General features: G+C 47.0%; 1 protein-coding gene, 4 long non-coding RNA genes and 2 pseudogenes across 64 annotated transcripts; 2 read left to right on the plus strand and 5 right to left on the minus strand.

The window, feature by feature from the left end:
• The first annotated feature begins 4846 nt into the window (after positions 1-4846).
• Positions 4847-37862, plus strand: LOC127923972 (FERM, ARHGEF and pleckstrin domain-containing protein 1-like; annotated as a pseudogene).
• Positions 32779-35581, minus strand: LOC127923971 (uncharacterized). 5 transcript variants are annotated; one of them, XR_008116345.1, is made up of 4 exons: positions 35467-35581; positions 34717-34737; positions 34605-34673; positions 32779-32808 (listed from the first exon to the last, which is right to left on the minus strand). It is a non-coding gene; the product is annotated as an uncharacterized LOC127923971 (long non-coding RNA). The 5 variants fall into 5 exon arrangements; XR_008116347.1 differs by having other exon boundaries at positions 32780-32808; positions 34717-34780; positions 35467-35571; XR_008116343.1 differs by lacking the exon at positions 32779-32808 and adding an exon at positions 33122-33151.
• A 5943-nt stretch (positions 37863-43805) lies between the features above and the next one.
• On the minus strand, positions 43806-46933 carry LOC127923970 (uncharacterized). Of its 14 annotated transcripts, XR_008116341.1 has the most exons (5): positions 46445-46933; positions 45388-45443; positions 44974-45178; positions 44767-44824; positions 43806-44207 (listed from the first exon to the last, which is right to left on the minus strand). It is a non-coding gene; the product is annotated as an uncharacterized LOC127923970 (long non-coding RNA). The 14 variants fall into 14 exon arrangements; XR_008116336.1 differs by lacking the exons at positions 44767-44824; positions 45388-45443 and having other exon boundaries at positions 44825-45029; positions 45067-45178; positions 46501-46933; XR_008116337.1 differs by lacking the exons at positions 44767-44824; positions 45388-45443 and having other exon boundaries at positions 44825-45029; positions 45123-45178.
• Positions 46934-53201: 6268 nt separating this feature from the next.
• LOC127923975 (uncharacterized) lies at positions 53202-53737 on the minus strand. The gene is made up of 2 exons (XR_008116391.1): positions 53312-53737; positions 53202-53279 (listed from the first exon to the last, which is right to left on the minus strand). It is a non-coding gene; the product is annotated as an uncharacterized LOC127923975 (long non-coding RNA).
• Positions 53738-53824: 87 nt separating this feature from the next.
• LOC127923974 (uncharacterized) lies at positions 53825-56077 on the plus strand. 41 transcript variants are annotated; one of them, XR_008116381.1, is made up of 9 exons: positions 53825-53953; positions 54012-54193; positions 54414-54570; positions 54651-54729; positions 54888-54933; positions 55074-55301; positions 55373-55467; positions 55538-55615; positions 55686-56077. It is a non-coding gene; the product is annotated as an uncharacterized LOC127923974 (long non-coding RNA). The 41 variants fall into 41 exon arrangements; XR_008116366.1 differs by lacking the exons at positions 54888-54933; positions 55373-55467 and adding an exon at positions 54352-54413 and having other exon boundaries at positions 54485-54570; positions 54643-54729; positions 55020-55318; positions 55538-55608; XR_008116361.1 differs by lacking the exon at positions 55373-55467 and having other exon boundaries at positions 54651-54704; positions 54855-54933; positions 55074-55318; positions 55538-55608.
• Positions 56078-56219: 142 nt separating this feature from the next.
• On the minus strand, positions 56220-59821 carry LOC127923973 (uncharacterized). 3 transcript variants are annotated; one of them, XR_008116349.1, is made up of 2 exons: positions 57786-59821; positions 56220-56488 (listed from the first exon to the last, which is right to left on the minus strand). XR_008116349.1 is itself a non-coding variant. In XM_052508329.1 (2 exons), exon 1 carries the CDS (start codon positions 58371-58373, stop codon positions 57444-57446), a length of 930 nt encoding a protein of 309 aa, XP_052364289.1. In that variant the 5' UTR covers positions 58374-59821; the 3' UTR covers positions 56220-56488; positions 57170-57443. The 3 variants fall into 3 exon arrangements, 1 of the variants encoding a protein (XP_052364289.1); XR_008116348.1 differs by having other exon boundaries at positions 57611-59821; XM_052508329.1 differs by having other exon boundaries at positions 57170-59821.
• A 5890-nt stretch (positions 59822-65711) lies between these two features.
• LOC127923969 (gamma-glutamylaminecyclotransferase-like) lies at positions 65712-66473 on the minus strand (annotated as a pseudogene).
• Between the last annotated feature and the right edge of the window lie 3699 nt (positions 66474-70172).

Below are 70172 nucleotides of genomic sequence, written 5' to 3' on the forward strand. Positions count from 1 at the left end.
CCCCCTCTCCTTCTTCTCCTAACCCTACATCTTCTCCTCTTCCTACCCCTCTCCTCCTCTCCTAACCCTCTCTCTCCTCTAACTCTACTCTTCCCTACTCTTCTCCTCTACTGCTCTCCTCTCCTCATCTCTCCTAACCCCTATCATCTTCTACCTAACTCTTACCCTTCCTACTCCTCTCTCTAGCCCTACATCTTCTACCTAACCTACCCTACCCTCTCTCTCCTCTCTCTCTAACCCCTACATCTTCTACCTAACCTACCCTCTCCCTCCTCTCTCTAACCCCTACATCTTCTACCTAACCTACCCCTCTCCTCTCCTAGCCCTAACCCCTAGTCCACCTCTTCTACCTAACCTACGCCCTCTCTCTCTCTCTAACCTACATCTTCTTCCCTAACCTACCCCTCTCCTCTCTCCTAACCCTCTCCCCTTCTCCTAACCCCCCTCTCATCTTCTACCTAACCTACCCCTCTTCTCTCTAACCCCTACATCTTCTACCTAACCCCTGCCCTCTCTCTCTCTCTAACCCTCACATCCTCTACCTAACCTACCCTCTCCCCTCTCTCTCTCCTCTCTAACCCCTCTCCTCTCTCTCTAACTACCTTTCCCATCTCTCTACCTAACCTACCCCTCTCCTCTACTCTAACCCTACATCTTCTACCTAACCTACCCCTCTCTCTCCTCCTAACCTTTCTCCTCTCTCCTCTAACTACCCTGCATCTCTCTACCTACACCTACCCCTCTCCTCTCTCTCTAACCCCACATCTTCTACCTAACCTACTCCTCTCTTCCTCTCTTCTCCTAACTCCCTCTCCTCCTCTCCTAACCCCTCTCTCCTACTCTCTCTCCTAGCTCCATCTTCTACCTAACCTACCCCTCTCCTCTCTCCCTAACCCCCTACATTTCTACCTAACCTACCCCTCTCCTCCTCTCTAACCCTACATCTTCTACCTAACCTACCCCTCTCCTCTCTCCTAACCCCTCTCCTCTCTCTAACCCCTACATCTTCTACCTAACCTACCCCTCCCCTCTCTCCCTAACCCCTCTCCTCTCTCTCTCTACACTCTCTACCAATCTCCTCTCTCCTCCCTACCTCCTCCTCTTCTACCTAACCTACCCCTCTCCTCTCTCTCCCTAACCTCCTCTCCTCCTAACCCCTCTCTCTCTCCCTAACCCTTCTCCTCTCTCTCTACCCTCTCTCTCTACCTCCCTACCCCTCTCCTCTCTCTCCCTAACCCTCTACATCTTCTTCCCTAACCTACTCCCTCTCCTCTCTCCTAACCCTACCTCTTCTCCTACCTACCCCTCCTACCTCCCCTCTCCTATCTCTCTAACCCTACATCTTCTCCTAACTCCTCTCTCCTCTCTCCCTAACCCCTACATCTCTCTACCTAACCCTACTCCTCTCTCCTCCCTAACCCTACATCTTCTACCTATCCTACTCCTCGCCTCTCTCCCTAACCCCTCTCCTCTCTCTCTAACCCCAACATCTTCTACCTACCCCTCTCCTCTCTCTCTAACTCCTACATCTTCTACCTAACCCCTCTCCTCTCTCTCTAGCCCCTACATCTTCTACCTAACCTACTCCTCTCTCCCTAACCCCTACCTTCTCCTAACTCCTCTCCTCTCTCTCTAACCCCTCTCCTCTCTCCTAATCCCTACACCTGTCTCCTCCTCCTGCTCTCTCCTAACCCCTCTCTCTCTCTCTAACCCCTAACATCTTCTACCTAACCTACCCTCTCCTCTCTCTCTAACTCCGACATCTTCTACCTAACCTACCTCTTCTCTCTCTAACCCCTCTCCTCTCTCTCTAACCCCTACATCTTCTACCTAACCTACCCTCTCCTCTCTCCTAACTCCTACATCTTCTACCTAACCTCCCCTCTCCTCCTCTCTACCCCTCTCCTCTCTCCTAATCCCTACATCTTCTACCTAACCTCCCCTCGCCTCTCCTAACCTCTCTCCTCTCTCTCTAACTCCCAACATCTTCTACCTAACCTACCTCTCTCCTCTCTCTAACTCCTACATCTTCTACCTAACCTACCCCTCTCCTCTCTCTAACCCCTCTCCTCTCTCTCTACTCTACATCTTCTGCCTAACCTACCCTCGCCTCTCTCCCTAACCCCTCCTCTCTCTAACTCCTACATCTTCTACCTAACCTACCCCTCTCCTATCTCTCTAACCCCTACATCTTCTACCTAACCTACCCTCTCCTCTCTCTCTAACCCTCATCTTCTACCTAACCTACCCCTCTCCTCTCTCTCTAACCCCTCTCCTCTCTCCTAACCCTCTCCTCTCTCTCTAACCCTCATCTTCTACCTAACCTCCCTCTCTCTCTCTCTAACCCTACATCTTCTACCTAACCTACCCCTCTCCTCTCTCTCTAACCCCTACATCTTCTACCTAACCTACCCCTCTCCTCTCTCCCTAACCCCTACATCTTCTACCTAACCTACCCTCTCCTCTCTCCTAACCCTCTCCTCTCTCTCTAACCCCTACATCTTCTACCTAACCTACCCCTCACCTCTCCCCTAACCCCTCTCCTCTCTCTCTAACCCCTCATCTTCTACCTAACCTACCCCTCTCCTTTCTCCCTAACCCCTACATCTTCTACCTAACCTACCCTCCTCTCTCCTAACCTCTCCCTAACCCCTCTCCTCTCTCCCTAACCCCTCTCCTCTCTCTCTACTACTCATCTTCTACCTAACCTACTCTCCTCTCTCCCTAACCCTACATCTTCTACCTAACCTACCTCTCCTCTCTCCCTAACCCTCATCTTCTCCCTAATAACCCTCTCCTCTCTCCTAACCCCTCTCCTATCTCTCTCTAACCCCTACATGTTCTCCTAACCTACCCTCTCCTCTCTCCCTAACCCTACATCTTCTCTCCCTAACCCCTCTCCTCTCTCCTAATCCCTACATCTTCTACCTAACCTACCTCTCATCTCTCCCTAACCCCTCTCCTCTCTCTCTAACCCCTCATCTTCTACCTAACCCCTCTCCTCTCCTCTAACTCCTACATCTTCTGCCTAACCTCTCTCTCTCTCCTACTACATCTTCTGCCTAACCTCTCTCCTCTCTCCTAACCCTACATCTTCTACCTAACCTGCCTCTCTCTCTCTCTCCTAACCCCTCTCCTCTCTCCTAATCCCTACATCTTCTACCTAACCTCCTCTCGCCTCTCTCCCTAACCCCTCTCCTCTCTCTAACCCTACATCTTCCTGCCTAACCTCTCTCCTCTCTCTAATCTGGCATCTTCTACCTAACCTACCCCTCTCCTCTCTAACCCTCTCCTCTCTCCCTAACCCCTCATCTTCTACCCTAACCCCTCTCCTCTCCCCCTAACCCCTATCATCTCTTCTACCCTAACCTACCCTCTCCTCTCTCTCTAACCCCTCTCCTCTCCCCTAATCCTCTCATCTTCTCCTAACCTACCCTGCCTCTCCCCTAACCCCTCTCCTCTCTCTCTAACTCCAACATCTTCTCACCTAACCTACCTCTCTCTCTCTCTCTAACCCCGACATCCTCTACCTAACCTGCTCTCCTCTCCTCTATCTCTCTACATCTTTCACCTAACTCTACTCTCCTCTCTCCTAACCCCTCTCCTCTCTCTCTAACCTCTCTACATCTTCTCCCTAACCTACCCCTCTCCTCTCTCTCTCTAACTCCTCTCCTCTCTCCCCTAACCCCTCTCCTCTCTCCCTAACCCCTCTCCTCTCTACTAACCCCTACTCCTCTCTCCCTAACCCCTCTCCTCTCCCTAACCCCTACATCTTCTACTAACCTACCCCTCTCCTCTCTCCTAACCCTTCCTCCTCTCCCCTAACCCATCTCCTCTCTACTCTTCTCTCCCTAACCCTCTCTCTCCCCCTAACCCCTCTCCTCTCTCTAACCCCTCTCCTCTCTCCCTAACCCCTCTCTCGCTCCCCTAACCCCTCTCCTCTCTCCTAACCCCTCTCCTCTCTCCCTAACCCCTCTCCTCTCTCCTAACCCCTCTCCTCTCCCCTAACCCTCTCCTCTCCCACTAACCCCTCTCCTCTCTCCCTAACTCTCTCCCCTCTCCCCTACCTCTCTCCCTAACTCCTCTCCTCTCTCTCCCTAACCTCTCCCCCTAACCCCTCTCCTCTCTCTCTAACCCCTCTCCTCTCTCCTAACCCCTACATCTCTACCTAACCTACCTCTCCTCTCTCCCCTAAACCCTCCTCTCCCCTAACCCCTCTCTCTCTCCTAACCCCTCTCCTCTCTGCCTTAACCCCTCCCTCTCTTTCCCTCTCTCTCTAACCTCTCCTCCTAACCCCTCTCCTCTCTCTAACCTCTCTCCTCCTAATCCCCTCTCCTCTCTCCCTAACCCCTCTCCTCTCTCTAACCCCTACATCTCTCTACTCCTAACCCCTCTCCTCTCCTCCCTAACCTTCCTCTCTAACCCTCCTCTCCCTAACCCCTCTTCCTCTCTCCCTAACCCCTCTCCTCTCTCCTAACCCTCTCCTCTCTCTCTACCCCTCTTATCTCCCCTAACCCCTCTATCTCTCTCGCCCCTCTCCCTGCTCTCCCCCTAACCTCTCTGTACCCCTCTCCTCTCTCCCTAACCCCTCTCCTCTCTCCCTAACCTCTCTCTCCCCTAGCCCCTCTCCTCTCTCCTAACCCCTCTCCTCTCTCTCTAACCTCTCCTCTCTCTCTAAATCTCCTCTCTCTCTAACCCCTCTCCTCTCTCCCTAGCCCCTCTCCTCTCCCCTAACCTCTCTCCTAACCCCTATGCTCTCTCCCCTAACCTCTCCCCTAACCTCTCTCCCTAATCTCCTCTCCCTAACCCCTCTCCTCTCCCCTAATTCCTCTCCTCTCTGCCCCAGCAGCAGTTAGCGTCCCTCCTGCAGCGTCACGGTGAGGTGTTGGTTGAGTTAGAGCGTTCCTGTCGTGCCTCCCCGCGGCTGCAGGGTTGTGTGGAGAGTTTGAGCAGCAGAGGTGTGTGTTGCCTGTCCCTGAACATGTTCCTGCCTACGCCCCCTGCATCGTCTGCTGCACAAACTGATTCTGGAGAGACTCTGCAAACACTACCCCCACACACCAAGACTTCAGAGACAGCAGAGGTAGAACCCTGCTCCTCTACTTAATATCTCAGAGAGAACCCTGCTCCTCTAGTTGTCTAGTTAATATCTCAGAGAGAACCCTGCTCCTCTAGTTGTCTAGTTAATATCTCAGGAGAGAACCCTGCTCCTCTAGTTGTCTAGTTAATATCTCAGAGAGAACCCTGCTCCTCTAGTTGTCCAGTTAATATCTCAGAGAGAACCCTGCTCCTCTAGTTGTCTAGTTAATATCTCAGAGAGAACCCTGCTCCTTCTAGTTGTCTAGTTAATATCTCAGAGAACCCTGCTCCTCTAGTTGTCTAGTTAATATCTCAGAGAGAACCCTGCTCCTCTAGTTGTCTAGTTAATATCTCAGAGAACCCTGCTCCTCTAGTTGTCTAGTTAATATCCCAGAGAGAACCCTGCTCCCCTAGTTGTCTAGTTAATATCTCAGAAGAGAACCCTGCTCCTCTAGTTGTCTAGTTAATATCTCAGAGAGAGAACCCTGCTCCTCTAGTTGTCTAGTTAATATCTCAGAGAGAACCCTGCTCCTCTAGTTGTCTAGTTAATATCTCAGAGAGAACCCTGCTCCTCTAGTTGTCTAGTTAATATCTCAGAGAGAACCCTGCTCCCCTAGTTGTCTAGTTAATATCTCCAGAGAACCCTGCTCCTCTAGTTGTCTAGTTAATATCTCAGAGAGAACCCTGCTCCTCTAGTTGTCTAGTTAATATCTCAAGAGAACCCTGCCCCTAGTTGTCCAGTTAATATCTCAAGAGAGAACCCTGCTCCTCTAGTTGTCTAGTTAATATCTCAAGAGAGAACCCTGCTCCTCTAGTTGTCTAGTTAATATCTCAAGAGAGAACCCTGCTCCTGCTAGTTGTCTAGTTAATATCTCAAGAGAGAATCCTGCTCCTCTAGTTGTCTAGTTAATATCTCAAGAGAGAACCCTGCTCTCTAGTTGTCTAGTTAATATCTCAGAGAGAACCCCCTGCTCCTCTAGTTGTCTAGTTAATATCTCAGAGAGAACCCTGCTCCTCTAGTTGTCTAGTTAATATCTCAGAGAGAACCCTGCTCCTCTAGTTGTCTAGTTAATATCTCAAGAGAACCCTGCTCCTCTAGTTGTCTAGTTAATATCTCAAGAGAGAACCCTGCTCCTCTAGTTGTCTAGTTAATATCTCAGAGAGAACCCTGCTCCTCTAGTTGTCTAGTTAATATCTCCAGAGAGAACCCTGCTCCTCTAGTTGTCTAGTTAATATCTAAGAGAGAGAACCCTGCTCCCTAGTTGTCTAGTTAATATCTCAAGAGAGAACCCTGCTCCTCTAGTTGTCTAGTTAATATCTCAGAGAGAACCCTGCTCCTCTAGTTGTCCAGTTAATATCTCAGAGAGAACCCTGCTCCTCTAGTTGTCTAGTTAATATTCCAGAGAGAACCCTGCTCCTCCTAGTTGTCTAGTTAATATCTCAGAGAGAACCCTGCTCCTCTCCAGTTGTCTAGTTAATATCTCAGAGAGAACCCTGCTCCTCTAGTTGTCTAGTTAATATCTCAGAGAGAACCCTGCTCCTCTAGTTGTCTAGTTTATATCTCAATTGAGAACCCTGCTCCTCTAGTTGTCTAGTTAGTAATATCTCCAGAGAGAACCCTGCTCCTCTAGTTGTCTAGTTAATATCTCAGAGAGAACCCTGCTCCTCTAGTTGTCTAGTTAATATCTCAGAGAACCCTGCTCCTCTAGTTGTCTAGTTAATATCTCCAGAGAGAACCCTGCTCCTCTAGTTGTCTAGTTAATATCTCAAGAGAGAACCCTGCTCCTCTAGTTGTCTAGTTAATATCTCAGAGAGAACCCTGCTCCCCTAGTTGTCTAGTTAATATCTCAGAGAGAAACCTGCTCCTCTAGTTGTCTAGTTAATATCTCAGAGAGAGAACCCTGCTCCCTAGTTGTCTAGCCTATCTCAAGAGAGAACTCCTGCTCCTCTAGTTGTCTAGTTAATATCTCAGAGAGAACCCTGCTCCTCTAGTTGTCTAGTTAATATCTCAGAGGAGAGAACCCTGCTCCTCTAGTTGTCTAGTTAATATCTCAGAGAGAACCCTGCTCCTCTAGTTGTATCAGAGATGGTAATGTGTTAGAGAGAGAACACTCCTCCTCTAGCTGATATATCAGAGATGGTAATATGTCAGAGAGGAACACTCCTCCTCTAGCTGATATATCAGAGATGGTGTGTGTTAGAGAGAACACTCTCCTCCTCTACTGATATATCAGAGATGGTGTGTGTTAGAGAGAGAACCCTCCTCCTCTAGCTGATGTATCAGAGATGGTGTGTGTTAGATAAGAGAACACTCCTCCTCTAGCTGATTATCAGAGATTAATGTGTCAGAGAGAGAACACTCCTCCTCTAGCTGATATATCAGAGATGGTGTAATGTCTAGAGGAACACTCCTCCTCTAGCTGATGTATCAGAGTGTGTGTTAGAGAGAGAACCCTCCTCCTCCAGCTGATATATCAGAGATGGTGTGTGTTAGAGAGGAACACTCCTCTAGTTGTCAGAGATGGTTAATATCCAGGGAACCCTGCTCCTCTAGTTGTCTAGAGATTAATATGTCAGAGAGGACCTCCTCCTCTAGCTGATAGTCAGAGATGGTGTGTGTTAGAGGAGAACCTCCTCCTCTAGTTGTCTGTTAATATATCAGAGATGGTGTGTTAGAGAGAGAACACTCCTCCTCTAGCTGATATATCAGAGATGGTGTGTGTTCAGAGAGAGAACACTCCTCCTCTAGCTGATGTATCAGAGATGGTGTGTGTTAGAGAACACTCCTCCTCTGCCCCAGCTGATATATCAGAGATGGTGTGTGTTAGAGAGGGAACTCCTCCTCCTCTAGCTGATATATCAGAGATGGTGTGTGTTAGAGGGGAACACTCCTCCTCTAGCTGATATATCAGAGATGGTGTGTGTTAGAGAGAACACTCCTCCTCTGATAGCTGATATATCAGAGATGGTGTGTGTTAGAGAGGGAACACTCCTCCTCTAGCTGATATATCAGAGATGGTGTGTGTACTAGAGAGAGAACACTCCTCCAGCTGCCCTGATATATCAGAGATGGTGTGTGTTAAGAACACTCCTCCTCAGCTGCCAGCTGATATATCAGAGATGGTGTGTAGGGAGGGAAACACTCCTCCTCCAGCTGCCCTAGCTGATATATCAGAGATGGTGTGTGTTAGAGAGGGAACACTCCTCCTCTAGCTGATATATCAGAGATGTGTGTGTACTAACACTCCTCCTCCAGCTGCCTAGCTGATATATCAGAGATGGTGTGTGTACTAACACTCCTCCTCCAGCTGCCCTAGCTGATGTATCAGAGATGGTGCTGCAGCTTCAGGGAACCATGATGAAGATGGAGAACATCCAGAAGCTTCTAGAACTGAAGAAAGATCTGACAGGCATCCAGGACCTGGCTATACCTGGTTAGGGTAAGAGAACAGTTTTCCTGGCTTTGCTTTGACAAGTAATTGTACTGATTTATTCCAAGTTGTAGTACATCAGTCCTCATGTTGTCCTTTAGTGTATCTAACTTCCAGGCATGTTGTTGTTTCTGTCACCAGGAGTTTATCAGACTGGGCTGTCTCAGTAAGCTCTCAGGGAAAGGACTACAGCAAAGAATGTTCTTCCTGGTTAGTCATTACTTCCTACTTCCTGTCACATGACTCCTCTGCTCCTCACTCACCCTATCCCTCTCGGTGTTCCTCCCTCTCTCTCCTCCTCCAGTTCAGTGATGTCTCATTATATCTCTGTGTTCCTCCCCTCTCTCTCTCCTCCTCCAGTTCAGTGATGTCTCATTATATCTCTGTGTTCCTCCTCTCTCTCTCCTCCTCCTCCCAGTGATGTATCTATATCTCCTGTGTTCCTCCTCTCTCCTCCTCCTCCAGTGATGTCTCATTATATCTCTGTGTTCCTCCCTCTCTCCTCCTCCTCCAGTTCAGTGATGTCTCATTATATCTCTGTGTTCCCTCCTCCTCCTCCTCAGTTCAGTGATGTCTCATTATATCTCTGTGTTCTCCCTCTCCTCCTCCTCCTCCAGTTCAGTGATGTCTCATTATATCTCTGTGTTCCTCCCTCTCCTCCTCCTCCAGTTCAGTGATGTCTCATTATATCTCTGTGTTCCTCCCTCTCTCTCCTCCTCCAGTTCAGTGATGTCTCATTATATCTCTGTGTTCCTCCCTCTCCTCCTCCTCCAGTTCAGTGATGTCTCATTATATCTCTGTGTTCCTCCCTCTCTCCTCCTCCTCCAGTTCAGTGATGTCTCATTATATCTCTGTGTTCCTCCCTCTCTCTCCTCCTCCAGTTCAGTGATGTCTCATTATATCTCTGTGTTCCTCCCTCTCTCTCCTCCTCCTCCAGTTCAGTGATGTCTCATTATATCTCTGTGTTCCTCCCTCTCTCCTCCTCCTCCAGTTCAGTGATGTCTCATTATATCTCTGTGTTCCTCCCTCTCTCTCCTCCTCCAGTTCAGTGATGTCTCATTATATCTCTGTGTTCCTCTCTCTCCTCTCAGTGATGTCTCATTATATCTCTGTGTTCTCCCTCTCTCTCCTCCTCCTCCAGTTCAGTGATGTCTCATTATATCTCTGTGTTCCTCCCTCTCTCTCCAGTTCAGTGATGTCTCATTATATCTCTCCTCCTCCTCCTCCAGTTCAGTGATGTCTCATTATATCTCTGTGTTCCTCCCTCTCTCTCTCTCCTCCTCCAGTTCAGTGATGTCTCATTATATCTCTGTGTTCCTCTCTCTCTCTCTCCTCCTCCAGTTCAGTGATGTCTCATTATATCTCTGTGTTCCTCCTCTCTCTCCCTCCTCCAGGTGATGTCTCATTATATCTCTGTTCCTCCCTCTCTCCTCCTCCTCCAGTTCAGTGATGTCTCATTATATCTCTGTGTTCCTCCCTCTCTCCTCCTCCTCCAGTTCAGTGATGTCTCATTATATCTCTGTGTTTTACTTCCTCCTCCAGTTCAGTGATGTCTCCTCTGTGTTCCTCCCTCTCTCTCTCCTCCTCCAGTTCAGTGATGTCTCATTATATCTCTGTGTTCCTCCCTCTCTCCTCCTCCTCCAGTTCAGTGATGTCTCATTATATCTCTGTGTTCCTCCCTCTCTCTCCTCCTCCAGTTCAGTGATGTCTCATTATATCTCTGTGTTCCCTCTCTCTCTCCTCCTCCTCCAGTTCAGTGATGTCTCATTATATCTCTGTGTTCCTCCCTCTCTCTCTCCTCCTCCAGTTCAGTGATGTCTCATTATATCTCTGTGTTCCTCTCTCTCTCTCCTCCTCCAGTTCAGTGATGTCTCATTATATCTCTGTGTTCCTCCTCTCTCTCTCCTCCTCCAGTTCAGTGATGTCTCATTATATCTCTGTGTTCCTCCCTCTCTCTCTCCTCCTCCAGTTCAGTGATGTCTCATTATATCTCTGTGTTCCTCCCCCTCTCTCTCCTCCTCCAGTTCAGTGATGTCTCATTATATCTCTGTGTTCCTCCCTCTCTCTCTCCTCCTCCAGTTCAGTGATGTCTCATTATATCTCTGTGTTCCTCCCTCTCTCTCTCCTCCTCCAGTTCAGTGATGTCTCATTATATCTCTGTGTTCCTCCCTCTCTCTCCTCCTCCAGTTCAGTGATGTCTCATTATATCTCTGTGTTCCTCCCTCTCTCTCTCTCCTCCTCCAGTTCAGTGATGTCTCATTATATCTCTGTGTTCCTCCCTCTCTCCTCCTCCTCCAGTTCAGTGATGTCTCATTATATCTCTGTGTTCCTCCCTCTCTCCTCCTCCTCCAGTTCAGTGATGTCTCATTATATCTCTGTGTTCCTCCCTCTCTCTCTCCTCCTCCAGTTCAGTGATGTCTCATTATATCTCTGTGTTCCTCCCTCTCTCCTCCTCCTCCAGTTCAGTGATGTCTCATTATATCTCTGTGTTCCTCCCTCTCTCCTCTCCTTCCAGTTCAGTGATGTCTCATTATATCTCTGTGTTCCTCCCTCTCTCTCCTCCTCCTCCAGTTCAGTGATGTCTCATTATATCTCTGTGTTCCTCTCTCTCTCTCTCCTCCTCCCAGTTCAGTGATGTCTCATTATATCTCTGTGTTCCTCCCTCTCTCTCTCCTCCTCCAGTTCAGTGATGTCTCATTATATCTCTGTGTTCCTCCCTCTCTCTCCTCCTCCAGTTCAGTGATGTCTCATTATATCTCTGTGTTCCTCCCTCTCTCTCTCCTCCTCCAGTTCAGTGATGTCTCATTATATCTCTGTGTTCCTCCTCTCTCTCTCCTCCTCCAGTTCAGTGATGTCTCATTATATCTCTGTGTTCCTCCCTCTCTCCTCCCCTCCAGTTCAGTGATGTCTCATTATATCTCTGTGTTCCTCCCTCTCTCTCCCTCCTCCTCCAGTTCAGTGATGTCTCATTATATCTCTGTGTTCCTCCCTCTCTCTCTCCTCCTCCAGTTCAGTGATGTCTCATTATATCTCTGTGTTCCTCCCTCTCTCTCTCCTCCTCCAGTTCAGTGATGTCTCATTATATCTCTGTGTTCCTCCCTCTCTCTCTCTCCTCCAGTTCAGTGATGTCTCATTATATCTCTGTGTTCCTCCCTCTCTCTCCTCCTCCAGTTCAGTGATGTCTCATTATATCTCTGTGTTCCTCCCCCTCTCTCCTCCTCCTCCAGTTCAGTGATGTCTCATTATATCTCTGTGTTCCTCCCTCTCTCTCCTCCTCCAGTTCAGTGATGTCTCATTATATCTCTGTGTTCCTCCCTCTCTCTCCTCCTCCAGTTCAGTGATGTCTCATTATATCTCTCTGTGTTCCTCCCCTCTCTCTCTCCTCCTCCAGTTCAGTGATGTCTCATTATATCTCTGTGTTCCTCTCTCTCTCCTCCTCCTCCAGTTCAGTGATGTCTCATTATATCTCTGTGTTCCTCCTCTCTCTCTCCTCCTCCAGTTCAGTGATGTCTCATTATATCTCTGTGTTCCTCCTCTCTCTCCTCCTCCAGTTCAGTGATGTCTCATTATATCTCTGTGTTCCTCCCTCTCTCCTCCTCCTCCAGTTCAGTGATGTCTCATTATATCTCTGTGTTCCTCCCTCTCTCTCCTCCTCCAGTTCAGTGATGTCTCATTATATCTCTGTGTTCCTCCTCTCTCTCTCCTCCTCCAGTTCAGTGATGTCTCATTATATCTCTGTGTTCCTCCCTCTCTCCTCCTCCTCCAGTTCAGTGATGTCTCATTATATCTCTGTGTTCCTCCCTCTCTCTCTCCTCCTCCAGTTCAGTGATGTCTCATTATATCTCTGTGTTCCTCCCTCTCTCTCCTCCTCCAGTTCAGTGATGTCTCATTATATCTCTGTGTTCCTCCCTCTCTCCTCCTCCTCCAGTTCAGTGATGTCTCATTATATCTCTGTGTTTCCTCTCTCTCTCCTCCTCCAGTTCAGTGATGTCTCATTATATCTCTGTGTTCCTCCCCTCTCTCTCCTCCTCCAGTTCAGTGATGTCTCATTATATCTCTGTGTTCCTCTCTCTCTCTCCTCCTCCTCCAGTTCAGTGATGTCTCATTATATCTCTGTGTTCCTCTCTCCTCTCCTCCTCCAGTTCAGTGATGTCTCATTATATCTCTGTGTTCCTCTCCTCTCCTCCAGTTCAGTGATGTCTCATTATATCTCTGTGTTCCTCCCTCTCCTCCTCCCAGTTCCTCCTCCAGTTCAGTGATGTCTCATTATATCTCTGTGTTCCTCCCTCTCTCTCCTCCTCCAGTTCAGTGATGTCTCATTATATCTCTGTGTTCCTCCCTCTCTCTCCTCTCCTCCTCCAGTTCAGTGATGTCTCATTATATCTCTGTGTTCCTCCCTCTCTCTCCTCCTCCTCCAGTTCAGTGATGTCTCATTATATCTCTGTGTTCCTCCCCTCTCCTCCTCCTCCAGTTCAGTGATGTCTCATTATATCTCTGTGTTCCTCCCCTCTCTCTCCTCCTCCTCCAGTTCAGTGATGTCTCATTATATCTCTGTGTTCCTCCTCTCTCTCCTCCTCCAGTTCAGTGATGTCTCATTATATCTCTGTGTTCCTCCCTCTCTCTCCTCCTCCAGTTCAGTGATGTCTCATTATATCTCTGTGTTCCTCCTCTCTCTCCTCCCTCCAGTTCAGTGATGTCTCATTATATCTCTGTGTTCCTCCCCTCCCTCCTCCTCCAGTTCAGTGATGTCTCATTATATCTCTGTGTTCCTCCCTCTCTCTCTCCTCCTCCAGTTCAGTGATGTCTCATTATATCTCTGTGTTCCTCCCCTCTCTCCTCCTCCTCCAGTTCAGTGATGTCTCATTATATCTCTGTGTTCCTCCCCCTCTCTCCTCCTCCAGTTCAGTGATGTCTCATTATATCTCTGTGTTCCTCCTCTCTCTCTCCTCCTCCAGTTCAGTGATGTCTCATTATATCTCTGTGTTCCTCCTCTCTCTCTCCTCCTCCAGTTCAGTGATGTCTCATTATATCTCTGTGTTCCTCCCCTCTCTCTCCTCCTCCAGTTCAGTGATGTCTCATTATATCTCTGTGTTCCTCTCTCTCCTCCTCCTCCAGTTCAGTGATGTCTCATTATATCTCTGTGTTCCTCCTCTCCTCTCTCCTCCTCCAGTTCAGTGATGTCTCATTATATCTCTGTGTTCCTCCCCTCTCTCCTCCTCCAGTTCAGTGATGTCTCATTATATCTCTGTGTTCCTCCCTCTCTCTCCTCCTCCAGTTCAGTGATGTCTCATTATATCTCTGTGTTCCTCCCTCTCTCCTCCTCCTCCAGTTCAGTGATGTCTCATTATATCTCTGTGTTCCTCCCTCTCTCTCCTCCTCCTCCAGTTCAGTGATGTCTCATTATATCTCTGTGTTCCTCCCTCTCTCCTCCTCCTCCAGTTCAGTGATGTCTCATTATATCTCTGTGTTCCTCCCTCTCTCTCTCCTCCTCCAGTTCAGTGATGTCTCATTATATCTCTGTGTTCCTCCCTCTCTCTCTCCTCCTCCAGTTCAGTGATGTCTCATTATATCTCTGTGTTTCCTCCTCCAGTTCAGTGATGTCTCATTATATCTCTGTGTTCCTCTCTCTCTCCTCCTCCAGTTCAGTGATGTCTCATTATATCTCTGTGTTCCTCCCTCTCTCTCCTCCTCCAGTTCAGTGATGTCTCATTATATCTCTGTGTTCCTCCCTCTCTCTCCTCCTCCTCCAGTTCAGTGATGTCTCATTATATCTCTGTGTTCCTCTCTCTCTCCTCCTCCTCCAGTTCAGTGATGTCTCATTATATCTCTGTGTTCCTCTCTCTCTCTCTCCTCCTCCAGTTCAGTGATGTCTCATTATATCTCTGTGTTCCTCCCTCTCTCTCCTCCTCCAGTTCAGTGATGTCTCATTATATCTCTGTGTTCCTCCCTCTCTCTCCTCCTCCAGTTCAGTGATGTCTCATTATATCTCTGTGTTCCTCCCTCTCCTCCTCCTCCAGTTCAGTGATGTCTCATTATATCTCTGTGTTCTCCTCTCTCTCTCCTCCTCCAGTTCAGTGATGTCTCATTATATCTCTGTGTTCCTCTCCTCTCTCCTCCTCCAGTTCAGTGATGTCTCATTATATCTCTGTGTCCTCCCTCTCTCCTCCTCCAGTTCAGTGATGTCTCATTATATCTCTGTGTTCCTCCCTCTCTCTCTCCTCCTCCAGTTCAGTGATGTCTCATTATATCTCTGTGTTCCTCCCTCTCTCTCTCCTCCTCCAGTTCAGTGATGTCTCATTATATCTCTGTGTTCCTCCCTCTCTCTCTCCTCCTCCAGTTCAGTGATGTCTCATTATATCTCTGTGTCCTCCTCTCTCTCTCCTCCTCCAGTTCAGTGATGTCTCATTATATCTCTGTGTTCCTCCTCTCTCTCTCCTCCTCCAGTTCAGTGATGTCTCATTATATCTCTGTGTTCCTCTCTCTCTCTCCTCCTCCAGTTCAGTGATGTCTCATTATATCTCTGTGTTCCTCCCTCTCTCTCTCCTCCTCCAGTTCAGTGATGTCTCATTATATCTCTGTGTTCCTCCCTCTCTCTCCTCCTCCAGTTCAGTGATGTCTCATTATATCTCTGTGTTCCTCCCTCTCTCCTCCTCCTCCAGTTCAGTGATGTCTCATTATATCTCTGTGTTCTCTCTCTCTCTCTCCTCCTCCAGTTCAGTGATGTCTCATTATATCTCTGTGTTCCTCCCTCTCTCTCTCCTCCTCCAGTTCAGTGATGTCTCATTATATCTCTGTGTTCCTCCCTCTCTCTCTCCTCCTCCAGTTCAGTGATGTCTCATTATATCTCTGTGTTCCTCCCTCTCTCTCTCCTCCTCCAGTTCAGTGATGTCTCATTATATCTCTGTGTTCCTCCCTCTCTCCTCCTCCAGTTCAGTGATGTCTCATTATATCTCTGTGTTCCCCCTCTCTCTCCTCCTCCAGTTCAGTGATGTCTCATTATATCTCTGTGTTCCTCCTCTCTCTCCTCCTCCTCCAGTTCAGTGATGTCTCATTATATCTCTGTGTTCCTCCCTCTCTCTCTCCTCCTCCAGTTCAGTGATGTCTCATTATATCTCTGTGTTCCTCCCCTCTCTCTCCTCCTCCAGTTCAGTGATGTCTCATTATATCTCTGTGTTCCTCCCTCTCTCCTCCTCCTCCAGTTCAGTGATGTCTCATTATATCTCTGTGTTCCCTCTCTCTCCTCCTCCAGTTCAGTGATGTCTCATTATATCTCTGTGTTCCTCCCCTCTCTCTCCTCCTCCAGTTCAGTGATGTCTCATTATATCTCTGTGTTCCTCCTCTCTCTCCTCCTCCAGTTCAGTGATGTCTCATTATATCTCTGTGTTCCTCCCTCTCTCTCCTCCTCCAGTTCAGTGATGTCTCATTATATCTCTGTGTTCCTCCTCTCTCTCCTCCTCCAGTTCAGTGATGTCTCATTATATCTCTGTGTTCCTTCCCTCTCTCTCCTCCTCCAGTTCAGTGATGTCTCATTATATCTCTGTGTTCCTCCCTCTCTCTCCTCCTCCAGTTCAGTGATGTCTCATTATATCTCTGTGTTCCTCTCTCTCTCCTCCTCCAGTTCAGTGATGTCTCATTATATCTCTGTGTTCCTCCCTCTCTCTCCTCCTCCAGTTCAGTGATGTCTCATTATATCTCTGTGTTCCTCCCTCTCTCTCTCTCCTCCTCCAGTTCAGTGATGTCTCATTATATCTCTGTGTTCCTCCCTCTCTCTCCTCCTCCAGTTCAGTGATGTCTCATTATATCTCTGTGTTCCTCCCTCTCTCTCCTCCTCCAGTTCAGTGATGTCTCATTATATCTCTGTGTTCCTCCCTCTCTCTCCTCCTCCAGTTCAGTGATGTCTCATTATATCTCTGTGTTCCTCCCTCTCTCTCTCTCCTCCTCCAGTTCAGTGATGTCTCATTATATCTCTGTGTTCCTCCCTCTCTCTCTCCTCCTCCAGTTCAGTGATGTCTCATTATATCTCTGTGTTCCTCCCTCTCTCCTCCTCCAGTTCAGTGATGTCTCATTATATCTCTGTGTTCCTCCCTCTCTCTCTCTCCTCCTCCAGTTCAGTGATGTCTCATTATATCTCTGTGTTCCTCCCTCTCTCTCCTCCAGTTCAGTGATGTCTCATTATATCTCTGTGTTCCTCCCTCTCTCTCTCCTCCTCCAGTTCAGTGATGTCTCATTATATCTCTGTGTTCCTCCCTCTCTCTCCTCCTCCAGTTCAGTGATGTCTCATTATATCTCTGTGTTCCTCTCTGTGTTCCTCTCTCTCTCCTCCTCCAGTTCAGTGATGTCTCATTATATCTCTGTGTTCCTCCCTCTCTCTCTCCTCCTCCAGTTCAGTGATGTCTCATTATATCTCTGTGTTCCTCCCCTCTCTCTCCTCCTCCAGTTCAGTGATGTCTCATTATATCTCTGTGTTCCTCCCTCTCTCTCTCCTCCTCCAGTTCAGTGATGTCTCATTATATCTCTGTGTTCCTCTCTCTCTCTCCTCCTCCAGTTCAGTGATGTCTCATTATATCTCTGTGTTCCTCTCTCTCTCCTCCTCCAGTTCAGTGATGTCTCATTATATCTCTGTGTTCCTCCCTCTCTCTCCTCCTCCAGTTCAGTGATGTCTCATTATATCTCTGTGTTCCTCCCTCTCTCTCCTCCTCCAGTTCAGTGATGTCTCATTATATCTCTGTGTTCCTCCCTCTCTCTCCTCCTCCAGTTCAGTGATGTCTCATTATATCTCTGTGTTCCTCCCTCTCTCTCCTCCTCCAGTTCAGTGATGTCTCATTATATCTCTGTGTTCCTCCCTCTCTCTCTCCTCCTCCAGTTCAGTGATGTCTCATTATATCTCTGTGTTCCTCCCTCTCTCTCCTCCTCCAGTTCAGTGATGTCTCATTATATCTCTGTGTTCCTCCCTCTCTCTCTCCTCCTCCAGTTCAGTGATGTCTCATTATATCTCTGTGTTCCTCCCTCTCTCTCTCCTCCTCCAGTTCAGTGATGTCTCATTATATCTCTGTGTTTCCTCCCCCTCTCTCCTCCTCCAGTTCAGTGATGTCTCATTATATCTCTGTGTTCCTCCCTCTCTCTCCTCCTCCAGTTCAGTGATGTCTCATTATATCTCTGTGTTCCTCCTCTCTCTCTCCTCCTCCAGTTCAGTGATGTCTCATTATATCTCTGTGTTCCTCCCTCTCTCTCTCCTCCTCCAGTTCAGTGATGTCTCATTATATCTCTGTGTTCCTCCCTCTCTCCTCCTCCTCCAGTTCAGTGATGTCTCATTATATCTCTGTGTTCCTCCCTCTCTCTCTCCTCCTCCAGTTCAGTGATGTCTCATTATATCTCTGTGTTCCTCCCCTCTCTCTCCTCCTCCAGTTCAGTGATGTCTCATTATATCTCTGTGTTCCTCCCTCTCTCTCTCCTCCTCCAGTTCAGTGATGTCTCATTATATCTCTGTGTTCCTCCCTCTCTCTCTCCTCCTCCAGTTCAGTGATGTCTCATTATATCTCTGTGTTCCTCCCCTCTCTCTCCTCCTCCAGTTCAGTGATGTCTCATTATATCTCTGTGTTCCTCCCCTCTCTCTCCTCCTCCAGTTCAGTGATGTCTCATTATATCTCTGTGTTCCTCCCTCTCTCCTCCTCCTCCAGTTCAGTGATGTCTCATTATATCTCTGTGTTCCTCCCTCTCTCTCTCTCCTCCTCCAGTTCAGTGATGTCTCATTATATCTCTGTGTTCCTCCCTCCCTCTCTCTCCTCCTCCAGTTCAGTGATGTCTCATTATATCTCTGTGTTCCTCCCTCTCTCTCCTCCTCCAGTTCAGTGATGTCTCATTATATCTCTGTGTTCCTCCCTCTCTCTCTCCTCCTCCAGTTCAGTGATGTCTCATTATATCTCTGTGTTCCTCCCTCTCTCTCCTCCTCCTCCAGTTCAGTGATGTCTCATTATGTCTCTGTGTTCCTCCCTCTCTCTCTCCTCCTCCAGTTCAGTGATGTCTCATTATATCTCTGTGTTCCTCTCCTCCTCCAGTTCAGTGATTCCCTGGTGTACACCAGCAGAGGTATGACAGCAGACAACCAGTTCAAAGTTCACGGCCAGCTGCCTCTCTACGGCATGACAGTAAGAGTCTCCAGAACCTGAACCATTACATTATGGGCCAGTTTCCTGGACACACATTAAGCCTCGTCCAAAAACGCCAGATATATAGAGAGAACATTTATTCCAGGATTAGACTTAATGTGTGTCCGGGAAGCTGGCCCCATGCTGTTAGCTTCAGATAACATGACACAGCTGTAAATTAGTAGAGGTCACTCTCCTCTGATCCAACCTGTGTCTGTGTCCTCAGGTCAGGGAGAGTGAGGATGAGTGGGGAGTTCCTCATTCCTTCACTCTGTTTGGTCAGCGCCAGTCTGTCGTCGTGGCAGCAAGGTACAAGTGTTCTAGATGTGTTCTGGGTGTTATTCCATTTTCTTGATGTTTTAGGGTGTTTTACACTGTTCCAGGGTGGTTTAGAGTGTTCCAGGGTGGTTTAGAGTGTTCCAGGGTGGTTTAGAGTGTTCCAGGGTGGTTTGGAGTGTTCCAGGGTGGTTTAGAGTGTTCCAGGGTGGTTTAGAGTGTTCCAGGGTGGTTTAGAGTGTTCCAGGGTGTTCCAGGGTGGTTTAGAGTGTTCCAGGGTGGTTTAGAGTGTTCCAGGGTGGTTTGGAGTGTTCCAGGGTGGTTTGGAGTGTTCCAGGGTGGTTTAGAGTGTTCCAGGGTGGTTTAGAGTGTTCCAGGGTGGTTTAGAGTGTTTTAGAGTGTTCCAGGGTGGTTTAGAGTGTTCCAGGGTGGTTTAGAGTGTTCCAGGGTGGTTTGGAGTGTTCCAGGGTGTTCCAGGGTGGTTTAGAGTGTTCCAGGGTGGTTTAGAGTGTTCCAGGGTGGTTTAGAGTGATCCAGGGTGGTTTGGAGTGTTCCAGGGTGTTCTAGGGTGGTTTAGAGTGTTTTAGGGTGTTCTAGAGCAGGGGTGTTAAACTAACCCATGTCTGTACTCTGTACATCTAACCCATGTCTGTGGTTTCTGTACCTAACCCATGTCTGTGTCTGTACCTAACCCAGGGTGTCTTAGCTGTGCATCTAACCCATGTCTGTACTCTTTATCTAACCCATGTCTGTACCTAGCTGTGTATCTAACCCATGTCTGTACTCTGTACCTAGCTGTGCATCTAACCCATGTCTGTACTCTGTACCTAGCTGGCATCTAACCCATGTCTGTACTCTGTACCTAGGGTGTGTATCTAACCCATGTCTGTACTCTGTACCTGGCTGTGTATCTAACCCATGTCTGTACTCTGTACCTAGCTGTGTATCTAACCCATGTCTGTACTCTGTACCTAGCTGTGTATCTAACCCATGTCTGTACTCTGTACCTAGCTGTGTGTCTAACCCATGTCTGTACTCTGTACCTAGCTGTGTATCTAACCCATGTCTGTACTCTGTACCTAGCTGTGTATCTGTAAGGGTGGTTTGGAGTGTTCCATGTCTGTACTCTGTACCTAGCTGTGTATCTAACCCATGTCTGTACTCTGTACCTAGCTGTGTATCTAACCCATGTCTGTACTCTGTACCTAGCTGTGTATCTAACCCATGTCTGTACTCTGTACCTAGCTGTGTATCTAACCCATGTCTGTACTCTGTACCAAGCTGTGTTTCAGAGATGGTGAAATGGATGGAGGACATCAGGATGGCTGTAGTCCTGGTAGAACAGAGTAACAGACCTTCTACTGATCTACTGTCCACCAGTCGATCAGACCGCAGTAAGTCATAGTACCTGACCCCTGACCCGATAGAGCAGAGTATCAGACCTTCTACTGATCTACAGTCCACCAGTCGATCAGACCACAGTAAGTCATAGTACCTGACCCCTGACCCCTAGACCTGATAGAGCAGAGTAACAGACCTTCTACTGATCTACAGTCCACCAGTCGATCAGACCGCAGTAAGTCATAGTACCTGACCCCTGACCCCTAGACCTGATAGAGCAGAGTAACAGACCTTCTACTGATCTACAGTCCACCAGTCGATCAGACCGCAGTAAGTCATAGTACCTGACCCCTGACCCCTAGACCTGATAGAGCAGAGTAACAGACCTTCTACTGATCTACAGTCCACCAGTCGATCAGACCGCAGTAAGTCATAGTACCTGACCCCTGACCCCTAGACCTGATAGAGCAGAGTAACAGACCTTCTACTGATCTACTGTCCACCAGTCGATCAGACCGCAGTAAGTCATAGTACCTGACCCCTGACCCCTAGACCTGGCTGAACAGATGAATGCTCTTTCCTCTGATTTACAGTCCAGCAGTCGATCTGACCGCAGTAAATCACACTACCTACTGCTACTACAGGTGGAGTTAAAGGGCCCACAGCAGCCATGAACAGCCCTAACCTTCCCACAGAGTACAGGCTGAGTCCTAACTAACCTTCCCACAGAGTACAGGCTGAGTCCTAACTAACCTTCCCACAGAGTACAGGCTGAGTCCTAACTAACCTAACCTTCCCACAGAGTACAGGCTGAGTCCTAACTAACCTAACCTTCCCACAGAGTACAGGCTGAGTCCTAACTAACCTAACCTTCCCACAGAGTACAGGCTGAGTCCTAACTAACCTTCCCACAGAGTACAGGCTGAGCCCTAACTAACCTTCCCACAGAGTACAGGCTGAGTCCTAACTAACCTTCCCACAGAGTACAGGCTGAGTCCTAACTAACCTTCCCACAGAGTACAGGCTGAGTCCTAACTAACCTTCCCACAGAGTACAGGCTGAGTCCTAACTAACCTTCCCACAGAGTACAGGCTGAGTCCTAACTAACCTTCCCACAGAGTACAGGCTGAGTCCTAACTAACCTTCCCACAGAGTACAGGCTGAGTCCTAACTAACCTTCCCACAGAGTACAGGCTGAGTCCTAACTAACCTAACCTTTCCACAGAGTACAGGCTGAGTCCTAACTCACCTAACCTTTCCACAGAGTACAGGCTGAGTCCTAACTCACCTAACCTTCACACAGAGTACAGGCTGAGTCCTAACTCACCTAACCTTCCCACAGAGTACAGGCTGAGTCCTAACTCACCTAACCTTCCCACAGAGTACAGGCTGAGTCCTAACTAACCTAACCTTCACACAGAGTACAGGCTGAGTCCTAACTCACCTAACCTTCCCACAGAGTACAGGCTGAGTCCTAACTCACCTAACCTTCACACAGAGTACAGGCTGAGTCCTAACTCACCTAACCTTCCCACAGAGTACAGGCTGAGTCCTAACTCACCTAACCTTCCCACAGAGTACAGGCTGAGTGCTAACTCACCTAACCTTCCCACAGAGTACAGGCTGAGTCCTAACTAACCTAAACTTCCCACAGAGTACAGGCTGAGTCCTAACTAACCTAACCTTCCCACATAGTACAGGCTGAGTCCTAACTAACCTTCCCACAGAGTACAGGCTGAGTCCTAACTAACCTTCCCACAGAGTACAGGCTGAGTCCTAACTAACCTTCCCACAGAGTACAGGCTGAGTCCTAACTAACCTTCTCACAGAGTACAGGCTGAGTCCTAACTAACCTAACCTTTCCACAGAGTACAGACTGAGCCCTAACTAACCTAACCTTCCCACAGAGTACAGGCTGAGTCCTAACTAACCTTCCCACAGAGTACAGGCTGAGTCCTAACTAACCTTCCCACAGAGTACAGGCTGAGTCCTAACTAACCTTCTCACAGAGTACAGGCTGAGTCCTAACTAACCTAACCTTTCCACAGAGTACAGGCTGAGTCCTAACTCACCTAACCTTTCCACAGAGTACAGGCTGAGTCCTAACTCACCTAACCTTCACACAGAGTACAGGCTGAGTCCTAACTCACCTAACCTTCCCACAGAGTACAGGCTGAGTCCTAACTCACCTAACCTTCCCACAGATTACAGGCTGAGTCCTAACTAACCACAGAGTACAGGCTGAGTCCTAACTAACCTAACCTTCCCACAGAGTACAGGCTGAGTCCTAACTAACCTAACCTTCCCACATAGTACAGGCTGAGTCCTAACTAACCTTCCCACAGAGTACAGGCTGAGTCCTAACTAACCTTCCCACAGAGTACAGGCTGAGTCCTAACTAACCTTCCTACAGAGTACAGGCTGAGTCCTAACTAACCTTCTCACAGAGTACAGGCTGAGTCCTAACTAACCTAACCTTTCCACAGAGTACAGACTGAGCCCTAACTAACCTTCCCACAGAGTACAGGCTGAGTCCTAACTAACCTTCCCACAGAGTACAGGCTGAGTCCTAACTAACCTTCCCACAGAGTACAGGCTGAGTCCTAACTAACCTTCCCACAGAGTACAGGCTGAGTCCTAACTAACCTTCCCACAGAGTACAGGCTGAGTCCTAACTAACCTTCCCACAGAGTACAGGCTGAGTCCTAACTAACCTTCTCACAGAGTACAGGCTGAGTCCTAACTAACCTAACCTTTCCACAGAGTACAGACTGAGCCCTAACTAACCTTCCCACAGAGTACAGGCTGAGTCCTAACTAACCTTCCCACAGAGTACAGGCTGAGTCCTAACTAACCTTCCCACAGAGTACAGGCTGAGTCCTAACTAACCTTCCCACAGAGTACAGGCTGAGCCCTAACTAACCTAACCTTCCCACAGAGTACAGGCTGAGTCCTAACTAACCTAACCTTCCCACAGAGTACAGGCTGAGTCCTAACTAACCTTCCCACAGAGTACAGGCTGAGTCCTAACTAACCTTCCCTTCCCACAGAGTACAGGCTGAGTCCTAACTAACCTAACCTTCCCACAGAGTACAGGCTGAGTCCTAACTAACCTAACCTTCCCACAGAGTACAGGCTGAGTCCTAACTAACCTTCCCACAGAGTACAGGCTGAGTCCTAACTAACCTTCCCTTCCCACAGAGTACAGGCTGAGTCCTAACTAACCTAACCTTCCCACAGAGTACAGGCTGAGTCCTAACTAACCTTCCCACAGAGTACAGGCTGAGTCCTAACTAACCTTCTCACAGAGTACAGGCTGAGTCCTAACTAACCTTCCCACAGAGTACAGGCTGAGTCCTAACTAACCTTCCCACAGAGTACAGGCTGAGTCCTAACTAACCTTCCCACGGAGTACAGGCTGAGTCCTAACTAACCTTCCCACAGAGTACAGGCTGAGTCCTAACTAACCTTCCCACAGAGTACAGGCTGAGTCCTAACTAACCTTCCCACAGAGTACAGGCTGAGTCCTAACTAACCTTCCCACAGAGTACAGGCTGAGTCCTAACTAACCTTCTCACAGAGTACAGGCTGAGTCCTAACTAACCTAACCTTTCCACAGAGTACAGACTGAGCCCTAACTAACCTTCCCACAGAGTACAGGCTGAGTCCTAACTAACCTTCCCACAGAGTACAGGCTGAGTCCTAACTAACCTTCCCACAGAGTACATGCTGAGTCCTAACTAACCTAACCTTCCCACAGAGGACAGGCTGAGTCCTAACTAACCTTCCCACGGAGTACAGGCTGAGTCCTAACTAACCTTCCCACAGAGTACAGGCTGAGCCCTAACTAACCTAACCTTCCCACAGAGTACAGGCTGAGTCCTAACTAACCTAACCTTCCCACAGAGTACAGGCTGAGTCCTAACTAACCTTCCCACAGAGTACAGGCTGAGTCCTAACTAACCTTCCCTTCCCACAGAGTACAGGCTGAGTCCTAACTAACCTAACCTTCCCACAGAGTACAGGCTGAGTCCTAACTAACCTAACCTTCCCACAGAGTACAGGCTGAGTCCTAACTAACCTTCCCACAGAGTACAGGCTGAGTCCTAACTAACCTTCCCTTCCCACAGAGTACAGGCTGAGTCCTAACTAACCTAACCTTCCCACAGAGTACAGGCTGAGTCTAACTAACCTTCCCACAGAGTACAGGCTGAGTCCTAACTAACCTTCTCACAGAGTACAGGCTGAGTCCTAACTAACCTTCCCACAGAGTACAGGCTGAGTCCTAACTAACCTTCCCACAGAGTACAGGCTGAGTCCTAACTAACCTTCCCACAGAGTACAGGCTGAGTCCTAACTAACCTTCCCACAGAGTACAGGCTGAGTCCTAACTAACCTTCCCACAGAGTACAGGCTGAGTCCTAACTAACCTTCCCACAGAGTACAGGCTGAGTCCTAACTAACCTTCCCACAGAGTACAGGCTGAGTCCTAACTAACCTTCCCACAGAGTACAGGCTGAGTCCTAACTAACCTTCTCACAGAGTACAGGCTGAGTCCTAACTAACCTAACCTTTCCACAGAGTACAGGCTGAGTCCTAACTCACCTAACCTTTCCACAGAGTACAGGCTGAGTCCTAACTCACCTAACCTTTCCACAGAGTACAGGCTGAGTCCTAACTCACCTAACCTTCCCACAGAGTACAGGCTGAGTCCTAACTAACCTAACCTTCACACAGAGTACAGGCTGAGTCCTAACTCACCTAACCTTCCCACATAGTACAGGCTGAGTCCTAACTAACCTTCCCACAGAGTACAGGCTGAGTCCTAACTAACCTTCCCACAGAGTACAGGCTGAGTCCTAACTAACCTAACCTTCCCACAGAGTACAGGCTGAGTCCTAACTCACCTAACCTTTCCACAGAGTACAGGCTGAGTCCTAACTCACCTAACCTTCACACAGAGTACAGGCTGAGTCCTAACTCACCTAACCTTCCCACAGAGTACAGGCTGAGTCCTAACTCACCTAACCTTCCCACAGAGTACAGGCTGAGTGCTAACTCACCTAACCTTCCCACAGAGTACAGGCTGAGTCCTAACTAACCACAGAGTACAGGCTGAGTCCTAACTAACCTAACCTTCCCACAGAGTACAGGCTGAGTCCTAACTAACCTAACCTTCCCACATAGTACAGGCTGAGTCCTAACTAACCTTCCCACAGAGTACAGGCTGAGTCCTAACTAACCTTCCCACAGAGTACAGGCTGAGTCCTAACTAACCTTCCCACAGAGTACAGGCTGAGTCCTAACTAACCTTCTCACAGAGTACAGGCTGAGTCCTAACTAACCTAACCTTTCCACAGAGTACAGACTGAGCCCTAACTAACCTTCCCACAGAGTACAGGCTGAGTCCTAACTAACCTTCCCACAGAGTACAGGCTGAGTCCTAACTAACCTTCCCACAGAGTACATGCTGAGTCCTAACTAACCTAACCTTCCCACAGAGGACAGGCTGAGTCCTAACTAACCTTCCCACGGAGTACAGGCTGAGTCCTAACTAACCTTCCCACAGAGTACAGGCTGAGCCCTAACTAACCTAACCTTCCCACAGAGTACAGGCTGAGTCCTAACTAACCTTCCCACAGAGTACAGGCTGAGTCCTAACTAACCTTCCCTTCCCACAGAGTACAGGCTGAGTCCTAACTAACCTAACCTTCCCACAGAGTACAGGCTGAGTCCTAACTAACCTAACCTTCCCACAGAGTACAGGCTGAGTCCTAACTAACCTTCCCACAGAGTACAGGCTGAGTCCTAACTAACCTTCCCTTCCCACAGAGTACAGGCTGAGTCCTAACTAACTAACCTTCCCACAGAGTACAGGCTGAGTCCTAACTAACCTTCCCACAGAGTACAGGCTGAGTCCTAACTAACCTTCTCACAGAGTACAGGCTGAGTCCTAACTAACCTTCCCACAGAGTACAGGCTGAGTCCTAACTAACCTTCCCACGGAGTACAGGCTGAGTCCTAACTAACCTTCCCACAGAGTACAGGCTGAGTCCTAACTAACCTTCCCACAGAGTACAGGCTGAGTCCTAACTAACCTTCCCACAGAGTACAGGCTGAGTCCTAACTAACCTTCCCACGGAGTACAGGCTGAGTCCTAACTAACCTTCCCACAGAGTACAGGCTGAGTCCTAACTAACTTTCCCACAGAGTACAGGCTGAGTCCTAACTAACCTAACCTTCCCACAGAGTACAGGCTGAGTCCTAACTAACCTTCCCACAGAGTACAGGCTGAGTCCTAACTAACTTTCCCACAGAGTACAGGCTGAGTCCTAACTAACCTAACCTTCCCACAGAGTACAGGCTGAGTCCTAACTAACCTTCCCACAGAGTACAGGCTGAGTCCTAACTAACCTTCCCACAGAGTACAGGCTGAGTCCTAACTAACCTTCCCACAGAGTACAGGCTGAGTCCTAACTAACCTTCCCACAGAGTACAGGCTGAGTCCTAACTAACCTTCCCACAGAGTACAGGCTGAGTCCTAACTAACCTTCCCACAGAGTACAGGCTGAGTCCTAACTAACCTAACCTTCCCACAGAGTACAGGCTGAGTCCTAACTAACCTTCCCACAGAGTACAGGCTGAGTCCTAACTAACCTTCCCTTCCCACAGAGTACAGGCTGAGTCCTAACTAACCTAACCTTCCCACAGAGTACAGGCTGAGTCCTAACTAACCTAACCTTCCCACAGAGTACAGGCTGAGTCCTAACTAACCTTCCCACAGAGTACAGGCTGAGTCCTAACTAACCTTCCCTTCCCACAGAGTACAGGCTGAGTCCTAACTAACCTAACCTTCCCACAGAGTACAGGCTGAGTCCTAACTAACCTTCCCACAGAGTACAGGCTGAGTCCTAACTAACTTTCCCACAGAGTACAGGCTGAGTCCTAACTAACCTTCCCTTCCCACAGAGTACAGGCTGAGTCCTAACTAACCTAACCTTCCCACAGAGTACAGGCTGAGTCCTAACTAACCTTCCCACAGAGTACAGGCTGAGTCCTAACTAACTTTCCCACAGAGTACAGGCTGAGTCCTAACTAACCTAACCTTCCCATAGAGTACAGGCTGAGTCCTAACTAACCTTCCCACAGAGTACAGGCTGAGTCCTAACTAACCTTCCCACAGAGTACAGGCTGAGTCCTAACTAACCTTCCCACAGAGTACAGGCTGAGTCCTAACTAACCTTCCCACAGAGTACAGGCTGAGTCCTAACTAACCTTCCCAAAGAGTACAGGCTGAGTCCTAACTAACCTTCCCACAGAGTACAGGCTGAGTCCTAACTAACCTAACCTTCCCACAGAGTACAGGCTGAGTCCTAACTAACCTTCCCACAGAGTACAGGCTGAGTCCTAACTAACCTTCCCTTCCCACAGAGTACAGGCTGAGTCCTAACTAACCTAACCTTCCCACAGAGTACAGGCTGAGTCCTAACTAACCTAACCTTCCCACAGAGTACAGGCTGAGTCCTAACTAACCTTCCCACAGAGTACAGGCTGAGTCCTAACTAACTTTCCCACAGAGTACAGGCTGAGTCCTAACTAACCTAACCTTCCCATAGAGTACAGGCTGAGTCCTAACTAACCTTCCCACAGAGTACAGGCTGAGTCCTAACTAACCTTCCCACAGAGTACAGGCTGAGTCCTAACTAACCTTCCCACAGAGTACAGGCTGAGTCCTAACTAACCTTCCCACAGAGTACAGGCTGAGTCCTAACTAACCTTCCCACAGAGTACAGGCTGAGTCCTAACTAACCTAACCTTCCCACAGAGTACAGGCTGAGTCCTAACTAACCTTCCCACAGAGTACAGGCTGAGTCCTAACTAACCTTCCCTTCCCACAGAGTACAGGCTGAGTCCTAACTAACCTAACCTTCCCACAGAGTACAGGCTGAGTCCTAACTAACCTAACCTTCCCACAGAGTACAGGCTGAGTCCTAACTAACCTTCCCACAGAGTACAGGCTGAGTCCTAACTAACCTTCCCTTCCCACAGAGTACAGGCTGAGTCCTAACTAACCTAACCTTCCCACAGAGTACAGGCTGAGTCCTAACTAACCTTCTCACAGAGTACAGGCTGAGTCCTAACTAACCTTCCCACAGAGTACAGGCTGAGTCCTAACTAACCTTCCCACAGAGTACAGGCTGAGTCCTAACTAACCTTCCCACAGAGTACAGGCTGAGTCCTAACTAACCTTCCCACAGAGTACAGGCTGAGTCCTAACTAACCTTCCCACAGAGTACAGGCTGAGTCCTAACTAACCTTCCCACAGAGTACAGGCTGAGTCCTAACTAACCTTCCCACGGAGTACAGGCTGAGTCCTAACTAACCTTCCCACAGAGTACAGGCTGAGTCCTAACTAACCTAACCTTCCCACAGAGTACAGGCTGAGCCCTAACTAACCTTCCCACAGAGTACAGGCTGAGTCCTAACTAACCTTCCCACAGAGTACAGGCTGAGCCCTAACTAACCTAACCTTCCCACAGAGTACAGGCTGAGTCCTAATCTGTCTTTACCTGCCCATTGTCTCTCCACCATAAGATATAACACGACCAAACTGTATAGAAATGTAGCCTGCAACACGACCAAACTGTATAGAAATGTAGCCTGCAACACGACCAAACTGTATAGAAATGTAGCCTGCAACACGACCAAACTGTATAGAAATGTAGCCTGCAACACGACCAAACTGTATAGAAATGTGGCCTGCAACACGACCAAACTGTATAGAAATATAGCCTGCAACAGACCAAACTGTATAGAAAAGCCTGCAACACGACCAAACTGTATAGAAATGTAGCCTGAACCAAACTGTATAGAAATGTAGCCTGCAACACGACCAAACTGTATAGAAATGTGGCCTGCAACACGACCAAACTGTATAGAAATGTAGCCTGCAACACGACCAAACTGTATAGAAATGTAGCCTGCAACACGACCAAACTGTATAGAAATGTAGCCTGCAACACGACCAAACTGTATAGAAATGTGGCCTGCAACACGACCAAACTGTATAGAAATGTAGCCTGCAACACGACCAAACTGTATAGAAATGTAGCCTGCAACACGACCAAACTGTATAGAAATGTAGCCTGCAACACGACCAAACTGTATAGAAATGTAGCCTGCAACACGACCAAACTGTATAGAAATGTAGCCTGCAACACGACCAAACTGTATAGAAATGTAGCCTGCAACACGACCAAACTGTATAGAAATGTAGCCTGCAACACGACCAAACTGTATAGAAATGTAGCCTGCAACACGACCAAACTGTATAGAAATGTAGCCTGCAACACGACCAAACTGTATAGAAATGTAGCCTGCAACACGACCAAACTGTATAGAAATGTAGCCTGCAACACGACCAAACTGTATAGAAATGTAGCCTGCAACACGACCAAACTGTATAGAAATGTGGCCTGCAACACGACCAAACTGTATAGAAATGTAGCCTGCAACACGACCAAACTGTATAGAAATGTAGCCTGCAACACGACCAAACTGTATAGAAATGTAGCCTGCAACACGACCAAACTGTATAGAAATGTAGCCTGCAACACGACCAAACTGTATAGAAATGTAGCCTGCAACACGACCAAACTGTATAGAAATGTAGCCTGCAACACGACCAAACTGTATAGAAATGTAGCCTGCAACACGACCAAACTGTATAGAAATGTAGCCTGCAACACGACCAAACTGTATAGAAATGTAGCCTGCAACACGACCAAACTGTATAGAAATGTAGCCTGCAACACGACCAAACTGTATAGAAATGTAGCCTGCAACACGACCAAACTGTATAGAAATGTAGCCTGCAACACGACCAAACTGTATAGAAATGTAGCCTGCAACACGACCAAACTGTATAGAAATGTAGCCTGCAACACGACCAAACTGTATAGAAATGTAGCCTGCAACACGACCAAACTGTATAGAAATGTAGCCTGCAACACGACCAAACTGTATAGAAATGTAGCCTGCAACACGACCAAACTGTATAGAAATGTAGCCTGCAACACGACCAAACTGTATAGAAATGTGGCCTGCAACACGACCAAACTGTATAGAAATGTAGCCTGCAACACGACCAAACTGTATAGAAATGTAGCCTGCAACACGACCAAACTGTATAGAAATGTAGCCTGCAACACGACCAAACTGTATAGAAATGTAGCCTGCAACACGACCAAACTGTATAGAAATGTAGCCTGCAACACGACCAAACTGTATAGAAATGTAGCCTGCAACACGACCAAACTGTATAGAAATGTAGCCTGCAACACGACCAAACTGTATAGAAATGTAGCCTGCAACACGACCAAACTGTATAGAAATGTAGCCTGCAACACGACCAAACTGTATAGAAATGTAGCCTGCAACACGACCAAACTGTATAGAAATGTAGCCTGCAACACGACCAAACTGTATAGAAATGTAGCCTGCAACACGACCAAACTGTATAGAAATGTGGCCTGCAACACGACCAAACTGTATAGAAATGTAGCCTGTGAAATGGACTTTGAGTCCATCAATTCACATGATCACTTCTCTTATTTCGGTTTTGTGACGAGGATGTTTTGTGCTCCGAGTAACAACCTTCAACTTATCTGACCCGGGGGAAAGAATAGCTTGTCCTCTGATTCTGTTCGTCAATTCCTCTTGCTGCTGTTCTCAGAGTCTCCAGAAGAGGGCGGCGTGGAGGCTGAGTCAGAGGAGGAGCTGAGTGCGTCTCGTAGCTCATTGGAGCGTCAGTCAGCACAGAGAGGAAACACGATGGTTCATGTCTGCTGGCACCGCAACACCTCTGTGTCCATGGTGGACTTTAGTGTGGCTGTGGAGGTACCTACCTGACCCACAGTACTGTTTAACCTCTCTGTTTCTGTCTAACCTCTCTGTCTTCTGTCTTCTCTACCTACCTGACCCACAGTACTGTTTAACCTCTCTGTCTTCTCTACCTACCTGACCCACAGTACCGTCTAACCTCTCTGTTTCTGTCGAACCTCTCTGTCTTCTGTCTTCTCTACCTACCTGACCCACAGTACTGTTTAACCTCTCTGTTTCTGTCTAACCTCTCTGTCTTCTGTCTTCTCTACCTACCTGACCCACAGTACCGTCTAACCTCTCTGTTTCTGTCTAATCTCTCTGTCTTCTGTCTTCTCTACCTACCTGACCCACAGTACCGTCTAAACTCTCTGTTTCTGTCTAACCTCTCTGTCTTCTCAACCTACCTGATCCACAGTACCGTCTAACCTCTCTGTTTCTGTCTAACCTCTCTGTCTTCTGTCTTCTCAACCTACCTGATCCACAGTACCGTCTAACCTCTCTGTTTCTGTCTAACCTCTCTGTCTTCTCTACCTACCTGATCCACAGTACCGTCTAAACTCTCTGTTTCTGTCTAATCTCTCTGTCTTCTGTCTTCTCTACCTACCTGACCCACAGTACCGTCTAAACTCTCTGTTTCTGTCTAACCTCTCTGTCTTCTCAACCTACCTGATCCACAGTACCGTCTAACCTCTCTGTTTCTGTCTAACCTCTCTGTCTTCTGTCTTCTCAACCTACCTGATCCACAGTACCGTCTAACCTCTCTGTTTCTGTCTAACCTCTCTGTCTTCTCTACCTACCTGATCCACAGTACCGTCTAAACTCTCTGTTTCTGTCTAACCTCTCTGTCTTCTCTACCTACCTGACCCACAGTACCGTCTAAACTCTCTGTTTCTGTCTAACCTCTCTGTCTTCTCAACCTACCTGATCCACAGTACCGTCTAACCTCTCTGTCTTCTCTACCTACCTGACCCACAGTACCGTCTAACCTCTCTGTCTTCTCTACCTACCTGACCCACAGTACCGTTTAACCTCTCTGTCTCTCTACCTACCTGACCCACAGTACTGTCTAACCTCTCTGTTTTCTACCTACCTGACCCACAGTACCGTCTAACCTCTGTCTCTCTACCTACCTGACCCTGTCTAAACTCTGTTTCTCTACCTACCTGATCCACAGTACCGTTTAACCTCTCTGTTTCTGTCTAACCTCTCTGTTTCTGTCTAAACTCTGTTTTCTCTACCTACCTGACCCACAGTACCGTCTAACCTCTCTGTTTCTGTCTAACCTCTCTGTTTTCTCTACCTACCTGATCCACAGTACCGTCTAACCTCTCTGTTTCTGTCTAACCTCTCTGTCTTCTCAACCTACCTGACCCACAGTACCGTCTAACCTCTCTGTTTCTGTCTAACCTCTCTGTTTCTGTCTTCTCTACCTACCTGACCCACAGTACCGTCTAACCTCTCTGTTTCTGTCTAACCTCTCTGTCTTCTCTACCTACCTGATCCACAGTACCATCTAACCTCTCTGTTTCTGTCTAACCTCTCTGTCTTCTCTACCTACCTGACCCACAGTACCGTCTAACCTCTCTGTTTCTGTTTTCTCAATCCACCTGACCCACAGTACCGTCTAACCTCTCTGTTTCTGTCTTCTCAACCTACCTGACCCACAGTACCGTCTAACCTCTCTGTTTCTGTCTTCTCTACCTACCTGACCCACAGTACCGTCTAACCTCTCTTTTTCTGTTTTCTCAACCCACCTGACCCACAGTACCGTCTAACCTCTCTGTTTCTGTTTTCTCAACCCACCTGACCCACAGTACCGTCTAACCTCTCTGTTTCTGTTTTCTCAACCCACCTGACCAACAGTACCGTCTAACCTCTCTGTTTCTGTCTTCTCTACCTACCTGACCCACAGTACCGTCTAACCTCTCTGTTTCTGTTTTCTCAACCCACCTGACCCACAGTACCGTCTAACCTCTCTGTTTCTGTCTTCTCAACCTACCTGACCCACAGTACCGTCTAACCTCTCTGTTTCTGTCTTCTCTACCTACCTGACCCACAGTACCGTCTAACCTCTCTGTCTCTGTCGTCTCAACCTACCTGATCCACAGTACCGTCTAACCTCTCTGTTTCTGTCTAACCTCTCTGTTTCTGTCTTCTCTACCTACCTGACCCACAGTACCGTCTAACCTCTCTGTCTTCTCTACCCACCTGATCCACAGTACCGTCTAACCTCTCTGTCTTCTCTACCTACCTGACCCACAGTACCGTCTAACCTCTCTGTCTTCTCTACCTACCTGACCCACAGTACTGTTTAACCTCTCTGTCTTCTCTACCTACCTGTCCCACAGTACCGTCTAACCTCTCTGTTTCTGTCTAACCTCTCTGTCTTCTCTACCTACCTGACCCACAGTACCGTCTAACCTCTCTGTTTCTGTCTTCTCTACCTACCTGACCCACAGTACCGTCTAACCTCTCTGTCTTGTCTACCCACCTGATCCACAGTACCGTCTAACCTCTCTGTCTTCTCTACCTACCTGATCCACAGTACCGTCTAACCTCTCTGTTTCTGTCTTCTCTACCAACCTGACCCACAGTACCGTCTAACCTCTCTGTCTTCTCTACCTACCTGACCCACAGTACCGTCTAAACTCTCTGTTTCTGTCTAACCTCTCTGTCTTCTCAACCTACCTGATCCACAGTACCGTCTAACCTCTCTGTCTTCTCTACCTACCTGACCCACAGTACCGTCTAAACTCTCTGTTTCTGTCTAACCTCTCTGTCTTCTCTACCTACCTGATCCACAGTACCGTCTAACCTCTCTGTTTCTGTCTAACCTCTCTGTCTTCTCTACCAACCTGACCCACAGTACCGTCTAACCTCTCTGTCTTCTCTACCTACCTGACCCACAGTACCGTCTAACCTCTCTGTTTCTGTCTAAACTCTCTGTTTTCTCAACCCACCTGACCCACAGTACCGTCTAACCTCTCTGTTTCTGTCTTCTCTACCTACCTGACCCACAGTACCGTCTAACCTCTCTGTCTCTGTCTAACCTCTCTGTTTCTGTCTAACCTCTCTGTCTTCTCTACCTACCTGATCCACAGTACCGTCTAACCTCTCTGTTTCTGTCTAACCTCTCTGTTTTCTCTACCAACCTGACCCACAGTACCGTCTAACCTCTCTGTTTCTGTCTAACCTCTCTGTTTTCTCTACCTACCTGATCCACAGTACCGTCTAACCTCTCTGTTTCTGTCTTCTCAACCTACCTGATCCACAGTACCGTCTAACCTCTCTGTTTCTGTCTAACCTCTGTCTTCTCTACCTACCTGACCCACAGTACCGTCTAACCTCTCTGTCTTCTCAACCTACCTGATCCACAGTACCGTCTAACCTCTCTGTCTTCTCAACCTACCTGACCCACAGTACCGTCTAACCTCTCTGTCTTCTCAACCTACCTGACCCACAGTACCGTCTAACCTCTCTGTCTTCTCAACCTACCTGATCCACAGTACCGTCTAACCTCTCTGTCTTTTCAACCTACCTGACCCACAGTACCGTCTAACCTCTCTGTCTTCTCAACCTACCTGATCCACAGTACCGTCTAACCTCTCTGTCTTCTCAACCTACCTGACCCACAGTACCGTCTAACCTCTGTCTTCTCAACCTACCTGATCCACAGTACCGTCTAACCTCTCTGTCTTCTCTACCTACCTGACCCACAGTACCGTCTAACCTCTCTGTCTTCTCAACCCACCTGACCCACAGTACCGTCTAACCTCTCTGTTTCTGTCTTCTCAACCTACCTGACCCACAGTACCGTCTAACCTCTCTGTTTCTGTCTTCTCTACCTACCTGATCCACAGTACCGTCTAACCTCTCTGTTTCTGTCTAACCTCTCTGTCTTCGTTACCTACCTGATCCACAGTACCGTCTAACCTCTCTGTTTCTGTCTTCTCTACCTACCTGACCCACAGTACCGTCTAACCTCTCTGTCTTCTCTACCCACCTGACCCACAGTACCGTCTAACCTCTCTGTTTCTGTCTTCTCTACCTACCTGATCCACAGTACCGTCTAACCTCTCTGTCTTCTCTACCCACCTGATCCACAGTACCGTCTAACCTCTCTGTCTTCTCTACCCACCTGACCCACAGTACCGTCTAACCTCTCTGTCTTCTCTACCCACCTGATCCACAGTACCGTCTAACCTCTCTGTCTTCTCTACCTACCTGACCCACAGTACCGTCTAACCTCTCTGTCTTCTCTACCCACCTGACCCACAGTACCGTCTAACCTCTCTGTCTTCTCTACCCACCTGATCCACAGTACCGTCTAACCTCTCTGTCTTCTCTACCTACCTGACCCACAGTACCGTCTAACCTCTCTGTCTTCTCTACCTACCTGACCCACAGTACCGTCTAACCTCTCTGTTTCTGTCTAACCTCTGTCTTCTCAACCTACCTGACCCACAGTACTGTCAAACCTCTCTGTTTCTGTCTTCTCTACCTACCTGATCCACAGTACCGTCTAACCTCTCTGTTTCTGTCTAAACTCTCTGGTACAGAGAGGTGGGATATAACCTGATATAACCTGGTACAGAGAGGTGGGATATAACCTGGTACAGAGAGGTGGGATATAACCTGGTACAGAGAGGTGGGATATAACCTGGTACAGAGAGGTGGGATATAACCTGGTACAGAGAGGTGGGATATAACCTGGTACAGAGAGGTGGGATATAACCTGATATAACCTGGTACAGAGAGGTGGGATATAACCTGGTACAGAGAGGTGGGATATGACCTGATATAACCTGGTACAGAGAGGTGGGATATAACCTGATATAACCTGGTACAGAGAGGTGGGATATAACCTGATATAACCTGGTACAGAGAGGTGGGATATAACCTGATATAACCTGGTACAGAGAGGTGGGATATAACCTGATACAGAGAGGTGGGATATAACCTGGTACAGAGAGGTGGGATATAACCTGATATAACCTGGTACAGAGAGGTGGGATATAACCTGATACAGAGAGGTGGGATATAACCTGGTACAGAGAGGTGGGATATAACCTGGTACAGAGAGGTGGGATATAACCTGGATATAACCTGGTACAGAGAGGTGGGATATAACCTGATATAACCTGGTACAGAGAGGTGGGATATAACCTGATACAGAGAGGTGGGATATAACCTGATATAACCTGATACAGAGAGGTGGGATATAATGATATAACCTGATACAGAGAGGTGGGATATAACCTGGTACAGAGAGGTGGGATATAACCTGATACAGAGAGGTGGGATATAACCTGATATAACCTGATACAGAGAGGTGGGATATAACCTGGTACAGAGAGGTGGGATATAACCTGATATAACCTGATACAGAGAGGTGGGATATAACCTGATATAACCTGGTACAGAGAGGTGGGATATAACCTGGTACAGAGAGGTGGGATATAACCTGGTACAGAGAGGTGGGATATAACCTGGTACAGAGAGGTGGGATATAACCTGGTATAACCTGGTACAGAGAGGTGGGATATAACCTGGTACAGAGAGGTGGGATATAACCTGATACAGAGAGGTAGGATATAACCTGGTACAGAGAGGTGGGATATAACCTGATATAACCTGGTACAGAGAGGTGGGATATAACCTGATATAACCTGGTACATAGAGGTGGGATATAACCTGATATAACCTGGTACAGAGAGGTGGGATATAACCTGATACAGAGAGGTGGGATATAACCTGATACAGAGAGGTGGGATATAACCTGGTACAGAGAGGTGGGATATAACCTGATATAACCTGGTACAGAGAGGTGGGATATAACCTGGTACAGAGAGGTGGGATATAACCTGATACAGAGAGGTGGGATATAACCTGATATAACCTGGTACAGAGAGGTGGGATATAACCTGATATAACCTGGTACATAGAGATGGGATATAACCTGATATAACCTGATACAGAGAGGTGGGATATAACCTGATATAACCTGATACAGAGAGGTGGGATATAACCTGATACAGAGAGGTGGGATATAACCTGGTACAGAGAGGTGGGATATAACCTGATATAACCTGATACAGAGAGGTGGGATATAACCTGGTACAGAGAGGTGGGATATAACCTGATATAACCTGGTACAGAGAGGTGGGATATAACCTGATATAACCTGATACAGAGAGGTGGGATATAACCTGGTACAGAGAGGTGGGATATAACCTGATACAGAGAGGTGGGATATACAGAGAGGTGGGATATAACCTGGTACAGAGAGGTGGGATATAACCTGATATAACCTGGTACAGAGAGGTGGGATATAACCTGATATAACCTGATACAGAGAGGTGGGATATAACCAGTACAGAGAGGTGGGATATAACCTGATATAACCTGGTACAGAGAGGTGGGATATAACCTGGATATAACCTGGGATATAACCTGATATAACCTGATACAGAGAGGTGGGATATAACCTGGTACAACAACATTGACTTCAAGACCATACAACCTGGGATCTCTTTTGCTATTGGTTACTCCTGTGTTAATGTCTCTTCCTATTGGTCCTTTCTCCCCCTATCAGAACCAGTTATCAGGTAACCTGCTGAGGAAGTTTAAGAACAGTAATGGATGGCAGAAACTCTGGGTGGTCTTCACCAACTTCAGTCTGTTCTTCTACAGTCACATCAGGTAAGGACTCTAACCTGAACTAAACATACATCTCACCTAAAACTAACTAGTATTTATTATGGGAACCAGTAGTCTAAAGGTCCTCAGGATGACTACCCTCTGGGTAGTATATTATATAGTATTTATTATGGGATGCAGTAGTCTAAAGGTCCCTATAGGATGACTACCCTCTGGGTAGTATATTATATAGTATTTATTATGGGATGCAGTAGTCTAAAGGTCCTCTATAGGATGACTACCCTCTGGGTAGTATATTATATAGTATTTATTATGGGATGCAGTAGTCTAAAGTAATATAATATAATATACCATTTAGCAGACGCTTTTATCCAAAGCGACTTACAGTCATGTGTGCATACATTCTACGTATGGGTGGTCCCGGGGATCGAACCCTATAAGCGCCATGCTCTACCAACTGAGCTACAGAAGGACCACAATAGTAGTCTAAAGGTCCTCTATAGGATGACTACCCTCTGGGTAGTATATTATATAGTATTTATTATGGGATGCAGTAGTCTAAAGGTCCTCTATAGGATGACTACCCTCTGGGTAGTTTATTATATAGTATTTATTATGGGATGCAGTAGTCTAAAGGTCCTCTATAGGATGACTACCCTCTGGGTAGTGTATTATATAGTATTTATTATGGGATGCAGTAGTCTAAAGGTCTTCTATAGGATGACTACCCTCTGGGTAGTGTATTATATAGTATTTATTATGGGATGCAGTAGTCTAAAGGTCATCTCTGTTCCCTATAGGATGACTACCCTCTGGCCAGCCTCCCGTTGCTAGGCTACTCGTTGACGGTTCCCACGGAGACAGAGAACATCCAGAAGGACTACGTTTTCAAGCTCCACTTTAAGTCTCATGTGTACTACTTCAGATCAGAGAGCCAGTACACCTTCCAGAGGTCAGTTCCCTTGGCAACCTGTTGTGTGGTGTTGTCTTCAGTTATGTGGTGTTGTCTTCAGTAGTGTGGTGTTGTCTTCAGTAGTGTGGTAGTGTGGTGTTGTCTTCAGTAGTGTGGTAGTGTGGTGTTGTCTTCAGTAGTGTGGTAGTGTGGTGTTGTCTTCAGTAGTGTGGTAGTGTGGTGTTGTCTTCAGTAGTGTGGTGTTGTCTTCAGTAGTGTGGTGTTGTCTTCAGTAGTGTGGTGTTGTCTTCAGTAGTGTGGTGTTGTCTTCAGTAGTGTGGTGTTGTCTTCAGTAGTGTGGTGTTGTCTAGTGTGGTGTTGTCTTCAGTAGTGTAGTGTTGTCTTCAGTAGTGTGGTATTGTCTTCAGTAGTGTGGTGTTGTCTTCAGTAGTGTGGTATTGTCTTCAGTAGTGTGGTGTTGTCTTCAGTAGTGTGGTGGTGTCTTCAGTAGTGTGGTGTTGTCTTCAGTAGTGTGGTGGTGTCTTCAGTAGTGTGGTGTTGTCTTCAGTAGTGTGGTGTTGTCTTCAGTAGTGTGGTGTTGTCTTCAGTAGTGTGGTGTTGTCTTCAGTAGTGTGGTGGTGTCTTCAGTAGTGTAGTGTTGTCTTCAGTAGTGTGGTGTTGTCTTCAGTAGTGTGGTGTTGTCTTCAGTAGTGTGGTATTGTCTTGTTGTCTTCAGTAGTGTGGTATTGTCTTCAGTAGTGTGGTATTGTCTTCAGTAGTGTGGTATTGTCTTCAGTAGTGTGGTGTTGTCTTCAGTAGTGTAGTGTTGTCTTCAGTAGTGTGGTGTTGTCTTGTTGTCTTCAGTAGTGTGGTGTTGTCTTCAGTAGTGTGGTGCTGTCTTCAGTAGTGTGGTGTTGTCTTCAGTAGTGTGGTGTTGTCTTCAGTAGTGTAGTGTTGTCTTCAGTAGTGTGGTGTTGTCTTGTTGTCTTCAGTAGTGTGGTGTTGTCTTCAGTAGTGTGGTGTTGTCTTCAGTAGTGTGGTGGTGTCTTCAGTAGTGTGGTGTTGTCTTCAGTAGTGTGGTGTTGTCTTCAGTAGTGTAGTGTTGTCTTCAGTAGTGTGGTGTTGTCTTCAGTAGTGTAGTATTGTCTTCAGTAGTGTGGTGTTGTCTTCAGTAGTGTGGTGTTGTCTTCAGTAGTGTGGTGTTGTCTTCAGTAGTGTGGTGTTGTCTTCAGTAGTGTAGTGTTGTCTTCAGTAGTGTAGTGTTGTCTTCAGTAGTGTGGTGTTGTCTTCAGTAGTGTGGTGTTGTCTTCAGTAGTGTGGTGTTGTCTTCAGTAGTGTAGTGTTGTCTTCAGTAGTGTGGTAGTTGTAGTGTTGTCTTCAGTAGTGTGGTGTTGTCTTCAGTAGTGTGGTGTTGTCTTCAGTAGTGTAGTGTTGTCTTCAGTAGTGTGGTGTTGTCTTGTTGTCTTCAGTAGTGTGGTATTGTCTTCAGTAGTGTGGTGTTGTCTTCAGTAGTGTGGTGTTGTCTTGTTGTCTTCAGTAGTGTGGTGTTGTCTTCAGTAGTGTGGTGTTGTCTTCAGTAGTGTAGTGTTGTCTTGTTGTCTTCAGTAGTGTAGTGTTGTCTTCAGTAGTGTAGTGTTGTCTTCAGTAGTGTAGTGTTGTCTTCAGTAGTGTAGTGTTGTCTTCAGTAGTGTGGTGTTGTCCTTGTCTTCAGGTAGTGTGGTGTTGTCTTGTTGTCTTCAGTAGTGTGGTGTTGTCTTGTTGTCTTCAGTAGTGTAGTGTTGTCTTCAGTAGTGTAGTGTTGTCTTCAGTAGTGTGGTGTTGTCTTCAGTAGTGTGGTGTTGTCTTGTTGTCTTCAGTAGTGTGGTGTTGTCTTGTTGTCTTCAGTAGTGTAGTGTTGTCTTCAGTAGTGTAGTGTTGTCTTGTTGTCTTCAGTAGTGTAGTGTTGTCTTCAGTAGTGTGGTGTTGTCTTCAGTAGTGTGGTGTTGTCTTCAGTAGTGTGGTGTTGTCTTGTTGTCTTCAGTAGTGTAGTGTTGTCTTGTTGTCTTCAGTAGTGTGGTGTTGTCTTCAGTAGTGTGGTGTTGTCTTCAGTAGTGTGGTGTTGTCTTATTGGTGGGATGCAGTGTTGTCTTCAGTAAGTGTTGTCTTCAGTAGTGTAGTGTTGTCTTCGGTAGTGTGGTGTTGATGTTGTCTTCAGTAGTGTGGTGTTGTCTTCAGTAGTGTAGTAGTGTGGTGTTGTCTTCAGTAGTGTGGTGTTGTCTTTTAGTGTTGTCTTCAGTAGTGTGGATGCTTCAGTAGTGTGGTGTTGTCTTCAGTAGTGTGGTGTTGTCTTCAGTAGTGTAGTGTTGTCTTCAGTAGTGTGGTAGTGTGGTGGTGTCTTCAGTAGTGTGGTGTTGTCTTCAGTAGTGTGGTGTTGTCTTCAGTAGTGTGGTAGTGTGGTGGTGTCTTCAGTAGTGTGGTGTTGTCTTCAGTAGTGTGGTGTTGTCTTCAGTAGTGTAGTGTTGTCTTCAGTAGTGTGGTAGTGTGGTGTTGTCTTCAGTAGTGTAGTGTTGTCTTCAGTAGTGTGGTGTTGTCTTCAGTAGTGTGGTGTTGTCTTGTTGTCTTCAGTAGTGTGGTGTTGTCTTCAGTAGTGTAGTGTTGTCTTCAGTAGTGTGGTGTTGTCTTTTTGTCTTCAGTAGTGTAGTGCTGTCTTCAGTAGTGTGGTGTTGTCTTCAGTAGTGTAGTGTTGTCTTCAGTAGTGTGGTGTTGTCTTTTTGTCTTCAGTAGTGTGGTGTTGTCTTCAGTAGTGTGGTGCTGTCTTCAGTAGTGTGGTGTTGTCTTCAGTAGTTGTAGTGTTGTCTTCAGTAGTGTGGTGTTGTCTTCAGTAGTGTGGTGTTGTCTTCAGTAGTGTGGTATTGTCTTCAGTAGTGTGGTGTTTTCTTCAGTAGTGTAGTGTTGTCTTCAGTAGTGTGGTGTTGTCTTGTTGTCTTCAGTAGTGTGGTGCTGTCTTCAGTAGTGTGGTGTTGTCTTCAGTAGTGTGGTGTTGTCTTCAGTAGTGTGGTGTTGTCTTCAGTAGTGTAGTGTTGTCTTCAGTTGTGTGGTGTTGTCTTCAGTAGTGTGGTGTTGTCTTCAGTAGTGTGGTGTTGTCTTCAGTAGTGTGGTGTTGTCTTCAGTAGTGTGGTGTTGTCTTCAGTAGTGTGGTGTTGTCTTCAGTAGTGTAGTGTTGTCTTCAGTAGTGTGGTGTTGTCTTCAGTAGTGTGGTGTTGTCTTCAGTAGTGTGGTGTTGTCTTCAGTAGTGTGGTGTTGTCTTCAGTAGTGTAGTGTTGTCTTCAGTAGTGTGGTGTTGTCTTCAGTAGTGTGGTGTTGTCTTCAGTAGTGTAGTGTTGTCTTCAGTAGTGTGGTGTTGTCTTCAGTAGTGTGGTGTTGTCTTCAGTAGTGTGGTGTTGTCTTCAGTAGTGTGGTGTTGTCTTCAGTAGTGTGGTGTTGTCTTCAGTAGTGTGGTGTTGTCTTCAGTAGTGTGGTGTTGTCTTCAGTAGTGTGGTGTTGTCTTCAGTAGTGTGGTGTTGTCTTCAGTAGTGTGGTGTTGTCTTCAGTAGTGTGGTGTTGTCTTCAGTAGTGTGGTGGTGTCTTCAGTATTGTCTTCAGTAGTGTGGTGTTGTCTTCAGTAGTGTGGTGTTGTCTTCAGTAGTGTGGTATTGTCTTCAGTAGTGTGGTGTTGTGTGGTGTTGTCTTCAGTAGTGTGGTGTTGTCTTAGTAGTGTGGTGTTGTCTTCAGTAGTGTGGTGTTGTCTTGTTGTCTTCAGTAGTGTGGTGTTGTCTTTAGTAGTGTGGTAGTTGTAGTGTTGTCTTCAGTAGTGTGGTATTGTCTTCAGTAGTGTGGTATTGTCTTCAGTAGTGTGGTGTTGTCTTCAGTAGTGTAGTGTTGTCTTCAGTAGTGTGGTGTTGTCTTCAGTAGTGTGGTATTGTCTTCAGTAGTGTGGTGTTGTCTTCAGTAGTGTGGTGTTGTCTTCAGTAGTGTGGTGTTGTCTTCAGTAGTGTGGTAGTGTGGTGTTGTCTTCAGTAGTGTGGTGTTGTCTTCAGTAGTGTGGTGTTGTCTTCAGTAGTGTGGTGTTGTCTTTAGTAGTGTGGTAGTTGTAGTGTTGTCTTCAGTAGTGTGGTGTTGTCTTCAGTAGTGTGGTGTTGTCTTCAGTAGTGTGGTGTTGTCTTCAGTAGTGTGGTGTTGTCTTGTTGTCTTCAGTAGTGTGGTGTTGTCTAATATGTCTGTCTGTCTGTCTGTCTGTCTGTCTGTCTGTCTGTCTGTCTGTCTGTCTGTCTGTCTGTCTCCAGGTGGATGGAGGTGATCCATAGTGCTACCTGTCTGTCTCTAACCTGTCTGTCTCTAACCTGTCTGTCTCTAACCTGTCTGTCTCCAGGTGGATGGAGGTGATCCGTAGTGCTACCTGTTAAGCTCGTCGACCTCTTGAGCCAGAGGAAGGATCCTTACTGACCACGGAGCCAGTGAGGACTAGGAGGACACTGACCAACCCTCTTCTAGACGGCTCCTTCCTGTCCTGCCCTTTAGGCCTCTTCTAGACGGCTCCTTCCTGTCCTTTAGGCCTCTTCTAGACGGCTCCTTCCTGTCCTTTAGGCCTCTTCTGGAGGGCTCCTTCCTGCCCTTTAGGCCTCTTCTAGACGGCTCCTTCCTGTCCTTCTAGGCTCCTTCCTGTCCTTTAGGAGGGCTCCTTCCTGTCCTTTAGGCCTCTTCTAGACGGCTCCTTCCTGTCCTTTAGGCCTCTTCTAGACGGCTCCTTCCTGTCCTTTAGGCCTCTTCTAGACGGCTCCTTCCCTGCCCTTTAGGCCTCTCCTAGACGGCTCCTTCCTGTCCTTTAGGCCTCTTCTAGACGGCTCCTTCCTGTCCTTTAGGCCTCTTCTAGACGGCTCCTTCCTGTCCTTTAGGCCTCTTCTGGAGGGCTCCTTCCTGCCCCTTCACCTCTCTGACGGCTCCTTCCTGTAGGCCTCTTCTGGAGGGCTCCTTCCTCACTTTAGGCCTCTTCTAGACGGCTCCTTCCTGTCCAGGTTACTTTAGGCCTCTTCTAACCACCTGTCTGTATTCACCCTGCCCTCTTCACCTCGGCGTGGTTACTTTACTAACCACTTGGGTGTATATCCTCCTTCTCTCTCTCCCACCACAGGTGTTATTACCTCGGTCATACTTTCCTGTCTGAAAACTCTCCTCGCTGCCATGCAGTATTGAGGGAGAGAGAACAAAGTGCTTCTCTTGCCAAAACTCCTAATATCCAAAATTGGAGTATTTTAAACAATATTTATATTTTTGAGAATGTGGGAATAGTCCGTGGGCACCTAAAGAACAATCATGTCTTGGTTCATTTGGTGAGCTCATGAAAGACAGGAGACCTTGGTTCATTTGGTGAGCTCATGAAAGACAGGAGACCCACGTGACTGTATCTCTGTTTGGTTCATTTGGTGAGCTCATGAAAGACAGGAGACCTTGGTTCATTTGGTGAGCTCATGAAAGACAGGAGACCTTGGTTCATTTGGTGAGCTCATGAAAGTGACCTGTGACTGTATCTCTGTTTGGTTCATTTGGTGAGCTCATGAAAGACAGGAGACCCACGTGACTGTATTGGTTCATTTGGTGAGCTCATGAAAGACAGGAGACCTTGGTTCATTTGGTGAGCTCATGAAAGACAGGAGACCCACGTGACTGTATCTCTGTTTGGTTCATTTGGTGAGCTCATGAAAGACAGGAGACCCACGTGACTGTATCTCTGTTTGGTTCATTTGGTGAGCTCATGAAAGACAGGAGACCCACGTGACTGTATCTCTGTTTGGTTCATTTGGTGAGCTCATGAAAGACAGGAGACCCACGTGACTGTATCTCTGTTTGGTTCATTTGGTGAGCTCATGAAGGACAGGAGACATGACTGATCTCTGTGTTTGGTTCATTTGGTGAGCTCATGAAAGACAGGAGACCCACATGACTGTATCTCTGTGTTGGTTCATTTGGTGAGCTTGAAAGACAGGAGACCCACATGACTGTATCTCTGTGTTTGGTTCATTTGGTGAGCTCAAAGACAGGAGACACACATGACTGTATCTCTGTGTGTGGTTCATTTGGTGAGCTCATGAAAGACAGGAGACCTTGGTTCATTTGGTGAGCTCATGAAAGACAGGAGACCCACGTGACTGTATCTCTGTTTGGTTCATTTGGTGAGCTCATGAAAGACAGGAGACCCACGTGACTGTATCTCTGTTTGGTTCATTTGGTGAGCTCATGAAAGACAGGAGACCCACGTGACTGTATCTCTGTTTGGTTCATTTGGTGAGCTCATGAAAGACAGGAGACCTTGGTTCATTTGGTGAGCTCATGAAAGACAGGAGACCCACGTGACTGTATCTCTGTTTGGTTCATTTGGTGAGCTCATGAAAGACAGGAGACCCACGTGACTGTATCTCTGTTTGGTTCATTTGGTGAGCTCATGAAAGACAGGAGACCTTGGTTCATTTGGTGAGCTCATGAAAGACAGGAGACCCACGTGACTGTATCTCTGTTTGGTTCATTTGGTGAGCTCATGAAAGACAGGAGACCCACGTGACTGTATCTCTCTGTTTGGTTCATTTGGTGAGCTCATGAAAGACAGGAGACCCACGTGACTGTATCTCTGTGTGTGGTTCATTTGGTGAGCTCATGAAAGACAGGAGACCCACGTGACTGTATCTCTGTTTGGTTCATTTGGTGAGCTCATGAAAGACAGGAGACCTTGGTTCATTTGGTGAGCTCATGAAAGACAGGAGACCCACGTGACTGTATCTCTGTTTGGTTCATTTGGTGAGCTCATGAAAGACAGGAGACCCACGTGACTGTATCTCTGTTTGGTTCATTTGGTGAGCTCATGAAAGACAGGAGACCCACGTGACTGTATCTCTGTGTGTGGTTCATTTGGTGAGCTCATGAAAGACAGGAGACCCACGTGACTGTATCTCTCTGTTTGGTTCATTTGGTGAGCTCATGAAAGACAGGAGACCCACGTGACTGTATCTCTGTGTGTGGTTCATTTGGTGAGCTCATGAAAGACAGGAGACCCACGTGACTGTATCTCTGTTTGGTTCATTTGGTGAGCTCATGAAAGACAGGACACCCACGTGACTGTATCTCTGTTTGGTTCATTTGGTGAGCTCATGAAAGACAGGAGACCCACGTGACTGTATCTCTGTTTGGTTCATTTGGTGAGCTCATGAAAGACAGGAGACCCACGTGACTGTATCTCTGTGTGTGGTTCATTTGGTGAGCTCATGAAAGACAGGAGACCCACGTGACTGTATCTCTGTTTGGTTCATTTGGTGAGCTCATGAAAGACAGGAGACCCACGTGACTATCTCTGTGTGTGGTTCATTTGGTGAGCTCATGAAAGACAGGAGACCCACGTGACTGTATCTCTGTTTGGTTCATTTGGTGAGCTCATGAAAGACAGGAGACCCACGTGACTGTATCTCTGTTTGGTTCATTTGGTGAGCTCATGAAAGACAGGAGACCCACATGACTGTATCTCTGTGTGTGGTTCATTTGGTGAGCTCATGAAAGACAGGAGACCCACATGACTGTATCTCTGTGTGTGGTTCATTTGGTGAGCTCATGAAAGACAGGAGACCCACGTGACTGTATCTCTGTTTGGTTCATTTGGTGAGCTCATGAAAGACAGGAGACCCACATGACTGTATCTCTGTGTGGTTCATTTGGTGAGCTCATGAAAGACAGGAGACCCACGTGACTGTATCTCTGTTTGGTTCATTTGGTGAGCTCATGAAAGACAGGAGACCCACGTGACTGTATCTCTGTTTGGTTCATTTGGTGAGCTCATGAAGGACAGGAGACCCACATGACTGGATCTCTGTGTTTGGTTCATTTGGTGAGCTCATGAAAGACAGGAGACCCACATGACTGTATCTCTGTGTGTGGTTCATTTGGTGAGCTCATGAAAGACAGGAGACCCACATGACTGTATCTCTGTGTTTGGTTCATTTGGTGAGCTCATGAAAGACAGGAGACACACATGACTGTATCTCTGTGTGTGGTTCATTTGGTGAGCTCATGAAAGACAGGAGACCTTGGTTCATTTGGTGAGCTCATGAAAGACAGGAGACCCACGTGACTGTATCTCTGTTTGGTTCATTTGGTGAGCTCATGAAAGACAGGAGACCCACGTGACTGTATCTCTCTGTTTGGTTCATTTGGTGAGCTCATGAAAGACAGGAGACCCACGTGACTGTATCTCTGTTTGGTTCATTTGGTGAGCTCATGAAAGACAGGAGACCCACGTGACTGTATCTCTGTTTGGTTCATTTGGTGAGCTCATGAAAGACAGGACACCCACGTGACTGTATCTCTGTTTGGTTCATTTGGTGAGCTCATGAAAGACAGGAGACCCACGTGACTGTATCTCTGTTTGGTTCATTTGGTGAGCTCATGAAAGACAGGAGACCCACGTGACTATCTCTGTGTGTGGTTCATTTGGTGAGCTCATGAAAGACAGGAGACCCACGTGACTGTATCTCTCTGTTTGGTTCATTTGGTGAGCTCATGAAAGACAGGAGACCCACGTGACTATCTCTGTGTGTGGTTCATTTGGTGAGCTCATGAAAGACAGGAGACCCACGTGACTGTATCTCTGTTTGGTTCATTTGGTGAGCTCATGAAAGACAGGAGACCCACGTGACTGTATCTCTGTTTGGTTCGCTCATGAAGGACAGGAGACCCACATGACTGGATCTCTGTGTTTGGTTCATTTGGTGAGCTCATGAAAGACAGGAGACCCACATGACTGTATCTCTGTGTGTGGTTCATTTGGTGAGCTCATGAAAGACAGGAGACCCACATGACTGTATCTCTGTGTGTGGTTCATTTGGTGAGCTCATGAAAGACAGGAGACCCACGTGACTGTATCTCTGTTTGGTTCATTTGGTGAGCTCATGAAAGACAGGAGACCCACATGACTGTATCTCTGTGTGGTTCATTTGGTGAGCTCATGAAAGACAGGAGACCCACGTGACTGTATCTCTGTTTGGTTCATTTGGTGAGCTCATGAAAGACAGGAGACCCACGTGACTGTATCTCTGTGTTTGGTGAGCTCATGAAAGACAGGAGACTGTATCTCTGCGTTTGGTGAGCTCATGAAAGACAGGAGACCCACATGACTATCTCTGTGTTTGGTTCATTTGGTGAGCTCATGAAAGACAGGAGACCCACATGACTGTATCTCTGTTTGGTTCATTTGGTGAGCTCATGAAAGACAGGAGACCCACATGACTGTATCTCTCTGTTTGGTTCATTTGGTGAGCTCATGAAAGACAGGAGACCCACATGACTGTATCTCTGTTTGGTTCATTTGGTGAGCTCATGAAAGACAGGAGACCCACATGACTGTATCTCTCTGTTTGGTTCATTTGGTGAGCTCATGAAAGACAGGAGACCCACATGACTGTATCTCTGCGTTTGGTGAGCTCATGAAAGACAGGAGACTGTATCTCTGCGTTTGGTTCATTTGGTGAGCTCATGAAAGACAGGAGACCCACATGACTGTATCTCTGTGTGTGTTTTCACTTCTCAGATGTACATCTAAATGTTGGATAAAATGAGTAATTATGAAACTATTTGTGAAAAGATGTAATGTGACGTTAGCCTTCTAAATGACAGTATTGATTTTCATGTAAAACGTTTAACTAGTCAGTGGCCACGCCCCCATGAGGCATCATGAAATCGCCCCTTCTTCCGTAGAGTATAAACCACTTCCTATAAAATGGACATTGTCAGAGAACGTCGGGACGGAGTCCCCACGTTGAAATGGCTACAACTCTATAGGCCCTTACATCAGACAACAGGAAGGGGTAGCTACATTAAGAACTACAACTCTATAGGCCCTTTACATCAGACAACAGGAAGGGGTAGCTACATTAAGAACTACAACTCTATAGGCCCTTTACATCAGACAACAGGAAGGGGTAGCTACATTAAGAACTACAACTCTATAGGTCCTTACATCAGACAACAGGAAGGGGTAGCTACATTAAGAACTACAACTCTATAGGCCCTTACATCAGACAACAGGAAGGGGTAGCTACATTAAGAACTACAACTCTATAGGTCCTTACATCAGACAACAGGAAGGGGTAGCTACATTAAAAACTACAACTCTATAGGTCCTTACATCAGACAACAGGAAGGGGTAGCTACATTAAGAACTACAACTCTATAGGCCCTTACATCAGACAACAGGAAGGGGTAGCTACATTAAGAACTACAACTCTATAGGTCCTTACATCGGCCGACTACAGGGTTGGAGGGCAAACCTACAGGAGGGTCTCTCTCCAGCAGACGGACCGGCCGACTACAGGGTTGGAGGGCAAACCTACAGGGGGGTCTCTCTCCAGCAGATTGACCGGCCGACTACAGGGTTGGAGGGCAAACCTACAGGAGGGTCTCTCTCTGCAGACAGACTACAGGGTTGGAGGGAAAACCTACAGGAGGGACCGGCCGACTACAGGGTTGGAGGGCAAACCTACAGGAGGGTCTCTCTCCAGCAGATTGACCGGCCGACTTCAGGGTTGGAGGGCAAACCTACAGGAGGGTCTCTCTCCAGCAGATTAACCGGCCGACTACAGGGTTGGAGGGAAAACCTACAGTAGGGTCTCTCTCCAGCAGACGGACCGGCCAACTACAGGGTTGGAGGGCAAACCTACAGGAGGGTCTCTCTCCAGCATATGGACCGGCCGACCACAGAGAGACAACAAGACATGCACTCGGAAATATATGTCAATTACAATTTATTTTCAAATGAGCGGTTGTTCTTATTCAAAGTACTAGCGACTTCGATGAGTGTATTTATCAGCTATGAGTCTCCCGCTCTTGAGTGGTCCCCACCCCTTTCCTTTGTCTACCAAGCCGTCAAATAGGGACTTTTCCTTGTGTCATGCTTAGTACCCAATGCATAACTAAATTGTGCGTGTGTTGATGTGATTAAGTTGGTTAGTAAATAAATAATTAAGCCAATTTGTATATCGCTGATTCATGATTCTATGCTAGGGTTCGTGCAGTTCAGTAATGAGACAGATGAGGTAAAATTCATTAATAAGATATGAAACTGACGAGTTTTATTCGGGAAACAGAAACATGTTCCCGTGGTGCCCCGACTATTAGTTTAATCACGTAATTAAATTACACAGAAAATTGATCATATTCAATGATGAGTCAACGACACGACGGTATCTAGAGACAATCTTTACAACGGTCTATTCAGAAACCATCGTCTGTTTCGTCTCCATGTTACAGTCTATTCTATAACGCAGCAGAGCCTACAGGAGGGTCTCTCTCCATGTTACAGTCTATTCTATAACGCAGCAGAGCCTACAGGAGGGTCTCTCTCCATGTTACAGTCTATTCTATAACGCAGCAGAGCCTACAGGAGGGTCTCTCTCCATGTTACAGTCTATTCTATAACGCAGCAGAGCCTACTGGAGGGTCTCTCTCCATGTTACAGTCTACAGTCTCTATAACAGAGCAGCAGAGCCTACAGGAGGGTCTCTCTCCATGTTACAGTCTATTCTATAACGCAGCAGAGCCTACAGGAGGGTCTCTCTCCATGTTACAGTCTATTCTATAACGCAGCAGAGCCTACAGGAGGGTCTCTCTCCATGTTACAGTCTATTCTATAACGCAGCAGAGCCTACAGGAGGGTCTCTCTCCATGTTACAGTCTATTCTATAACGCAGCAGAGCCTACAGGAGGGTCTCTCTCCATGTTACAGTCTATTCTATAACAGCAGAGCAGAGCCTAGTCTATTCAGGAGGAGGGTCTCTCTCCATGTTACAGTCTATTCTATAACGCAGCAGAGCCTACAGGAGGGTCTCTCTCCGTGTTAGTCTATTCTATAACGCAGCAGAGCCTACAGGAGGGTCTCTCTCCATGTTAGTCTATTCTATAACGCAGCAGAGCCTACAGGAGGGTCTCTCTCCATGTTACAGTCTATTCTATAACGCAGCAGAGCCTACAGGAGGGTCTCTCTCCATGTTACAGTCTATTCTATAACGCAGCAGAGCCTACAGGAGGGTCTCTCTCCATGTTACAGTCTATTCTATAACGCAGCAGAGCCTACAGGAGGGTCTCTCTCCATGTTACAGTCTATTCTAGAACGCAGCAGAGCCCACAGGAGGGTCTCTCTCCAGGAACAGGGTTGGAGTTAAAACCTACAGGAGGGTCTCTCTCCAGGAACAGGGTTGGAGTATAACTATAACAATACATAAATTGTCTTAAAATAATTTATTTACTAACTAAGTAATTCACAGAAATGCATAACATGGTTACAAAGGAATGATAGGAGAATGTGCCCCAGTTGGAGAATGTGCCCCAGTTGGAGAATGTGCCCCAGTTGGAGAATGTGCCCCAGTTGGAGAATGTGCCCCAGTTGGAGAATGTGCCCTAGTTGGAGAATGTGCCCTAGTTGGAGAATGTGCCCTAGTTGGAGAATGTGCCCTAGTTGGAGAATGTGCCCTAGTTGGAGAATGTGCCCTAGTTGGAGAATGAGCCCTAGTTGGAGAATGTGCCCTAGTTGGAGAATGTGCCCTAGTTGGAGAATGAGCCCTAGTTGGAGAATGTGCCCTAGTTGGAGAATGTGCCCTAGTTGGAGAATGTGCCCTAGTTGGCTAAACCGGCATGGCGGCTTGGCGGACAGAAAGGGAAGTGGGGGTCGACTGAGATGAGACAACACACAGTTGATAATTATAACAATTGAAATGCTAATCCTTCGCACATGAACGCTCACTCATTCGGGAACAATTGCAATCAATGTATATATTTACGCTCAGTGTGTCGTCCTGATCTCTGTTGGAGAGTTTGTTTCTGTTGGAGAGTTTGTCTCTGTTGGAGAGTTTGTTTCTGTTGGAGAGTTTGTTTCTGTTGGAGAGTTTGTTTCTGTTGGAGAGTTTGTTTCTGTTGGAGAGTTTGTTTCTGTTGGAGAGTTTGTTTCTGTTGGAGAGTTTGTTTCTGTTGGAGAGTTTGTTTCTGTTGGAGAGTTTGTTTCTGTTGGAGAGTTTGTTTCTGTTGGAGAGTTTGTTTCTGTTGGAGAGTTTGTTTCTGTTGGAGAGTTTGTTTCTGTTGGAGAGTTTGTTTCTGTTGGAGAGTTTGTTTCTGTTGGAGAGTTTGTCCGCCCTCTCTCTCTCTCTCTCTGCTGTGGTTAGAGTGGATTGTTCAGAGTAACATTCATTCATGTCGTCATAGAATAGATGTTTTGGCGGTTGTCGGTCTTCGCGTCCAATGATACCAATCATACTAGTCTGCAGCTGGGATTTCATTATCAAAGATTTGTTCTTATTCTGTCGGTATCAATAGTCTTAGAGTTTCAGCAACCATTACAACCTTAGCTTATACTCTGGTTTTATGGTCTGGTCTCAACCCTTAGCCCTCTCGTAAATGAGGTAAGCTCGGTCTGGTCTCAACCCTTGGCCCTCTCGTAAATGAGGTAAGCTCGGTCTGGTCTCAACCCTTAGCCCTCTCGTAAATGAGGTAAGCTCGGTCTGGTCTCAACCCTTAGCCCTCTCGTAAATGAGGTAAGCTGGTCCCATGATGCCGGGTCCTGCCTGTGCTCAGGGGGCGGTCCCATGATGCCGGGTCCTGCCTGTGCTCAGGGGGCGGTCCCATGATGCCGGGTCCTGCCTGTGCTCAGGGGGCGGTCCCATGACGCCAGGTCCTGCCTGTGCTCAGGGGGCGGTCCCATGACGCCGGGTCCTGCCTGTGCTCAGGGGGTGGTCCTCTGATTTAGTTAAACTCCAAAGGGAATTGGAGTTTCCTTCATTAAACCGTCTAATCACATTATTACGTAATTTCATAATATTTTTTTTACATAATAATTACATCATTTCACAAATAGTTTAATCTTTACTCATTCATTTCATACAACAAGTAGATGTAAGCCTCATAACTGAGACTCTTGTATAAACAGCGTTATGGTAATGTGACTGTATTGTCACCCATGAGTTTCACAAAATTGTACCAAACTGACCAGTTCGTAGCTCGTTAACTTCACCGATCTTTTATACCTTCTCCAGAACATGAATATTGTTCGGACCTTAAGTTCTGTGAGGTGGAAGAAATTCCTTTGTTCTCTATGAAAACTCACTCTCTATATACTGTGGCCATGAGGAGATAATCTCCTCCAGGAATTTACGACCTCTCTGACCACAGCATCCTGGGTGTAGGAGACCGAGAGAGATGGTGCAGAGGTAGGGGGATGGTGCTCGCTGTGTCCAAAGAGGGCAACGTCATGACACGGGTGACCCCACACATTGACTCTGTACCGGTACCCCCTGCATATCGTATCATTACTAACCGGTACCCCCTGCATATAGTCTCATTACTAACTGGTACCCCCTGCATATAGTCTCTGTACCGGTACCGCCTGCATATAGCCTCATTACTAACCGGTGCCCTCGCACATTGACTCTGTACCGGTACCCCCTGCATATAGTCTCATTACTAACCGGTACCCCCTGCATATAGTCTCATTACTAACCGGTACCCCCTGCATATAGTCTCATTACTAACCGGTACCTCCTGCATATAGTCTCATTACTAACCGGTACCCCCTGCATATAGTCTCATTACTAACCGGTACCCCCTGCATATAGTCTCGCTATGATTATTATTACTGCTGCTCTTTAATTATTTGTTAGTTCCTATTCATTTTTTTTTACTGTATTGTGACTAATCAAATTTGATTTGATTTCAATCTTTTCTTGCCCATTCACCCTCTGAATGGCAAAGCATCATTATTTAACCCGTCTCCTCCCCTTCATCTACACTGATTTAAGTGAATTTAACAGGTGACATCAATAAGGGATCCTGGATTCACCTGGTCAGGCTGTCATGGGAAGAATGAATGTGGTGTTGGAATGTGCTAAACATTGAGATACTAAATGTATGATAGGAAATGAGAGAGACTGGGTGTTCTGTTTAGAATGGTTCTCTGAAGAAAGACAGAAGGCTTTGGAATGTGTTTGATGGAGGAGAGGACAGAGATGTGTTGATACAGGGGAGACAGATGGACATCTGGGTATTAGGTGAAGGAGGGGTTGAGGTCAGAGGTCAGGAGGTCAGGACAGAGATGTGTTGATACAGGGGAGACAGATGGACATCTGTGGATTAGGTGAAGGAGGGGTTGAGGTCAGGAGGTCAGGAGAGAGATGTGTTGATACAGGGGAGACAGATGGACATCTGGGTATTAGGTGAAGGAGGGGTTTGATGTGTTGATACAGGGGAGACAGATGGACATCTGGGTATTAGGTGAAGGAGGGGTTGAGGTCAGAGGTCAGGACAGAGATGTGTTGATACAGGGGAGACAGATGGACATCTGGGTATTAGGTGAAGGAGGGGTTGAGGTCAGGAGGTGAGGACAGAGATGTGTTGATACAGGGGAGACAGATGGACATCTGGGTATTAGGTGAAGGAGGGGTTGAGGTCAGGAGGTCAGGAGAGAGATGTGTTGATACAGGGGAGACAGATGGACATCTGTGGATTAGGTGAAGGAGGGGTTGAGGTCAGGAGAGAGATGTGTTGATACAGGGGAGACAGATGGACATCTGTGGATTAGGTGAAGGAGGGGTTGAGGTCAGGAGGAGAGGAGAGAGATGTGTTGATACAGGGGACACATCTGGGTATTAGGTGAAGGAGGGGTTGAGGTCAGAGGTCAGGACAGCGATGTGTTGATACAGGGGAGACAGATGGACATCTGGGTATTAGGTGAAGGAGGGGTTGAGGTCAGGAGGTCAGGAGAGAGATGTGTTGATACAGGGGAGACAGATGGACATCTGGGTATTAGGTGAAGGAGGGGTTGAGGTCAGAGGTCAGGACAGAGATGTGTTGATACATGGGGAGACAGATGGACATCTGGGTATTAGGTGAAGGAGGGGTTGAGGTCAGGAGGTCAGGACAGCGATGTGTTGATACAGGGGAGACAGATGGACATCTGGGTATTAGGTGAAGGAGGGGTTGAGGTCAGGAGGTCAGGAGAGAGATGTGTTGATACAGGGGAGACAGATGGACATCTGTGGATTAGGTGAAGGAGGGGTTGAGGTCAGGAGAGAGATGTGTTGATACAGGGGAGACAGATGGACATCTGTGGATTAGGTGAAGGAGGGGTTGAGGTCAGGAGGAGAGGAGAGAGATGTGTTGATACAGGGGAGACAGATGGACATCTGGGTATTAGGTGAAGGAGGGTTGAGGTCAGGACAGCGATGTGTTGATACAGGGGAGACAGATGGGCATCTGGGTATTAGGTGAAGGAGGGTTGAGGTCAGGACAGAGATGTGTTGATACAGGGGAGACAGATGGACATCTGTGGATTAGGTGAAGGAGGGGTTGAGGTCAGGACAGAGATGTGTTGATACAGGGGAGACAGATGGACATCTGGGTATTAGGTGAAGGAGGGGTTGAGGTCAGGACAGAGATGTGTTGATACAGGTGAGACAGATGGACATCTGGGTATTAGGTGAAGGAGGGGTTGAGGTCAGAGGTCAGGAGGTGAGGACAGAGATGTGTTGATACAGGGGAGACAGATGGACATCTGGGTATTAGGTGAAGGAGGGGTTGAGGTCAGGAGAGAGATGTGTTGATACAGGGGAGACAGATGGACATCTGTGGATTAGGTGAAGGAGGGGTTGAGGTCAGGACAGAGATGTGTTGATACAGGGGAGACAGATGGACATCTGGGTATTAGGTGAAGGAGGGGTTGAGGTCAGAGGTCAGGAGGAGAGGACAGAGATGTGTTGATACAGGGGAGACAGATGGACATCTGTGGATTAGGGGTTGAGGTCAGGACAGAGATGTGTTGATACAGGGGAGACAGATGGACATCTGGGTATTAGGTGAAGGAGGGGTTGAGGTCAGAGGTCAGGAGGAGAGGACAGAGATGTGTTGATACAGGGGAGACAGATGGACATCTGTGGATTAGGGGTTGAGGTCAGGACAGAGATGTGTTGATACAGGGGAGACAGATGGACATCTGGGTATTAGGTGAAGGAGGGGTTGAGGTCAGAGGTCAGGAGGAGAGGACAGAGATGTGTTGATACAGGGGAGACAGATGGGTATTGGGTGAAGGAGGGGTTGAGGTCAGGACAGAGATCTGGGTATTAGATGAGAGGTTGAGGTCAGGACAGATTCTCTGAAGAGAGTAATTTAATGTTTGGTATCCTGTTTCCCTCTTTATCAGCTTCCTGTGGAGCCATGAGACGTAGGGATTGGAGAGAAAGGGGAGTGTCTTAAGGAGGATGTATATAAACTGTGAAATCTTTAGCTGTCTGATTTTCTGCTGTACAGAACCTTTGGGAAATGATTAAACTTGGTTAAAGCTTCTCTAGAGTCTGAGTTATTTACTCTGAAAAATAAGAACCTAACAGTGGTATGATAAGTCCCACCAATGGTCTCAACAACATAGTCATGTCCTGTCCCACTAATGGTCTCAACAACAGTCATGTCCTGTCTCACTAATGATCTCAACAACATAGTCATGTCCTGTCCCACTAATGGTCTCAACAACATAGTCATGTCCTGTCCCACTAATGGTCTCAACAACATAGTCATGTCCTGTCCCACTAATGGTCTCAACAACATAGTCATGTCCTGTCCCACTAATGGTCTCAACAACATAGTCATGTCTCACTAATGGTCTCAACAACATAGTCATGTCCTGTCTCACTAATGGTCTCAACAACATAGTCATGTCCTGTCTCACTAATGGTCTCAACAACATAGTCATGTCCTGTCTCAACAACATAGTCATGTCCTGTCCCACTAATGGTCTCAACAACATAGTCATGTCCTGTCTCACTAATGGTCTCAACAACATAGTCATGTCCTGTCCCACTAATGGTCTCTCAACAACATAGTCATGTCCTGTCCCACTAATGGTCTCTCAACAACATAGTCATGTCCTGTCTCACTAATGGTCTCAACAACATAGTCATGTCCTGTCCCACTAATGGTCTCAACAACATAGTCATGTCCTGTCCCACTAATGGTCTCAACAACATAGTCATGTCCTGTCTCACTAATGGTCTCAACAACATAGTCATGTCCTGTCTCACTAATGGTCTCAACAACATAGTCATGTCCTGTCCCACTAATGGTCTCAACAACATAGTCATGTCCTGTCCCACTAATGGTCTCAACAACATAGTCATGTCCTGTCTCACTAATGGTCTCAACAACATAGTCATGTCTCACTAATGGTCTCAACAACATAGTCATGTCATGTCCTGTCTCACTAATGGTCTCAACAACATAGTCATGTCCTGTCCCACTAATGGTCTCAACAACATAGTCATGTCCTGTCCCACTAATGGTCTCAACAACATAGTCATGTCCTGTCCCACTAATGGTCTCAACAACATAGTCATGTCCTGTCCCACTAATGGTCTCAACAACATAGTCATGTCCTGTCCCACTAATGGTCTCAACAACATAGTCATGTCCTGTCTCACTAATGGTCTCAACAACATAGTCATGTCCTGTCCCACTAATGGTCTCTCAACAACATAGTCATGTCCTGTCCCACTAATGGTCTCAACAACATAGTCATGTCCTGTCTCACTAATGGTCTCAACAACATAGTCATGTCCTGTCTCACTAATGGTCTCAACAACATAGTCATGTCCTGTCCCACTAATGGTCTCAACAACATAGTCATGTCCTGTCCCACTAATGGTCTCAACAACATAGTCATGTCCCACTAATGGTCTCAACAACATAGTCATGTCCTGTCCCACTAATGGTCTCAACAACATAGTCATGTCCTGTCTCAACAACATAGTCATGTCCTGTCTCAACAACATAGTCATGTCCTGTCTCACTAATGGTCTCAACAACATAGTCATGTCCTGTCCCACTAATGGTCTCAACAACATAGTCATGTCCTGTCTCACTAATGGTCTCAACAACATAGTCATGTCCTGTCCCACTAATGGTCTCAACAACATAGTCATGTCCCACTAATGGTCTCAACAACATAGTCATGTCCTGTCCCACTAATGGTCTCAACAACATAGTCATGTCCTGTCCCACTAATGGTCTCAACAACATAGTCATGTCCTGTCTCACTAATGGTCTCAACAACATAGTCATGTCCTGTCTCACTAATGGTCTCAACAACATAGTCATGTCCTGTCCCACTAATGGTCTCAACAACATAGTCATGTCCTGTCCCACTAATGGTCTCAACAACATAGTCATGTCCTGTCCCACTAATGGTCTCAACAACATAGTCATGTCCTGTCTCACTAATGGTCTCAACAACATAGTCATGTCCTGTCTCACTAATGGTCTCAACAACATAGTCATGTCCTGTCTCACTAATGGTCTCAACAACATAGTCATGTCCTGTCTCAACAACATAGTCATGTCCTGTCTCACTAATGGTCTCAACAACATAGTCATGTCCTGTCTCACTAATGGTCTCAACAACATAGTCATGTCCTGTCTCACTAATGGTCTCAACAACATAGTCATGTCCTGTCTCACTAATGGTCTCAACAACATAGTCATGTCCTGTCCCACTAATGGTCTCAACAACATAGTCATGTCCTGTCCCACTAATGGTCTCAACAACATAGTCATGTCCTGTCCCACTAATGGTCTCAACAACATAGTCATGTCCCACTAATGGTCTCAACAACATAGTCATGTCCTGTCTCACTAATGGTCTCAACAACATAGTCATGTCCTGTCTCACTAATGGTCTCAACAACATAGTCATGTCCTGTCTCACTAATGGTCTCAACAACATAGTCATGTCCCACTAATGGTCTCAACAACATAGTCATGTCCTGTCTCACTAATGGTCTCAACAACATAGTCATGTCCTGTCTCACTAATGGTCTCAACAACATAGTCATGTCCTGTCTCACTAATGGTCTCAACAACATAGTCATGTCTCACTAATGGTCTCAACAACATAGTCATGTCCTGTCTCACTAATGGTCTCAACAACATAGTCATGTCCTGTCTCAACAACATAGTCATGTCCTGTCTCAACAACATAGTCATGTCCTGTCCCACTAATGGTCTCAACAACATAGTCATGTCCTGTCTCACTAATGGTCTCAACAACATAGTCATGTCCTGTCCCACTAATGGTCTCAACAACATAGTCATGTCCTGTCTCACTAATGGTCTCAACAACATAGTCATGTCCTGTCTCACTAATGGTCTCAACAACATAGTCATGTCCTGTCTCACTAATGGTCTCAACAACATAGTCATGTCCTGTCTCACTAATGGTCTCAACAACATAGTCATGTCCTGTCCCACTAATGGTCTCAACAACATAGTCATGTCCTGTCCCACTAATGGTCTCAACAACATAGTCATGTCCTGTCTCACTAATGGTCTCTCAACAACATAGTCATGTCCTGTCCCACTAATGGTCTCAACAACATAGTCATGTCATGTCCCACTAATGGTCTCTCAACAACATAGTCATGTCCTGTCCCACTAATGGTCTCTCAACAACATAGTCATGTCCTGTCCCACTAATGGTCTCAACAACATAGTCATGTCCTGTCTCACTAATGGTCTCAACAACATAGTCATGTCCTGTCTCACTAATGGTCTCAACAACATAGTCATGTCCTGTCTCACTAATGGTCTCTCAACAACATAGTCATGTCCTGTCCCACTAATGGTCTCAACAACATAGTCATGTCCTGTCTCACTAATGGTCTCAACAACATAGTCATGTCCTGTCCCACTAATGGTCTCAACAACATAGTCATGTCCTGTCTCACTAATGGTCTCAACAACATAGTCATGTCCTGTCTCACTAATGGTCTCAACAACATAGTCATGTCCTGTCCCACTAATGGTCTCAACAACATAGTCATGTCCTGTCTCACTAATGGTCTCAACAACATAGTCATGTCCTGTCCCACTAATGGTCTCAACAACATAGTCATGTCCTGTCCCACTAATGGTCTCAACAACATAGTCATGTCCTGTCTCACTAATGGTCTCAACAACATAGTCATGTCCTGTCCCACTAATGGTCTCAACAACATAGTCATGTCCTGTCCCACTAATGGTCTCAACAACATAGTCATGTCCTGTCCACTAATGGTCTCAACAACATAGTCATGTCCTGTCCCACTAATGGTCTCAACAACATAGTCATGTCCTGTCCCACTAATGGTCTCTCAACAACATAGTCATGTCCTGTCCCACTAATGGTCTCAACAACATAGTCATGTCCTGTCTCACTAATGATCTCTCAACAACATAGTCATGTCCTGTCCCACTAATGGTCTCTCAACAACATAGTCATGTCCTGTCCCACTAATGGTCTCAACAACATAGTCATGTCCTGTCCCACTAATGATCTCAACAACATAGTCATGTCCTGTCCCACTAATGGTCTCAACAACATAGTCATGTCCTGTCCCACTAATGGTCTCAACAACATAGTCATGTCCTGTCTCACTAATGGTCTCAACAACATAGTCATGTCCTGTCCCACTAATGGTCTCAACAACATAGTCATGTCCTGTCCCACTAATGGTCTCAACAACATAGTCATGTCCTGTCTCAACAACATAGTCATGTCCTGTCTCACTAATGGTCTCAACAACATAGTCATGTCCTGTCTCACTAATGGTCTCAACAACATAGTCAGACATGTCCTGCAGCAGGTGATCACTCACTACAGTGATCAGACATGTCCTGCAGCAGGTGATCACTCACTACAGTGATCAGACATGTCCTGCAGCAGGTGATCAGACATGTCCTGCAGCAGGTGATCACTCACTACAGTGATCAGACATGTCCTGCAGCAGGTGATCACTCACTACAGTGATCAGACATGTCCTGCAGCAGGTGATCACTCACTACAGTGATCAGACATGTCCTGCAGCAGGTGATCACTCACTACAGTGATCAGACATGTCCTGCAGCAGGTGATCACTCACTACAGTGATCAGACAGTTTAGCTTCATAGAGGAATGTATAATTGTAGTGATTTTTACAGGTCCCAACACGAACAGTCTAAAGTGCTCTCTAGCTAATGTTAGCTAATGTTCTGTTAGCATAACAGGTCCCAACACGAACAGTCTAAAGTGCTTTCTAGCTAATGTTCTGTTAGCATAACAGGTTCTGCTACAGAGTAGTCAAACAACATTATCTGACACTAGCTAATGTTCTGTTAGCATAACAGGTTCTGCTATGGAGTAGACAAACAACATTATCTGACAGTAGCTAGGTCACATGACATGGGTCAGGTAAGAAACAATAGACATGTAGAACTACAGTAGGGTTTGGTAGTACTGTACCAATGACTGGACCCAGTATGGTAGATAGGACTGGACCCAGTACATCCTGACTGGACCCAGTACGGTAGATAGGACTACTTGAGGTGAGGGAGAAAGTGTGGTGGGACAAGTACTCGTTAGCTAGCCAATTTACCTGATCAAATAATTGAGTTCATGGTGTGAAAATTAGCTGCTAATAAAGTCAGACAGCTGACGCTAGCTAGCTAACGTTACAACAGACAGCTGACGCTAGCTAGCTAACGTTACATCAGACAGCTGACGCTAGCTAGCTAACGTTACAACAGACAGCTGACGCTAGCTAGCTAGCGTTACATCAGACAGCTGACGCTAGCTAGCTAGCGTTACATCAGACAGCTGACGCTAGCTAGCTAGCGTTACATCAGACAGCTGACGCTAGCTAGCTAGCGTTACATCAGACAGCTGATGCTAGCTAGCTAGCTAGCGTTACATCAGACAGCTGATACTAGCTAGCTAACGTTACATCAGACAGCTGTTGCTAGCTAGCGTTACATCAGACAGCTGACGCTAGCTAGCTAACGTTACAGCTGACGCTAGCTAGCTAACGTTACAACAGCTGATGCTAGCTAGCTAACAATACAACAGCTGACAGCTGATACTAGCTAGCTAACGTTACATCAGACAGCTGATACTAGCTAGCGTTACATCAGACAGCTGACGCTAGCTAGCTAACGTTACAACGTCAGACAGCTGACGCTAGCTAGCTAACGTTACGTCAGACAGCTGACGCTAAGCTAGCTAACGTTACAACGTCAGACAGCTGACGCTAGCTAGCTAACGTTACAACGTCAGACAGCTGACGCTAGCTAGCTAGCGTTACAACGTCAGACAGCTGACGCTAGCTAGCTAGCGTTACATCAGACAGCTGACACTAGCTAGCGTTACATCAGACAGCTAACGCTAGCAGCTAACGTTACATCAGACAGCTGACGCTAGCTAGCTAACGTTACATCAGACAGCTGACGCTAGCTAGCTAACGTTACATCAGACAGCTGACGCTAGCTAGCTAACGTTACATCAGACAGCTGACACTAGCTAGCGTTACATCAGACAGCTAACGCTAGCAGCTAACGTTACATCAGACAGCTGACACATCAGACAGCTGACGCTAGCTAGCTAACGTTACATCAGACAGCTGACGCTAGCTAGCTAACGTTACAACATCAGACAGCTGACGCTAGCTAGCTAACGTTCCAACAGACAGCTGACGCTAGCTAGCTAACGTTCCAACAGACAGCTGACGCTAGCTAGCTAACGTTCCAACAGACAGCTGACGCTAGCTAGCTAACGTTCCAACAGACAGCTGACGCTAGCTAGCTAACGTTCCATCAGACAGCTGACGCTAGCTAGCTAACGTTCCATCAGACAGCTGACGCTAGCTAGCTAACGTTCCAACAGACAGCTGACGCTAGCTAGCTAACGTTACAACAGACAGCTGACGCTAGCTAGCTAACATTCCATCAGACAGCTGACGCTAGCTAGCTAACATTCCATCAGACAGCTGACGCTAGCTAGCTAACGTTCCAACAGACAGCTGACGCTAGCTAGCTAACGTTCCAACAGACAGCTGACGCTAGCTAGCTAACGTTCCATCAGACAGCTGACGCTAGCTAGCTAACGTTCCATCAGACAGCTGACGTTCCAACAGACAGCTGACGCTAGCTAGCTAACGTTACAACAGACAGCTGACGTTCCATCAGACAGCTGACGCTAGCTAGCTAACGTTACAACAGACAGCTGACGCTAGCTAGCTAACGTTCCATCAGACAGCTGACGCTAGCTAGCTAACGTTCCATCAGACAGCTGACGCTAGCTAGCTAACATTCCATCAGACAGCTGACGCTAGCTAGCTAACGTTCCAACAGACAGCTGACGCTAGCTAGCTAACGTTCCATCAGACAGCTGACGCTAGCTAGCTAACGTTCCATCAGACAGCTGACGCTAGCTAGCTAACGTTCCATCAGACAGCTGACGCTAGCTAGCTAACGTTCCATCAGACAGCTGACGCTAGCTAGCTAACGTTACAACAGACAGCTGACGCTAGCTAGCTAACGTTCCATCAGACAGCTGACGCTAGCTAGCTAACGTTCCATCAGACAGCTGACGCTAGCTAGCTAACGTTACAACAGACAGCTGATGCTAGCTCACGTTAAAACATCAGACAGCTGACGCTAGCTAGCTAACGTTCCAACAGACAGCTGACGCTAGCCGACATTAGTAACCTAACCAATTCGCTATAGTATTAACTGGTATACGACTCCTTGCCGTTCCTCGAGTTATAACACAGTTGCTTACTGGACCCTGGCAATGTGTGAAACGTTAACTAATGTTCTCTCTCTACAGTATTGGGTTTCATTGTCAGGTTGAGAGAATGAGGCGTTGCTTGTTAAACAGGTGGATTCAGGGATGAGGTGTAGCTGGGCTTAAGATGGATGCCTCTATAGAGGTGAAAGATACCACCCTCCTCTCTGCTGCTGACACATTGCGGAACACATGTCCACAGGCAGGAAGTGTACAATGTAATAACGTGTGGCCCAAAGACATTGTTGTTTTAGTGTTGAACTTGACAGTAACACTGGAGTGTTTTAATTCAGTGAATGTTATTTTTGCTCACATGTAGCCTTGTGCACTTGATCCATGTCTACTATAGTGGCCACTATAACAGGGCAGAAATAGAATGACTGTTTCATTCAATTTATACTTTAACATGTTTTTCCTCCCCCCCCCCAAGTGTAATATTTAGATGTGTGGTCACAGGCGTTCTATTATAAAGGCTGTCGTGGTAACAAGCGTTCTATTATAAAGGCTGTCGTGGTAACAAGCGTTCTATTATAAAGGCTGTCGTGGTCACAAGCGTTCTATTATAAAGGCTGTCGTGGTCACAAGCGTTCTATTATAAAGGCTGTCGTGGTCACAAGCGTTCTATTATAAAGGCTGTCGTGGTCACAAGCGTTCTATTATAAAGGCTGTCGTGGTAACAAGCGTTCTATTATAAAGGCTGTCGTGGTAACAAGCGTTCTATTATAAAGGCTGTCGTGGTAACAAGCGTTCTATCATAAAGGCTGTCGTGGTAACAAGCGTTCTATCATAAAGGCTGTCGTGGTAACAAGCGTTCTATTATAAAGGCTGTCGTGGTAACAAGCGTTCTATTATAAAGGCTGTCGTGGTAACAAGCGTTCTATCATAAAGGCTGTCGTGGTAACAAGCGTTCTATCATAAAGGCTGTCGTGGTAACAAGCGTTCTATCATAAAGGCTGTCGTGGTAACAAGCGTTCTATCATAAAGGCTGTCGTGGTAACAAGCGTTCTATTATAAAGGCTGTCGTGGTAACAAGCGTTCTATTATAAAGGCTGTCGTGGTAACAAGCGTTCTATTATAAAGGCTGTCGTGGTAACAAGCGTTCTATTATAAAGGCTGTCGTGGTAACAAGCGTTCTATTATAAAGGCGTGGTAACAAGCGTTCGTGGTAACAAGCGTTCTATTATAAAGGCTGTCGTGGTAACAAGCGTTCTATTATAAAGGCTGTCGTGGTAACAAGCGTTCTATTATAAAGGCTGTCGTGGTAACAAGCGTTCTATTATAAAGGCTGTCGTGGTAACAAGCGTTCTATTATAAAGGCTGTCGTGGTAACAAGCGTTCTATTATAAAGGCTGTCGTGGTAACAAGCGTTCTATTATAAAGGCTGTCGTGGTAACAAGCGTTCTATTATAAAGGCTGTCGTGGTAACAAGCGTTCTATTATAAAGGCTGTCGTGGTAACAAGCGTTCTATTATAAAGGCTGTCGTGGTAACAAGCGTTCTATTATAAAGGCTGTCGTGGTAACAAGCGTTCTATTATAAAGGCTGTCGTGGTAACAAGCGTTCTATTATAAAGGCTGTCGTGGTAACAAGCGTTCTATTATAAAGGCTGTCGTGGTAACAAGCGTTCTATTATAAAGGCTGTCGTGGTAACAAGCGTTCTATTATAAAGGCTGTCGTGGTAACAAGCGTTCTATTATAAAGGCTGTCGTGGTAACAAGCGTTCTATTATAAAGGCTGTCGTGGTAACAAGCGTTCTATTATAAAGGCTGTCGTGGTAACAAGCGTTCTATTATAAAGGCTGTCGTGGTAACAAGCGTTCTATTATAAAGGCTGTCGTGGTAACAAGCGTTCTATTATAAAGGCTGTCGTGGTAACAAGCGTTCTATTATAAAGGCTGTCGTGGTAACAAGCGTTCTATTATAAAGGCTGTCGTGGTAACAAGCGTTCTATTATAAAGGCTGTCGTGGTAACAAGCGTTCTATTTCTATTATAAAGGCTGTCGTGGTAACAAGCGTTCTATTATAAAGGCTGTCGTGGTAACAAGCGTTCTATTATAAAGGCTGTCGTGGTAACAAGCGTTCTATTATAAAGGCTGTCGTGGTAACAAGCGTTCTATTATAAAGGCTGTCGTGGTAACAAGCGTTCTATTATAAAGGCTGTCGTGGTAACAAGCGTTCTATTATAAAGGCTGTCGTGGTAACTGCAATATTAGTGTATTGTTTTTTTCTCGAGACTTGTCATTTGCAGTAAAGTTTAGTCAACAAATAACATTGCATTGTTTTCTCTACATTGTTTTAGCTGAGAGTTCGGTTCACATGAACCACTGGTTATTTTACACACAGAGACTGATCATGTAGATGATATTCTGTTGTTTAATTAGTTAAAAGCACTTCCCCCTAGCAGGGATTTATTCCATGTTTCAGTGCAACAACAACGTGTCTCCTTTTAGGGCCCTCAGCAGTTTACATCCCTGGACAGTAAAAACAACAGTACCAAGTCAACATATCTAAAAGCTATCCTGTGTAGCAGCCTATCTATCCTCTAGCCAGGTCCCAGACCTGCTGCTGTTATCATAACAAGGAGTGGCATGATGGCACCCAGGCTACAGATCCTTCAGTGGATCTCTCTGTCCTTCCTGTCGATGTACACCAAGCCATGGTCTCCGTAGGCGTCGTAGTTCTCATGGAAGGTGTGTTTGAGCCAGGCAGGCTGGTAGGAGGTGGTGCTGTAGAAGAAGGCCTCCATCATGCTGCCTGGGCTCCTCTCTCTCCCTCCACCTTCCAGTCCTCCAACTCTATCTGAACGGAGGTGCGTTGGTACATGGTGGGGCAGCTCTCGAAGGCGTCTAGGAAGCTCAGCATGGTGTCATCCACCCGGTACACCTCCCCCTGGATCCTGTGGCCCTCCCCGGGACGGTTCAGCAGGTACGGGATGTTGTACTTCCCAGCGATCACCAGCGGGTAGCCATCTACGGTGCGGGCGTGACCACAGAGCTCTGCCTTCCCGTTCCCCTGATCCGGCAGCATCCTGAAGTAGTTGGGCTGACCCTTCTTCAGAGTCCCATAGACAAAGATATAAGTCATCTGGACCGGAGGGAGTAGATCTGGAAACGGGACAGAACACTTAGTTTATCTCACAGTTAACTGGACAACCTGCAGTCGATACACCCATTTCTGCACCGGAGGCTGCTGAATGGAGAACGGGCTCATAGTAATGGCCGGAATGGAGTGGCCGGAATGGAGTGGACGGAATGGAGTGGACGGAATGGAGTGGATGGAATGGAGTGGCCGGAATGGAGTGGCCGGAATGGAGTGGATGGAATGGAGTGGATGGAATGGAGTGGATGGAATGGAGTGGATGGAATGGAGTGGCCGGAATGGAGTGGATGGAATGGAGTGGATGGAATGGAGTGGATGGAATGGAGTGGATGGAATGGAGTGGCCGGAATGGAGTGGCCGGAATGGAGTGGATGGAATGGAGTGGATGGAATGGAGTGGATGGAATGGAGTGGATGGAATGGATGGAATGGAGTGGCCGGAATGGAGTGGATGGAATGGAGTGGATGGAATGGAGTGGATGGAATGGAGTGGATGGAATGGAGTGGATGGAATGGAGTGGCCGGAATGGAGTGGATGGAATGGAGTGGATGGAATGGAGTGGATGGAATGGAGTGGATGGAATGGAGTGGATGGAATGGAGTGGATGGAATGGAGTGGATGGAATGGAGTGGATGGAATGGAGTGGATGGAATGGAGTGGATGGAATGGAGTGGATGGAATGGAGTGGATGGAATGGAGTGGATGGAATGGAGTGGATGGAATGGAGTGGCCGGAATGGAGTGGATGGAATGGAGTGGCCGGAATGGAGTGGATGGAGTGGATGGAATGGAGTGGATGGAATGGAGTGGATGGAATGGAGTGGATGGAATGGAGTGGATGGAATGGAGTGGATGGAATGGAGTGGATGGAATGGAGTGGATGGAATGGAGTGGCCGGAATGGAGTGGATGGAATGGAGTGGATGGAATGGAGTGGATGGAATGGAGTGGATGGAATGGATGGAATGGAGTGGATGGAATGGAGTGGATGGAATGGCCGGAATGGAGTGGATGGAATGGAGTGGATGGAATGGAGTGGATGGAATGGAATGGATGGAATGGAGTGGATGGAATGGAGTGGATGGAATGGAGTGGGTGGAATGGAGTGGGTGGAATGGAGTGGGTGGAATGGAGTGGGTGGAATGGAGTGGGTGGAATGGAGTGGATGGAATGGAGTGGATGGAATGGAGTGGATGGAATGGAGTGGATGGAATGGATGGGTGGAATGGAGTGGATGGAATGGAGTGGATGGAATGGAGTGGAGTGGATGGAATGGAGTGGATGGAATGGAGTGGATGGAATGGAGTGGATGGAATGGAATGGAGTGGATGGAATGGAGTGGATGGAATGGAGTGGATGGAATGGAGTGGATGGAATGGAGTGGGTGGAATGGAGTGGGTGGAATGGAGTGGATGGAATGGAGTGGATGGAATGGAGTGGATGGAATGGAAACTAAACACATGAGAACCACGTGATTTGATACCATTCCGTTTCAGCTGTTACTATGAGCCCGTTCTCCCCAGTGAAGGAGCCTCCTGTGATGTGTACCTATTGATTCGTGAAGAATATACTGGAACTTATGAATGCCTCATGACCATAGTTCAACTGTCGGGCCCCAGTGGAAATGTAAATATAACCTGATTTTACTCTGTTGGATTCCAGCATTAAATATACTAATTCATGTTACCATACTAGAACTAAGGGTTCAAATCAAATAACAACATTGATTCATTCACATGTAAAACTAATGTATGTGTTGGGGAATGGATAGAGAACTGTCTGTATGGAAAGATACTGAGTCAGACAAGGGAAAGGGTGGATAGAGAACTGGCTGTATGGAAAGATACTGAGTCAGACAAGGGAAAGGGTGGATAGAGAACTGGCTGTATGGAAAGATACTGAGTCAGACAAGGGGAAGGGTGGATAGAGAACTGGCTGTATGGAAAGATACTGAGTCAGACAAGGGGAAGGGTGGATAGAGAACTGGCTGTATGGAAAGATACTGAGTCAGACAAGGGGTGGATAGAGAACTGGCTGTATGGAAAGATACTGAGTCAGACAAGGGGTGGATAGAGAACTGGCTGTATGGAAAGTTACTGAGTCAGACATGGGGTGGATAGAGAACTGGCTGTATGGAAAGATACTGAGTCAGACAAGGGGAAGGGTGGATAGAGAACTGGCTGTATGGAAAGTTACTGAGTCAGACAAGGGGAAGGGTGGATAGAGAACTGGCTGTATGGAAAGTTACTGAGTCAGACAAGGGGAAGGGTGGATAGAGAACTGGCTGTATGGAAAGATACTGAGTCAGACAAGGGGAAGGGTGGATAGAGAACTGGCTGTATGGAAAGATACTGAGTCAGACAAGGGAAAGGGTGGATAGAGAACTGGCTGTATGGAAAGATACTGAGTCAGACAAGGGGAAGGGTGGATAGAGAACTGGCTGGCTGTATGGAAAGATACTGAGTCAGACAAGGGGTGGATAGAGAACTGGCTGTATGGAAAGATACTGAGTCAGACAAGGGGTGGATAGAGAACTGGCTGTATGGAAAGTTACTGAGTCAGACATGGGGTGGATAGAGAACTGGCTGTATGGAAAGATACTGAGTCAGACAAGGGGAAGGATAGAGAACTGGCTGTATGGAAAGTTACTGAGTCAGACAAGGGGAAGGGTGGATAGAGAACTGGCTGTATGGAAAGTTACTGAGTCAGACAAGGGGAAGGGTGGATAGAGAACTGGCTGTATGGAAAGTTACTGAGTCAGACAAGGGGAAGGGTGGATAGAGAACTGGCTGTATGGAAAGTTACTGAGTCAGACAAGGGGAAGGGTGGATAGAGAACTGGCTGTATGGAAAGTTACTGAGTCAGACAAGGGGAAGGATAGAGAACTGGCTGTATGGAAAGTTACTGAGTCAGACAAGGGGAAGGGTGGATAGAGAACTGGCTGTATGGAAAGTTACTGGGTCAGACAGGGGGTGGATAGAGAACTGGCTGTATGGAAAGTTACTGAGTCAGACAAGGGGAAGGGTGGATAGAGAACTGGCTGTATGGAAAGTTACTGAGTCAGACATGGGGAAGGGTGGATAGAGAACTGGCTGTATGGAAAGTTACTGAGTCAGACAAGGGGAAGGGTGGATAGAGAACTGGCTGTATGGAAAGATACTGAGTCAGACAAGGGAAAGGGTGGATAGAGAACTGGCTGTATGGAAAGTTACTGAGTCAGACAAGGGGAAGGGTGGATAGAGAACTGGCTGTATGGAAAGTTACTGAGTCAGACAAGGGGAAGGGTGGATAGAGAACTGGCTGTATGGAAAGTTACTGAGTCAGACAAGGGGAAGGGTGGATAGAGAACTGGCTGTATGGAAAGTTACTGAGTCAGACAAGGGGAAGGGTGGATAGAGAACTGGCTGTATGGAAAGTTACTGAGTCAGACAAGGGGAAGGGTGGATAGAGAACTGGCTGTATGGAAAGATACTGAGTCAGACATGGGGAAGGGTGGATAGAGAACTGGCTGTATGGAAAGTTACTGAGTCAGACAAGGGGAGGAGTGGATAGAGAACTGGCTGTATGGAAAGTTACTGGGTCAGACAAGGGGAAGGGTGGATAGAGAACTGGCTGTATGGAAAGTTACTGGGTCAGACAGGGGGTGGATAGAGAACTGGCTGTATGGAAAGTTACTGAGTCAGACAAGGGGTGGATAGAGAACTGGCTGTATGGAAAGT

The sequence above is a fragment of the Oncorhynchus keta genome, unplaced genomic scaffold (genome assembly GCF_023373465.1).
Source record: "Oncorhynchus keta strain PuntledgeMale-10-30-2019 unplaced genomic scaffold, Oket_V2 Un_contig_33_pilon_pilon, whole genome shotgun sequence".
In the NCBI taxonomy this organism is placed as follows: Eukaryota; Metazoa; Chordata; class Actinopteri; order Salmoniformes; family Salmonidae; genus Oncorhynchus; species Oncorhynchus keta.

Excerpts from the sequence above, each read along its gene's own strand:
- LOC127923973 (XM_052508329.1), bottom strand. The coding sequence starts at position 58,373 with ATGACTATGTTGTTGAGACCATTAGTGGGACAGGACATGACTATGTTG.